General features: G+C 39.5%; 3 protein-coding genes and 1 long non-coding RNA gene across 6 annotated transcripts in view; 1 reads left to right on the forward strand and 3 right to left on the reverse strand.

The window, feature by feature from the left end:
- LOC116423405 overlaps positions 1-1,451 on the reverse strand; it is a 3,274-nt gene extending 1,823 nt beyond the window's left edge. The window contains exon 1 of the long non-coding RNA XR_004234003.1: positions 230-1,451. This is a non-coding gene — a long non-coding RNA (uncharacterized LOC116423405). The remainder of the gene's footprint in view (positions 1-229) is intronic.
- A 96-nt stretch (positions 1,452-1,547) lies between these two features.
- RBM15 (RNA binding motif protein 15) lies at positions 1,548-9,607 on the forward strand. The gene is made up of 2 exons (XM_031967249.1): positions 1,548-4,800; positions 8,736-9,607. The coding sequence occupies exons 1-2, from the start codon at positions 1,956-1,958 to the stop codon at positions 8,774-8,776; spliced, it is 2,886 nt and encodes a 961-aa protein (XP_031823109.1). The 5' UTR covers positions 1,548-1,955; the 3' UTR covers positions 8,777-9,607.
- A 15,300-nt stretch (positions 9,608-24,907) lies between these two features.
- Positions 24,908-48,191, reverse strand: SLC16A4 (solute carrier family 16 member 4). 2 transcript variants are annotated; one of them, XM_031967250.1, is made up of 9 exons: positions 47,997-48,191; positions 46,920-47,040; positions 38,644-38,776; positions 37,368-37,511; positions 37,036-37,197; positions 34,199-34,663; positions 32,326-32,537; positions 31,302-31,395; positions 24,908-25,226 (listed from the first exon to the last, which is right to left on the reverse strand). In XM_031967250.1, exons 2-9 carry the CDS (start codon positions 47,001-47,003, stop codon positions 25,018-25,020), a joined length of 1,503 nt encoding a protein of 500 aa, XP_031823110.1. In that variant the 5' UTR covers positions 47,004-47,040; positions 47,997-48,191; the 3' UTR covers positions 24,908-25,017. The 2 variants fall into 2 exon arrangements, with proteins under 2 accessions (XP_031823110.1, XP_003769803.2); XM_003769755.3 differs by lacking the exon at positions 47,997-48,191 and having other exon boundaries at positions 46,920-47,385.
- Positions 48,192-50,159: 1,968 nt separating this feature from the next.
- Positions 50,160-55,624, reverse strand: LAMTOR5 (late endosomal/lysosomal adaptor, MAPK and MTOR activator 5). Of its 2 annotated transcripts, none has more exons than XM_031967252.1 (4): positions 55,487-55,624; positions 55,250-55,311; positions 51,750-51,867; positions 50,160-50,930 (listed from the first exon to the last, which is right to left on the reverse strand). In XM_031967252.1, the coding sequence occupies exons 1-4, from the start codon at positions 55,519-55,521 to the stop codon at positions 50,870-50,872; spliced, it is 276 nt and encodes a 91-aa protein (XP_031823112.1). In that variant the 5' UTR covers positions 55,522-55,624; the 3' UTR covers positions 50,160-50,869. The 2 variants fall into 2 exon arrangements, with proteins under 2 accessions (XP_031823112.1, XP_031823113.1); XM_031967253.1 differs by having other exon boundaries at positions 55,483-55,563.
- Positions 55,625-71,130: the final 15,506 nt, after the last annotated feature.

The raw sequence follows: 71,130 nt of genomic DNA on the forward strand, positions 1-71,130 counted from the left end.
AAGGACTGTAAAAGTGGAGGACCCAGTTTTTTTTAGGAGGTCCCTAAATCTGCAATGATGCCTAAACAGACTCATTTACTAGGCACTTTTCTAATCCAATTAAAAACTGTATTTATATATTATAATAACGTGATAGCAGCTAAAAAGAAAAACACCTTCTAGGAGCGTGGTGCCAGACCCCTATCTCCTGCACCATTCCTGAAATGCAAGACCCGGGGCCTTGGCTTACCTGGAACGTCCCCCCTCCTCCTCAGTTTCTAACGTTTCACTTCAGATCAGCTCCCATCTTCTCTGATCTGGGGCCTTGCACCTCCCTCATATCATGCCAGACTACGGCTGGCCGAACTTAGGGTCTCCTGGCCCACGGATTTCACAGAAATCGCATTTCACCATTTGCAAAGCGCTCTTTGCAGGCCCGTGTCTAATTCTTCGTACCTCATAAACATATAGGTGCTCGCCTTTTTTTTTTTTTTTTTTTTTTTAAGGGCGTTATCTTTCACTTTTCAAGTTGGCAACAAGTATCTGCCGCTCATTAACCACACTTAGCGCTCTTCTCAGATAAGGCAAAACTGCATGGCGGTCCTTTTCCGCGCCGTTAAAGCCCCACACTTCCCCGCTCCGGGGACGGCCGATTTCACTCTAGGACGCGGCCGTCCCACCGAGCGAAGGTCCTGGCAGGTCAGGGCAGTACTGGGGCTCTCAGGAGGACTCCGCTCCAAAAACGCCCACCGCCGTCAGAAGCGTAGCGGGGACAACACCCCCAACCCCCGCCTCAAGGGGAAATTAGCATTTCCCGTCGTAGGAGGATCAAATGAGAAGGCCTTGAAGCACTTTACAAATACTAGCTATTACCGTTAAAAAAAAAAAAAAAACAGTTCAACGTGATTGGGGGCGACTGTCCCTTGAACCTTCGGCCACAACAGTCCCGAGGCCGGAAGGTGTGCGCTATTACTAGCTAGAGCTCGGGATATCGTCGGCGCCCAAAGCAGGCCCGCAAGGCGCGGGGCAGGGAAAAAAAGCTGGGCGGGGAGAGGTAACCAAGCTAGCCCCCCCTAGAGCGGGGGCGGACCCCACCCAGCCCGGCGGCGCGCGACGCGGCCTGGCCTAGGGCCGACCAGTTTCCGTTGGGATGGCAGGGTTCAGGAAACGACGTAAGGCGTCCCTTCCCGTCCAGCTGGAGCGGGGGGGGGGGGGATGAGACGACGCAGTGGGAACCCGCGCCGCAAAGAGGTCGAGAGGTTCCAAATACCCTCAGCACAGACCGCGGCGCGGGGGCGGGGGCGGGGCCGACTCTCGCTTCAAGCCCCGGCTTCGTAACGTCACCACGCAACCACGCGCTCCGATCTTCACCTTCACTCTCCCGACTCGGTCGCGAAGCCTAGCCCTTTAAGGAAGGAGGGGGATAGAAGCCGAAGGCTTAACAACTTGATTGACATGCCTTAAAGCCAATCAGATTCTTCGTAGGCATCCAACCAGATTTAAATTCTCTTTTCAGACACCGGATGAAATGAAGGAAGAGTGAAAGAGGTGGGGTGGAGGAAATAATTTCTCGCGAGAAATTCGCCTAATCCTCGTCTCTAAAAAGTGCTCGAACTGATGGTCCAGCTTTCCAATTAGAAGTCAAGGGGAGGGGTTACAGACCAATGAAAAGGATGAAGAGGTGGGCTCACTATTCTCCCCGCGCGAGATGAGCCGTTACAGGACGGGCCTATTGGCCAATCAACCTCGCCAGAATTAGGGTCAAATGACTCTACAGTACAGCAGGGGCGGAACCACCGACTGGCGCGAGGAACCGTTAATACGGACAACGGCAACAACCAATGGGATCCTCTCGCTAGGACGTCAGGAATCCAATAAGAGAAGTTGGGCGGGATTCTTCACTTTGCGCTGGGAGCTGGGAAGACGGACAGAGGAAGCTCCCAATGACTTTGAGGAAGAGAGGCGTTCACTGACCAATGAGGGCGGTGGGGCGGGGTCCATTGCCGCGGCGGTGTCCAAGATGGCGGCGTGGGATTCCGCTGTGTGAAACCAGCGCGGGCAGGCGAGCTACCCAGTTCCGAGGCGGCCCCGGACAGTCCTCAGCAATGAAGGGGAAAGAGCGCTCTCCAGCGAAGGCCAAGCGCTCCCGCGGCGGCGGGGAGGAGTCCAGCACCCGCGGGGAGCGGAGCAAGAAGCTGGGCGGCTCTGGCGGCAGCAACGGCAGCAGTAGCGGTAAGGCGGACAGCGGTGGGACCCGCCGGAGCCTGCACCTAGACAAGGGCAGCAGCCGGGGCGGCAGCCGCGAGTACGACACTCCGGGCGGCGGCTCTAGCAGTCGCTTGCACAGCTATAGTTCCCCCAGCACCAAGAACTCTTCGGGAGGGGGCGAGTCGCGCAGCAGCTCCCGCGGGGGCGGGGAGTCCCGCTCGGCCGGGGCGGCCCCCAGCTCTACGGGCGGCGATGGCGGCGGGGGTGGTGGCGAGTACAAGACGCTCAAGATCAGCGAGCTGGGTTCCCAGTTGAGCGACGAGGCGGTGGAGGACGGGCTGTTCCACGAGTTCAAGCGCTTCGGAGACGTGAGCGTCAAGATCAGCCGCCTTCCAGGGGGCTCGGGCGACGAGCGCGTGGCCTTCGTGAACTTCCGCAGGCCCGAGGATGCCCGGGCTGCCAAGCATGCCCGGGGTCGCCTGGTGCTCTACGACCGGCCGCTCAAGATCGAGGCAGTGTATGTGAATCGGCGCCGCAGCCGCTCCCCGCTGGACAAAGAGGCTTACGCGCCGGCCACCGTGGTGGGCGCGGCCGTGGGGCACCGGCACCCCCCCGGGGGCGGACAGCGGGCGCTGTCCCCGGGCGGCGCGGCCTTGGGCTACCGAGATTACCGGCTGCAGCAGCTGGCCCTGGGCCGCCTGCCGCCCCCGCCTCCGCCCCCCCTGCCCCGGGAGCTGGAGCGGGACCGAGACTACCCCTTCTACGAGCGGGTGCGCCCGGCCTATAGCCTGGAGCCCCGAGTGGGCGCTGGCGCCGCCCCTTTCCGAGAAGTGGACGAGCTGTCGCCCGAGGATGGGCAGCGTGCCAACCGCACCCTCTTTCTGGGCAACCTGGACATCACGGTGACTGAGAGCGACCTCCGCAGGGCCTTTGACCGCTTTGGGGTCATCACCGAGGGGGACATCAAGCGGCCCACGCGGGGCCAGACCAGCACCTACGGCTTCCTCAAGTTCGAGAACCTGGACATGTCCCACCGAGCCAAGCTGGCCATGTCCGGCAAGGTCATCATCCGCAACCCCATCAAGATCGGCTATGGCAAGGCCACGCCCACCACGCGCCTTTGGGTGGGCGGCCTGGGCCCCTGGGTGCCGCTGGCAGCCCTGGCCCGCGAGTTTGACCGCTTCGGCACCATCCGCACAATCGACTACCGCAAGGGCGATAGCTGGGCCTACATCCAGTACGAGAGCCTGGACGCGGCTCACGCAGCCTGGACCCATATGCGCGGCTTCCCGCTGGGGGGGCCCGACCGCCGCTTGCGGGTGGACTTTGCAGACACGGAACACCGCTACCAGCAGCAGTACCTGCAGCCCTTGCCGCTCACCCACTATGAGCTGGTGGCGGATGCCTTCGGGCACCGGGCCCCCGACCCCCTGCGGGGCGCCCGCGACCGCACCCCCCCCCTGCTGTACCGGGACCGGGACCGGGACCTCTACCCGGACACAGACTGGGTGCCGCCCCCGCCCCCCGTCCGCGAGCGCAGCACTCGCGCAGCCGCGGCCTCGGTGCCCGCCTACGAGCCCCTCGACAGCCTGGAGCGCCGGCGGGATGGCTGGTCCCTGGAGCGTGACCGTGGGGAGAGAGACTTGCCCAGCAGCCGGGACCCGCCCCGTAAGAGGAGGCTGCCCGAGGACGGTGGGGGCCGGCACGTGGACAGGTCCCCCGAGAGCGAGCGCTCCCGGAAGAGGCACTGCCCCCCCACGCCGGACCGCAGCCCGGACCTGGGCAGCAGCCGAGACCGCTACAACAGCGAGCCTGACCGGTCTTCGCGCCTGCTGCTGCTGGAGCGGCCCTCCCCCGTGCGTGCTGACCGCAGGGGCAGCTTGGAGCGCGGCCAGGGAGACAAGAGGGACCGCAAAAACTCGGCCTCGGTGGAGCGGGACCGAAAGCACCGGGCGCCCGCGCCCGCGGAAGGCAAGAGCCCCCTGAAGAAGGAGGAGCGGACAGAGGCCTCGGTGCCCAGCGCCAGCAGCAGCAGCGCGGCCAAGCTGAAATCCCCTCCGCAGAAGACCGAGCCTCCTCCGGCTGCCGCGCCGGCCGCTGCCCCCAAGCTTTGCCTGGCTTGGCAGGGCATGCTTCTGCTCAAGAACAGCAACTTTCCCTCCAACATGCACCTGCTGCAGGGCGACCTCCACGTGGCCAGCAGCCTGCTGGTGGAGGGCTCCACCGGGGGCAAGGTGGCTCAGCTCAAGATCACGCAGCGTCTGCGTCTGGACCAGCCCAAATTGGACGAAGTGACCCGGCGCATCAAGGTGGCCGGGCCCAACGGTTACGCCATTCTGCTCGCTGTGCCTGGCAACTCGGACAGCCGCTCCTCAGCCGTGTCTGAGGCCACCACCTCGACTCAGAGGCCGCTCAGGAACCTGGTGTCCTACCTTAAGCAAAAGCAGGCCGCTGGGGTCATCAGCCTCCCTGTGGGGGGCAACAAAGACAAGGAGAACACCGGGGTCCTCCATGCCTTCCCACCCTGTGAGTTCTCCCAGCAGTTTCTGGATTCTCCTGCCAAGGCACTGGCCAAATCTGAAGAAGATTACCTGGTCATGGTCATTGTCCGTGGTGCGTCCTAAAAAGTCCATGTGTAGCTTGCATTTCCTACTTGACATGGTTCCTAATGTGTGATGTGTTATGGGATACAGCATCAGACACACAACTTTTATTATTTTTTTAAATTAGATGTTTATTTGTAGCTATTTCCTCCTTACATTTCTATAAACCACTTTAAGGTAGACGTCAGGAAAGTTTAGCTGTTGGCATACAAAAGTGAAGGGGATCACCCTGATAGTCGCAGGCAGATAAACCTGCTTTAACAAAAACTTCCCATCTTTTTATTTGTAACTTTTGTCCTTTATCCTCATTTTTGTAAACTTTAGTTTAAAAAAAAAATCCTCTAAGTTACATACCCATATATTGGAGAAGTCAGAATTTGGAAAACAAGTTTAAAAAAAAAAACCAAGACTGGCTTAAGAAACCATATACACCTAAGGATGACATGGCCTCTGTCTGTACTTACTTATTAATCTGATTGAAAAGTCTAAATGTTAGGTTTGGTGTATATGTAGATTATTCCTATGTCACAATTATTTTGTTTTATTTTGACTAAAATTTGATCAGGGAGTGCAAATGTCAGGTGGTACACTGTACAGCAGTTTAATCCTATTAATCAGGTATTTGAGTATTTCACTTAATATACAAAATTAATTCCCAGAAAGTATGCTTTAACACGTGCATTCTAGCATCTATTCATGAGTTCTACTGTATCCCATATATGCACTTTTGGTTTGTAGCTGTGACTGTTCAGCAAATATTGAGGACTATGTTACAAACCATATGTCTTGTGCTTACTTTAGTATGCAAGAAACAAGTAGGTGCTTTAAGAAGAAAAAAAAATCTAGTCAGTATAGGTGTTTGTTTTTACTGACTTTTCAAAGAAGTGTAAGAGGTACAATTCATACTTAGTGCATACTCCAAAATTAAATGTTTGTCATCAAAGGTGGGTTTTAATTTTTGTGACCATTTAAGGTTCTGGCTTCAGTAATAGAAAGAAACAGTTGTCTACAGGCTTTAAAGGCGTATCTTAGGTCATTGGGCGGTAATCAACCATATCTCAGTTGTAGAGTTTTTGGTTGGTGATCTAAAAAATGCCTTAGAAGGACCCTTTGTGGGATTTTTTTTTTTGGGGGGGGGGTGTCCCCACACAATACTGAGGGGACTGTTCACATCATTGTGTTTTAAGTGTTACTGATATTCATGTACAGTGGGCTTACAGTGCAAGTTTAAAAAGCTGAATAGATTCCAGCGCTCTTAAAGCCCATTTTTTTGTTTTCCCCATACAGCTTATTGTATACAGCTGGTCCCCAAATGTAGATGTAAATTTAACACCTCTTAAAAAAATGTTTGCTCAATTGGATTTTGAATTTTGTCTCACAGTCCACCTTTGTGAGTTCTTTTAACTGAACATTATTTCTGTTTTATAAGCAGGCATTTTGCTGCTTGTTATCCAGCAACTCATCAGTGTCTTATTTATTTATTTTTAATATATCACTTTAACTTTGACTGTATTTTGCATTTTCCTCCCCACTCCACCCCCCATGGTGATGACCTCCACTAATAAAATGCCTGTAGTTCATAATAAGTTATGAATAGAAACCTCAGGAAGTTCTGGATTATGGTCACTATTAATCTGTGAAACTATTTTACTTGTTGAAAGCCTAGTAGAGCTTGGCTGTTCTTTCTATTTTCAGTGAGGATGCTGATACTTTGAAATAGCACCAATAATTACCCAAGGGAAACTTCATATGTTAAATTCATCATTATTTGCTTTTTAAAAGATTGTATTCATTGTTTTCCATTATGGCAGGTGTCTAGTGCATGTCAGCATGACCCTCATCACTGCTGTATATCATCCTTTTGATTTTCTTTATACATTTGTAAGGTTTTTGTTTTGTTTTTGAAACTGTGGAAAAAACTTCACAGTTTTGATGACTGTTGTGGAGAGAAAGTTAAGTGCTGGATTTTGAATTTGAGGTCCTTGGTATACCTTTGGGGAGAAAATTTGATTAATATTAGGCCTTTTGTGTTTAATGCCTTTGAAAAGCAGTGATTGGGACTCAAATATGCAATAGACACCTGTTTTAAAAACTGATGCCTGTATGGGGTCAAAATACAGTTAATGCTTGGAAATACTTTATCAATTTATTTCACTGAGTTTTTGGAGCCTCTTGATAAAATGAATTGGGAAAACAATTTTTGCTCATTTTGAAGAATAAGCTCGTGGCATCTAGTTTTCACTATGATCCAAGATATTTTTTCAATCAGGTTGATTTGAAGGATAACAGGAATGGGCAGTATTGTGCTTTTACTTCCTGTTTGAATGTGTATTTGAAGTTTTACAGTTTTTGTTAGATCTGGTAATTTGTGCTTCCTGCTCTATTTGTGAAATAGGTTTAATATTCTTGAGTGTGTAAGGTAAAGTAATTGATTATGTCTAGGACGGCAAGTATCTGAGTGCCATCAATTCATAATACTGCCGTCTTCTCTGTGTTGTCTATCCTGTTGTACAGGTGTGTAACATCAGTAACTTCATTCAGAATTGGGAAATTCTGAAAGTCTAGAACCATCTTGGTGGTGCTCAACATGACTAATAAGCCAGAATTTTATAATCCCATCATTGGATTTTCTATAACAACCAAATTTTCTTCATGCTGGCTGTGCACATGCAGTTGATGTTTCTAGAATTTAGTTCAAGTGAATTGAAAGAACATTATTTCTACAAAGCATTTAATGGCTTGATACACAAGAAAAGAAAAACAAGATAATTAAGCCTTTTGTATCAAAATTCTGAACTTTTAGAGGAATAATTGGTTCCTTAATTGTCTCAACTGCTGGTCAATAACTTTACCTACAATCTTTTTTTGACTGAAACCAGTTCTTCCAAGGGTTATTATAAAAATTCAGTTCCTCTTTTAAGTTAAATTTTACTTTGAAGCCCTTTGTTTCCTACCTGGTATAGCTGAAAGAATTAATTTTCTTTCTAAGTAAAAAAAAACATCAGAAACTTCCAGCAGTAACAAAATGAGAAACCACCTTAGAAGAGAGGGTCTTGAAGACTTTTTGTAGAAAGGACATTTTTGGTGTGTGTAATGAACAAAATTTGAGGGTCTGTTCTCTCTCATTTCCATGACTGGTTTTGAGATATTTTCAAATGAGTTCATGGAAAATGAGAAGCAGCTGCTAGATTTATAGACTTAACTCCTATGCTCTTGATTATAGTGACATCCTTCAAAGGAATATTATCACAGGTAACTGTAGTGAACTGTTAAACTTGGTGGAGAATTTGTATATAAGATTTAAATAGTGTTAAAACCAAGGATCTTAAAGGGTTTGCTGGTTATTTAGCAGTTCTGTATATGGAAATGGTTCATCTTGTCTTTGAAATGGTAACATAGCCCATTACATTTTGAATGGCTGTGTACATTGGCCCCTTTTCTATGATATCGGAGTGACCTATTGCTGGAAAGCTTATGACAAACAAAAACACCACAGAGGTGAAAGTTTGACTGTAATTCATGTTGTCATCTCTCCCCTCCCCCCCACTTTTAAGTTGCCTTCAGGAAGACTCATTTAAAAAAAAAACCCAAATTATAAGCTTTCACTAGATTTTTCTCTGTGGAAATTTTTTGTTTCTCCTTTTCTCTCACACTCGATTGTAAAGGATATTTTCAGTTCTATAACCCTAAGCTTAGCTTATTTAAAAAAAAAAAAAAAAAAAAAAGCAAAAACAAAAACCCAACCTGTTGTTCTACTTGTTATGTGTCTTCATGGAATGAATTCATTTCAAGGTTTGTGCCAGTGGGTATTATTGGTGCTTTTTGAAATCAAAGTGGACTATCCAGAAAGGCCTTGTAGCTTATGTTCATCTATGTATTGTAGGGAAAAAATATGTTGTAAACATTTGTACTTAATAACCTTTTTTTCCCCCTCTGCAAGCAAAGCTGGTGGACAGCGGATGAAGATTTGGAATTCTAAGCTCTAATGGACCTTTTTGAAGAGAAGTTGAGGCTTATGTGGAATTTACATGGGCCTCTTGATTGGAAGAAAGCTTATCTGTTTAGTATTTGTGCATTTTACTAAAATGGCAGCTTTAAAAAGTTGTGTATCTGCTATTGTGATGCCAATGCCCGTGTTTTAAGTGGAAAAAAATGACCTCTTTGCTTTGTGCTGTGTACACAAGATTTCTGGAAAAGTAAAGGAAAAACCCTTTTTATGGCTCACACAGCTTAAAAGTAGCTGTCACTCAAACGTGCGCTCACAGTTGAGCTGATTTTGTTTCATTCTAAATAAATTGTTTCTTTTGAGGAAAATGTTTTTCTGCTTGGAAGTGAATTGACGACAAACCTTTGACCCCTTTGTTTGCAGCGGAGGGGGTACTTGCTGCTGCTCAGATCTTGTATGTCCTGAGCAAGAAGCAGTTAAACCATCATTTCATGTTGACAAGCCTGGTGTGTCAAATCTGAAGGATCTCTAGTGAATGTGTTACTGGGGGTCATTTGCTGCTCAATCCTCATCCTTTGGAGGGAATGGTGCTGTTTGCTGGGATGCAAGAAGCAGGGAGAGCACCTTAAGCCTCAGAACATTGCACAAGTCTGGGGCTTTGCTGGTTGGAAGAGCTGGAGTTGCTGAATTTTAAGTTTTGATTTATTTTGTTCACCCAACACGTTTGGCCTTAGTTTCATTTTTAATTTGAAGAAAAAGTTTGAAATTGCTTTGTCTTGCACTTAAAACGCTCGCACCAAATTGCCAAAAGAAAGAGAAATGCTCCGTTTGCTTTTAAATGTTAATGATGTTAATAAAGCCTTTGCTGACACATTTGAGGAGCTCCTCCGTCTCCAGGGGCTTCTCACCAGTTATGCAGTCATGGGTTTAGTTCTGAATGGATGAAGAGTTCCTGAGAGCTAGCGTTTGTAATTAAAACCATTCATTGGTCTCAGTGCCTTATTTGACCTCTGGTTCCACAAGCCTTGGATGTGCATGCATCGTGATGGTTCCGTAGGTACGAACGCACACTCAGTCCCTGTCACTCCGGTTTGTAGTACAGATTGTGAGGAAAAAAAAGGCATTCCTAAGGAAAGCAAGGGTTTGCCTTAGTTCCTGCGTTGTCCTGTATGGGGGCTCCTGAGCTTTGGAAGGCTGCTCCCTGTATAGGAGCACAACTCCCATGTTTGCCGCAGGAGACATCATGGCACGGGGACGACGCCAGAGCCCAAGAGGAAGTTAACCTTGCTGCACCATTCTGGCTTCAGACACCTTTTGTTGTTGTTTGCCAATTTTAACATTAACTAGTTGCAGACGAAGACAACCCTGAAATGCAGGCTTATCTGGCTTGTATTGAATTTTAACCTCGGATGGAAGAGCCCTAGTGCTGTCCGTCTCCATGCAGGATGTTGATTGCTAGGCAACAGGTGCTTATCAACAAAGGATGCCACGATTGTACTCTGCACAAGGTGGTGTTCCCGTGGCAAACAGCTGTGTAAACTTGTAAACAGGTAAGGGGGGGTTTTCAGAAGTCAAAATGCATTGTAATCTGTAGGGAGAGGGTTTTTGCTTGTGTTCCCTGCTGGATTTCTGCAGATAGAAATTCTCAGGTGCTTGTAAGGCTCTGTTACTAACACCTTCCTCCTCCGATAAAGTACCATGCTACCATTTTCCATATGTGGGAGGTAGAATGAAAACTTTGGTACTAGGGCTATTTTTTTACTCTCCTTAGAGGAGCTCCTTAAAGAGTATTCTTTTACAAGATATTGAAATCTTAGATAGCCAGCTTGGACTTCTGCATTAAAAATCCTCCCTACATTTTAAATATTGCCAGGGCCCTAGTTTTCCTTCCAGGTCTGAGATACCTGTTATTTACCTGTTCCCTGATGTTGGGAGCAGAGTTTTGGGGGGCAGGTGCAGAACCTGATCTTGAGATGAACTACTTAGTATTAGCAGAGTAGGATTTCTTTCGTAGGGAAATCTACTGTCCAGTGAACTCAGGAACATTATTCACTTGTCTATTTTGACAAGAGACACCTGCTACAAGAAAAAGTATTCTCATCCATAAGCATTGAATCTTAAACCTAGTTATCAGTAGTGTCGCCATTTTTCTCATTTACAAGAATAATAAGAGTTTAGGTCTCTGGCCTAGAAGGGATGAGATTGCAGGGCAAAATTCATAGGCCTTATACCAGAAAAGAAGATAGGTTATTTGTATAATTTGGTTAACTCTACAACCATTTGTTTGGAGAAAAGAATATTTGGAGAGTTTAAGAAGACTAGTTGCTCTCAATTATTTGTACTTTTTTCCCCCAGATCCAAGTAGTAGGCTCAAATTCATTACTCAAATCCTAATACTTGTGTTTGTTTGACCAAAGATGTAATTATTTTGGAGTTTTACCTACCTCTAATCTTATAGAACCTGTTGTAGGGAAAAGAGCAGTTTCATTAGAACTTAGCTATTTTATATCTTCACAGGATTGGACAGTCCCTTTGGATAATCAAATAGCTTACTATTACTTAGCATTTAGTATGTGCCAGTCACTGTGCTAAGTATCTTAAGATTATTAACTCATTTGATCCTTGCAGCAAGCCTGAGAGATAGATGCTGCTATCACCCCCATTTTCCTGACAAGGTTATGAAGGTAAATAGAGATTACATGACTTGCCCAGAGTCACAGCTAGTAAATGTCTGAGGCCAGATTTGAAATCTGGGGCTTTCCTGACTCTAGGCCCAGCACTCTTGGCTTCTGTGCCACCTAGGAATTTTATTTACATTTCAGAGTATTCAGTCTTAATTTTTGAACAGGAATACTTAAGAAATACATATTTAAAAAAAACACCATACAAAAGATTTTCATTGAAGATTTTGGAAAGTGATTTCTTATCCCAGTTTAAAAAATATTTGTATTTGCCATAATTGCCCTTTTGGTAGTAATAGCATGTTAAAATAGGTATCTCAAATACTCAAATATGTAGCAAGTAAACAATCTTGGGGAAATTCATGTTTTGGACTTTTATAAACTTCAAATGTATTTCAGGTTGTTTTATACAAAAGGAAACGGGAAAAAGTTATATGCATAAGGGGTTCACATATTTTACCTAGATAGGGACAGATTGACCACAGGCTGATGAATTTTTTGGTTTACAATGATTCTGAAGACTTAAGTCAGAGAAGAGTTTTGATCTGGATTAGGGTTAGATGTAGAGATCCTACATCAGTGAAATCATGTTATTGGGAGTCTGAAGACCTCTTGTGGAGGAAAATACAGAAGATAATGTTTTTTTAAAAATTGGTAAGGGTTAGGGACAACTAGATAGCACAGTGGATAAAGCACCAGCTCTGAAGTCAGGAGGAACTGAATTCAAATCCGCCCTCAGACACTTAAATTAGTAGCTGGGTGACCCTGTACAAGTCACTTAACCCCAATTGCCCTAAAAAAAAAAAAAAAAAAAAAAGTAAAGGATAAAGCCCTCTCACTACATCTGGGTTTTTTTTTTTTGTTTTTGTTTTTTTTTTTTTGGAAAGAGATTGCCATTAACTGATTTAAGGATATTTTATGAAGACCTGTGATTATAAAGATTTTTTGTTTGAAATAGCCAGCTTTCCAGATAATTATCTTCATTATGATTTAGGTGTAAGTGCTACTGTAAATAAAGAGCACTTCTAAGGACTTGTACACCTCTAAACTGAACAAACAAGTTAACATGTAAAAAGAAAGGTTACTTGGTGAAATGTAGGTTTTTTTTTTCTTGCTTATTGATAGGTCACAAGTTAGTATGACAACCATGTAATAAAATGATATCCTTGATGGAGACAGTATACTTAAGGCTTAAAATGGCACGGGATCTTTGTGGAGAGTGAGAAAAAGATAATCCATATTGTCAGTCTGTCTAGAGGAACATCTCCCTATTCACCTCTTACCTTAGCTCCTTTAGAGTGTTCATGTTCACCTCTTAGTTCATAATTATAATGACCAATCTCCTAAATTGGTGGTCTTTACTTGAAATAACACATTATTATTTTGAATATATGGATGTACGTCAACAGGGCCTAACTCTTGATAATCAAGGTGTGAGTGAATAAAACAGTCCTAGGTGAAAAGAAAGCCAACTCAAGAGTTATGTCCTTTGGTGAGATAAGTACTTTACTCTCTAGAAATTTACAAGTCATTTGGGGAAGTCAATGACATTAAATAGAAAAGCTACAACTATAAAAGAAATAATCCTATAGACAAACAATAGAGCTATCCCTGGGAAGTATGTGATTATTATATAAGCAATCAATCAAAAAAAATTTGGAAGAGGGGTCATTTCTGACTGGGGAACTCAGAAGGCCGTAGGCATAAGGGAGGAGGAAGTCTAGGTTGGGAGACAAGTGATCACCCTTTAACAGAATAACAAAAGGTTGGGGGGGGGGTGCCTTAGAGAGAGTTAGTTTTGAAAGGGAGGCATTTTAAAAATGAAGACTTAGTTTGAGTTGGGAGTCCATTTGGGAAAGAGGAGTCCTGTGGTGGATGATGGTGTTATACAGGTGATGGAGCTTTGACTATAGAGGAGAGAGTAAAACAACCTGACTTTATACTTGGGGACTTTCTCCCTTTGAGGGGTTGGTAAAAGAGACAGGAGGAACCTGGAAATAGAAAAATGACAACAAAAGGGGTAATCTTCAGGTTTTATTGCTGAGCAAGTTAAGAGAATGAGGACCAAGGAAAGATGAATCCATTTGGATGTTTAGGAAGTCATATTAAACAAGGTAGGGATAGGGACTGGGGTGAATTTTTACTGGCTTAGAAAATTCTTGACCAAACCAGAGCAGTAGCTGCCAGTAACCAGTCCAAGGTTACATAGCTGTAACAGTTTGCTGTCACTCAGTTGATTGCAGTTGTCCAGCTTAGTCTTGGTGAAGAAAGAATTCTTATGTTAGAGAGCTAAACTGATCCCTGAAGAAGTTAGATAAGTTAATCAAGGATATTTAATGTCAGTGGCTGAATCATTCTCGAGTCTGTAGGTTAATCTCCAGTGTTAGGACTACATTAAATTGAAATCCCAACTGAAGGCCAATGTGCCTTGAACTGAGAGTTGATTGGTTATGTATTTTTCAATTAGCTATGATCCTAGCTAGGCTGCTAACAGGATTAATGCAGAGGGATTAGAGCTAAAGATGAGTATATATGTATTGACTAGTGTTCCAAAACTAAAAATAAAAGTTTTCTGTTTTGGGTGATTTATGCATTAGCAGTGCAAAATAATCAAGTCAGTGTCTATAATGGGTACAAATTTAATCTTATATTCACATATTTAATCAACAGTTATGTGCCTGTCTTGTGCCAGGTACATTGCTTGGTGTGTATAGATTCAAAATATGAAATTTGTCTATCCGAAAGAGTTTGTTTTGTTGGGAAAGATGACACATGCTAAGGATAAAAGGACATGTGCCAAGGATAAAAGGACCAGACTTTTGGTTCCTTCAGGGGTTTAGAGCTCTGGGGTGAGGCTCTTCCTCCACCCTACAGGTGCATACCTACTCCACCCCTTAGTCTCAGCAGCCTGGAGCAATGAGGCAGGTGGCAACTTGACCCAGCTCATGTAGCCACCACTTAAGAGTCCAGTTCTTCAGCCTTGCTACCTCTAGTATAAACATGGAGGAGTCTGTGCTCAGAATTGGGACAGGGAAAACGGAGGGGAGAAATTGGGGTAATCAGGAGAGCTTTCACATAAACAGGTGCTTGAAAGGAGGGAAGGACTCTTAAGGGTGGGTGTAGTGTTCTTCTTTTCTAAAATATAATCGTTCTCTGGGAGCGGGTTTCTTGAGGGGCTTCTGGAGGTAGCCTTAGTTTCAGTCTGTGTAATAATCACCTCAAATACAGCCAGCAGTTAAAATCTAAACCTTTATTTTCTCCTTCCAAGTCTTGTCTCTTTTCTTGGGCACTGTTCGCTTTCTTAGAGTCTATCTCCCTCCTTGATTCCAAGAGTTCCTATTACTAGTCCTTTGCCCCTCTGCCAGCTTCAGCCTCCAGCTTTCTCTGAATCCTGGCTCTGAATCTCCCAACTGAATTCTGGCTCTCTCAGTCTCTCAAAAAACTCTAGTGCTTGTCCTTTTATATGCTCTTTTAGAGGTATGAACTCAAAGGTTCCTCCAAGAGTGGGATTGTGAGAGCTGTGACTTGTGAATCTCCTCCACTGAACTTGTGAATCTCATACTGAATCCTGACTTGTGAATCTCGAAAGCTAATGTGTGAACTAATGTGTGAACTCTGAAAGGTGTGAACTCTGAACTAGAGAACTACTAAGCATGATGCTAAAATTAGACAATTGACTTATCACTTTGTAAGAATCCTAACAGGTAGGAAGATGGGAAAGAGTGAGTGCAGGGAAGATTCCTTAATGGAATCTGTAAGAGCAGCAGAATGCTCTTCCCTCCGAAAGTAGTTTTTTCCAACAATTGTTATCCAGAGTAAGGCTCTAAGGGCATCTTACCCTCTATTACTCCCTTCAGCTTTCTTCTCATGCTTTTTAAAAAAAATTCTTCCTTTGAACTGTAGTCATCAAGATATTATGGCCTAAAAAGTTATAGTACATTTTACTTAATGTCCTTAGACGATTGTCTTTTCCTTGTTGATCTGACACAGGTTCCTCTTTATAGAATGTTATTGTACATGAACCAAGTAAAGGGGTTTTGTGCGTGTGTGTGTATGAGAGAGAGAGTTTAAGGGATGAAATTTTTATTCCTCTATTCTTTTACATAAGGTAAGCAAATACCTGATAAATGACTATTTTGAACACCAAAATAAAACTTTAGTGATTCAGAATCCAGCAATCCTCATTCAACAAGTTTTGGTATAATCTATTTTTAATAGTGACAAAATAAAAAAAATAAACTATATTTTATTCTGAGGCATTTGTCTTGCAGAAATGTAGCTTTGATAATGGTTAATGAGGATTGATGTCCAAAATCTCTATAAAAAGACAAAATTAATCAAAGAAATATTATATTTATTGTATTCTCAAGGCAGGGAAGCTTACTAATATGTATTAGATTTTTAGCAAGTAAGATTCAAGAAACGAGATTTCTAACTTAAAACCTCAGTTAAATCAACTTTAGGAAAATTAACCAGAATGTCTGAGCTTTTGTTTACTTCCTGGGCAATAACTTTTTTAAAAGTTAGAAGTATTGTGTATTTTTTCAGGTAAAGAAATCATTGTTTTACCCATAGTTGCTCAGTGTTTCTGTAAAATTCTAGAGTTGAGCCTAGAAACCCTTAAGCTAATTCAGTATAAGCTTTTTCTTGATTCATTTTGGCATCCCAGTAAGCTGTTGTGCCTTCATTTCCTAATCTGTATAATTAGGGATAATAACTGATGTGCTCTAGAAATCAGCATACATTTTAAAGTATGAAGCAGGGATCAGTAAACTCAGTGAGGTTCCTCCAGTCTGTTTTTGTGTGGCCCATGAACTAAGGATAGTTTTTACATTTTAAATGCATGAAATTTTATTTATAGATACTAAAAACTATTCTTTGCACTGTACAAAAAACAGGCAATGGGCTGGATTTGGCCCTAAGGCTTTAGTTTGCTGACCCTGGTAGAATGTAAAAGGATTTAAATTTTTTTTTTTTCCTTAGGGAAATGGGGGTGAGTATGAGGAGTCCAACATTATATATAATGTGAGACTTTTTTTTTATATAATATTTTTTTCTAAGATACATGATAAGAAAATTTTTAGCATTCCTTTTTATAAGATTTTGAGTTCCAGTTTTCTTCTTCTTTCTTTCCCTCCCTGTTCCTCTTCCAAAGAAGGTAGGCACTTTGATCTAGTTTATACATGTGCTGTCATGAAAACATTTCCATATTAGTCACAATTATGAAAGAAGAAACAGATCAAGAGGAAAAAAAGCCATGAGAAATAGTATTAAAATTTTTAATGTTAAACTAGAGGAACCAGTAGAAATGTGAGGTTTTTAAAGACTGCTTTAACTTGCATTATTTTAAGTCATTTTGGGTGCCAGAAAGATGTACTATGTACCTCAGGTTTTTTAGATTGCCTTGAACAATTAATTTTTTCCATTTTAAAAGCTGGGGTGTATACGTCTATACTTTGGGAGTAGTGGTAGAGGAGAACTGTGGGAAATACCGGTTTTTCATCCCATACTTGCTGGTATTCAGGTCTGATTTATAGGTTTTCATTAGGAGTAAGAGAATCACTTTGTTGGTGAAAAGCATTATAAGAATCACTCTTCTTTTTGAGATCAGATGGAAAATTCATTCTACAAAATCTCTATGGAGCTTAATTTGGTTGTTTGTGGGTAGGGATACTTTATTTTATTTAGAGTCCGCATTTTTAAAAAAATGATATTGATGTAGTGATCATGATTACAGTTATATAACTTTCTTTTTATGCTATCTGCCCTTCAAGGAGTATATATAGCTCTAGTTCTGTAATCCCATTAAGTTAATTTAATAATTCCACTAAAAAAGAAAAAATATTTTTAAGCAAGTAGTAACAAAATGATTGGTTAAACTTTTTTTTTTCCTCCTGGGTCTCTCTTTAGGCACTACTGACAATCAAAAATGTTATAACAGGCTTTGGAACTGGTTATTTTAACCAGCAACTAAAAAGATGAGTTCTCATGGGCAGACTTCTGGCAGGGACACTTGTCCTCCTGTTTCTTTAGGAAATAGAAACTGGGTTGGAAGTCAGAGCTACACAAAGGGAAGGGTAAGTTTCCTTTAAATTCCATATTTTAAACCCCCCAACCTTATTGATGGTGGCGAAATGTCAGTTTGATTCCATGAGTATGCAAGAGTTCAAAACCTGAGCTCTTCTTAGTGAACACTGCTGATTTTTACTGCAGTGGAAACTGACATCAGGTCCCTCAATGAAATGAAAGGGTTTAAATATGGATGTGTAGTTCTAGGGATCCTGGGATCCAGTTCTTGAGGAACAGGGTTAGAACTTGTTATGAGAGCTACTTTAAGTCATACCTACTTTCTGGGATGTCCACATTTTGCCTTTTTGTATGTTAGCCTGTTGTACTTCTATGATAAAAAGCAAAATTAGGAACACAAAATGAATATAAACAACATACAAAAAGTCACGTGGATTATTCTCCACAGTGCACAGTGAATTTAGATCCTCTTTTTGCAAAATAACAAGCAATACCATTGGCTAATAATTAGTCTGTCTTCTGTGTTTTAGCTTCATAGGATATAGTTTTCTATTTGGAGACATAACATTTGATCTCCTTTAGGCAGTTGCCCCTTTTTTCATACAACCTGAGTCCCCTGCCAGAGAGTGAGTCATTTCATTGCTATGGTATTAAAGGGCTCTTTTCCAAAGCTGGGACACATTATCCCAGAGTGTGAGAAAAAAAAAAAAACCCTTTATCACACTTGTACAAATTGTTTTATAAGTTGTTCCCAGTCACCTTGGAACAGCTGACATTTTCTTACTAATTAAAAATTACCTTTTGGCTTATTTCAGAATTCTTGATTTTTGTGATGTAGGATGTCATGGGATGTCAAGATTAAGATATAGACTCTTTGCCATCTTTGAGAATGTTATTGTCTATAGTTGCAAGCCAACTTGAGAAAAATTTTATTTTATTTTTTTTTAGCAATTGCATATCAAACTATTCTTAGGAGTAACACAAGTAAAAAAGGAAGCTATCCCATTTAGGCAGAAAACAGTTTCAAATTTGTCTCTCTGGGATGTGATACTTTTAAAAACTGTTAAATGAGATTTTGGGATCTTTTAAGAGTTCTTTGATAACTTTTTTTATCACAAAAGGCAGACTTGTCTACAACTTGGGCTGATCTTCAATTGTCAAAATGGAATTTGTCTTGTATAAAAGGATCACTCTCCTGTTTTTTTGGTTTTTTTTGTTTTTTTTTTTTTAATCATAGATTGTTTTCTTTGAATGCCAAGGGAGCAACACAAGTAAAAAAGGAAGTTTTCCCATTCAGACAGAAAACACAGTATCAAATTCATCCCTCTGGGACATTTTAGAACTTTTTTAAGAGAGATTTTGGGATCTTCTAAGAATTCTTTGCTACCTTTTTTTTTTTTTAAATCACAAAAGGCAGACTTGTCTACAACTTGGGCTGATCTTGAACTATCAAAATGGAATTGGTCCTGTATAAAAGTGTCATTTCTGTTTTTTTTAAATTCCTTCATAGATTGTTCTCTTTGGCACTCAAAACCTGGGAGAATTGGGCTTTGACCTCCCTCTCCAGGCTTATTTCCCATGACTGTCTCCCATCGAAAGTATCCCAAGTTGCGTACTTGTTTTTCCTCCATACACAACCTCCCCTCTCTGGCCCACTGTAGCCAAGCCTGACATATTCTCCATCTTCCCGCTGGTCTTAGCCTCTTGCAGAACAGCTTCCGGCCTCCTCCTTCCTCCAGAACTGCTCTCTGCAAAGCTAACAGGGCTGAATCCAGTGGCCTTTTCTCAGTCCTCATTTTCCTTGCAGCTTTTGTAGATCTAGGTTTGCAGGACTCCCTCTCCTATCTCCGATTGCACCTTCTCTGTGGTCTTTGTATGACTTCCGGATCACAGCCTCCAACCGTAGGGGTCCCTCAGGGTTCTGTCCTAGACCCTCTTGTTCTTGTGTACTCCCGCCTCACTTGGTGAGCCCCTGTGCATTTAACGACCGTCTCTATACTGAGGATCTCAAAGGTGTGCCTGCATCTTCCCCTGACTCCCTGCTGACCTCCAATCTTGCCTCTCCGTTGCCTTTCAGGACACCTGGTCAGTTGCATAGGCCTGTCAGTTTCACCCAGGCGGCTCATCTGTCCCTGCCCCGCCCCGGGGGCAGCCCTGGTCACCTCCCTTGGGGGCGCAGGTGCAGCTGGGAAATCTACAGGGTGGAAATTTCAGTTTCTGTGCCTGTGTGTGTGGGGGGGATTACAAATTGCTTTCCAGAATCGTCTGCCCAGTTCAGAACTTCCACCACCAATATCTGTATGTGGTTTATCTTTCCATAGCACTTCCATCTTTGGTCATATATGCCCATTTACTGGGTGATTTTTAGTGTCCTTTTATATGGTTGCTAACCATTGTAGTTTTTCTTATGAGAACTCTGTTCATAACCTTTTGAAATGAATGGCCTTTGATTTTATATATTTATATTGGTTATCTGTATTTGGATATCAGTCCCTTAGAAGAAAAAATTTTGTAAAATTTTTTCCTACTTGATTACCTTTTTTATAAAAAACAATTTCATTTTAAAATTAGGTTTTTTATCATTATCTTTTATTGTAATGTCCCCTAGATTTCACTGTTTCTTTCCCCACTCTTAGTGAGTCATTCCTTATAATAAAAGAATCCTTCAAAAGAAGAAATGGAAAATGAAAAGAAAATAAATTCTGCAAAACTGATTGATTCTCTGGAAAATCTGACATGCAGTGTTTTCTACAAATGAACCCATCTCTCCAAAGAAGTAGCAAAGCTATTTTCTCTTATATATCTTCTTTGGGTCTGTGCTTTCTTTGTAATTTTGCCATATTCATTTTACTTTCTTTTTTAAATACATATTTATCTATAATTTTAAAAAATTGATTGAATTTCCCTTGCACCTCTCCTTTTCCAGAAAACCAACCCATATATAAAAAATACTTTTTAATAATCAAAAATATGCAAAAATATATGATATAGGGTAGAGGGAACAGGATATCTTCTCATATGTTATTTGGGGACATTATTATTTTGTGGTGGTTCTTTGCCTTTCACATTACTGTCATTTGTAGATCTTATTTTCTTGTCTCTACTTGTTTCCTTCTGATCAGATTTTATAACAGGTTTCCATGTTTCTCTGTGTTCATTAGATTTATCATATCTTATAGCTCATTACTTTCATATACCACACTGGTTTAGCTATTTTTTTACACTCAGTAAGGATCCATTCTCTCTGATTCTTACTAAAAGATGTTGCTGGTATATATAGAATCTTTTTGTCAGTGATCTCTTATGGATAGGTGTGACTTGTAGGGGAATCTCCCAGTCCTAATCAAGGGGAAGCTCTTTATTTACATAATTCCAAATTGCTCTTCAGAATGGTTATACTGATTCGCAGCATCAGAGCTATGTCTTTATCTCTCCTTGATCAATCCATCGATTTCTTCTATTATTATAAACTCAGTATAATAGAAGTATGCTTTGGGCATTTTTTCGTTTTGTTTGCAATTTTTCTCTTAAGAGCTTGTCTTTAATTTCTTTTGACCATTTATCTACTGGAGGAAGTTGTCTATGGGTAGGACAATAGGAGATGAATTCACAGCCAGAGAAGATAAAGACAATTATAAAAGCCAGCATAGATAATATTTATTACATGACCTTGAAGAGCTTTTGCACAAATAACATTAATGTTTCTTGAATAAGAAGGGAAACAGTTGACTAGGTTGGGGGAGAACTATTTAATTCTGAAAAGTGTGTGTGCGTGTACATGTGTACACATATCACTTACCTTCTTTGTCCATTTTGTATTTTATATATGCAAAAGCTTTAAGAAATTAAATTAAATTTAATTTTTAACCATAGTTATCTATTTTGGTTTTTGTAAGAGCCTCTATCCTTTGGTCAAGAAAAAAAAAAATCCTTCCTCTCCCACAGCAATAACCATGAAAGATATTAGACCTGCTTTTTTCTATTCCTGCATATTCTAACTGTGCCAAATTTTATTTCATTAGTTTTACTGCAAAAGTTACAATCTATTGGTATCTTTTTGAATCTTAGCACTAATGAACACACAGATTAATAGCAGGACATTTAGGTAATACAAGTTGACACTGTGTAAGAACATAAAGCTCAGAAATTTTCAGATAAACTTAACAGCAATCACTAATTATTTACTAAGCTTCTACTCTGTCAGGCATTGTGCCAAGTTAAAATATATAAGACAGTCTCAGAGGTAAGGCATTATCAGGGAGGGCACCACTTGAGAATCATTCCTGATACTTTAAATGTGATAGGTAGGGAATAGCAAATGTTATAGTCAGTATGGTACCTGCCTCACTTACAAAAATGAATGTCTGCATAGAAATCAATGAGCCCTTGCTGAAGGTAGAAAAATAATCAGAGATGTTTAAAATTATTTTCATTGAATTAAGACATTTATTAAGCATCAGCTAGGGTCCAGGCACTAAGTGCTGGGAATACAAAAAGAGGTAAAGGAACCTGTAATGGGCTTGGGGAGACAACAAGCAAGCATACATTATAAACATGCTATATTTAAATTAAAGGGGGAACCATTGAAAGAGGGAAGGCTCTTTGAAAGAGAGAAGGCACTAAAATAAAGGCTTTCTATAGAAAATAGTATTTTACTTCAGTCACCAAAACAGTGAAGAGGTGGAGAGGAAGAGAAAGAGTGTTCTAGGCATGAAAGATAGCCAGAGAAAATGCTCAGCTTCTAGAGATAGAAAGGCTTATTATTCATGGAATAGCCAGGATGCCATGGTCCCTAGACCAAAGGGTCCACGTTGGGGACTAAGATACAGGAAGACTGGAAAGGTGGGAGGAGTGAGTTTATGAAGGTCCTTGAGGGAAGGTAGAACATTTTGTGTTTGTCCTGGGCACAAGGCTGGACTTTGGTGGGGAGTGATGTGATCAGAGCTGGCCTGTAGGGTAATCACTGGTGCCTCAGTGGAGGACGTCCAAACCCTGAGGGATGCTGTAATCTGAGGGGTGATCAGTCAGAAAGGGAGGAAGAGAACCATGGGAGGGATCAGCAATGTCAGAGACTACCGAAGAAGCCCGAGAGAATGGGAGGGGAAAGCTGCTGGCTGTGGCTCCTGAGGTTGGTAAGGGAGAGCAGTGTTGGGGGGTAGATTGTAAAGAGGAGATGAGGGAGAGTGCATGGTACCATGTAGGGTCTCAAGAAGGCAGAAGAGAGGAGGAGGCGGCTTTGTAAGCCCAAGGAAGTGATCTGGGGAGGACTGCAGGATGGAACGGGATCCCTTTTAGAGGCAGTTTGGTAAACTTGGTATGAGAGTGGGGTGGAAAGAGAGAGTGTCTGAGTACTAAGGGGAGCTTGTGGGAATGGTCTCAGCGGTGGGGGACAGCGGAGAGAGAGCCCTGAACGTTTGAGGAGGGATGAAGAAGCCTGGAAGAGTGGCAGCGGCAGAGGGATGCTGGGTAAGGGAGCTCGGGTAGGACTGCCTGGCAGCCCAAGGGCCCAGCCGAGGTTGGATGCTCGCAGTTTCCTGGATTTTCTTCACCTGTGTTCAGCACAAGGGAGGAAGAGGAGGTAGTGAGTGGTCCGGACCTGAAGGAGGCTTGGCTGACCAGCACCTCGAGGAACTGGCTCACCAAGGGGATGGGCTAAGAGGAGATGGGCTAGCGTGGAGGAGTTGGCTTGGTGGAAAACGGGGGGCCACAGCTTTAGAGTCGTAGTGTGAATCAAGGGACGGAAGGCAAAGGGGAAGGTAAGGAGCTGGTAGGTGATAGGAAGACAAACATCTGGAAAGTACAGGTGACTGGTGTCTTTAAAAAGCAGAGCGTGTTTCAAAATCAAGAGAAAATAAATTCACTATTGTTTATGGGAAGCATGCTTCATGTCATCTGTACGTTATAATACATAGGGCTATATTTTTAATAAGTTCTAGACTGGATGCTTCAGTATTCACTTGAACTTTCTATCTAAACTGTGCTTTATTTGATCAATTTTAAGTTACCTAACATCCTATGGAGCCAGCTGCTGGAAGGTCTTCAGAAATTAATTAGTTTAACTTGCCTGTTGTTTTCTTATAGTAGAAACATATTATGTGGCATTTTTCTTGCGCACTTTTATGTGCATTGCACTCTCTCCTGTCCAGTTCAACATACTTCATGATACTTGTAGCATTATGAAGAATCTTACCTTTGCTAATAGGAGTTAGAATAGTTTAATTATAGAAGACAATTGCTGTCTGTTGTAGTTTTTACTTATGATCATTCTAGTAAAGATAAGGTCTCATTCTTAGCATCTGTGAAACAGACATATTTTTTTTATGTTCTTGTTCGTTAAAACATCTCAACAAGGCAGAAAGAGATATTTTGAGGGTTTTTTGTTTTTTTGCCAGGCAGTTGAGGTTAAGTGACTTGCCAAGGGTCCTACAGCTAGGAAGTATTAAGTGTCTGAAACCATATTTGAACTTGGGTCCTCCTGACTAACTCCAGGGCCAGTGCTCTGTCCACTATGTCATTTAGCTGCCCTGGTATTTTGAGTTCTTAAGAAGAAAGTGCACTGTATAAATTCTTTGTAATGATTATCATATTTATTGGAGTTGATTAGCTAAGTTGAGATCTCATAAAATTGTACAAGTAAAGTAGCAAATGAATGAGGACATGACAGCCACTGTTGGAAATTTATAGAATAAATACTTACAGAATTCCTTAGCTTTTTATAACAAGTCCTAGAGCTTGGACTCTTCTAATCTTTAAATGTCACGGGTGATAAAAGTACTATATTTTCTAGAGGGATCAAGATTTTTAAATATTGTTAAGACTTGTAGAGTCTGAATTAAACTCAACCATTCCTTAGCTAGTCCTGCTTTCAAGAACAAAGGTCTAGAAGTGAGACACTCCCAGAGGGATTACTATAAGAGTGTTTTCCCTTTTAGGCGGAAGTATTACTGCTCTAAGGCAATAGAGGTCCAAGGAAGAGGAAGAGTGGTTCTGTTTAACCACTAATCCATGCACTGCTGTTTTGTGGGCAGGAACAGCAAACATGGCCATGTTGCTGATGATTCTAGCTCTAATTTATTTCTCCCTTGAAGGCAAGCAAAGCTATTAGCAAAAATTTGGTGAGAAAACTTAATTGACTCAGTGTGGTGAACATGTGGAGAAGCTACACAAAAAAGGTGGGGAAAACATCAAATTGAACGTGTGTGCCACAAAGTAATTAAATCACCATTCTGGTTCCAGAGAAACACTGATTTTAAGCTAGGATAACAGTTCTCTTGATTCATTTTATGGGAAAATAATAGGGCTTAACAGAAATAAAGATTCTTCAAATAATTGGGAAACAAATTACATTTATTAAAATCTTTTTGCAAGTCGATGTATAACTAAAAATGGAAAAATCCAGGATCACATGTTTTGTTAGATCTAGTTGCCCTTTATTTGAACTACAGGATTATTGATTTTGCAGTGTCTGGTGGTAAGAGAATAGTAGTCCACATTAACCACTTCAGTTAAACTGTAATTTTAATTGAAAATTTAGTTTTCACTTCTTTGTTGGCTAAAAAGTGATCATTTTTTCTTAATGCCAATCAGGGATCTCTAGTTTTTCTCCAGGCTTTAGTGATTGTAGGCTTTTGTTTGAATCTTTTGTTTTGCTGCTTTTTGTTGTCCTCTTTACCCATTTTGTGGCCAGGGGCATAAAGAACAGAGGAACTGATGAAAGCAGAAAGCACGTTCCAGAAAAGATAAAGGAATAGACATAAGTCTCCGTCCTATCATATAGCCAACCTGGAAAGAAAGAAAAATTTCTGTGAAGAAGACTGTCCCAAAGTAAGACTCTTCTTAACCAGAACCTTCTTGAAATAGCAATACCATCCTTTAGTTATATACCCTTAGGAACTTAATTTGATTTATTTGGCAGACTTCAACGCAAACAAATCTTAAGGCAAAATTTGGAGTTTAAAAAAAATGAAATTTAATTTTGAAAATGACATACAAATATATGATTGAAGGAGGATCAATTTCAAGAAAGTTCTGGTCAAGAAGAGGCAAGAATTGAAAACTTTCTGATGTGGTCAGCATCCCATCTGGTTGCCACCATCCCATACTCTCAAAGTACCCACTTTCCTCCATATTTAGTGACCTCAAAATTTTGGGAGAATTAAAGAGACAAAGGTTGTTTGTTGATCTCTGGTCTGTACTTGAGGGCAGTTAGATATTTTAAGGAAATATTTTAAATATTGTTTAAAAATAGAGATAATAAAGGTGATTGAGAAGAAAAAAGAAATATGATGGAGAAGGAAAGAAGGAATTAGGCATCAACTATTGGATTATTATTGACTTTTACCAGCAAAGACTAAGTAAAGATGAAATGCTATTTAATGTAGCAGATGGCTCTGGGATAGCTATGTGTCAGAAAGCTCTGTGTCAAAAGGGCTTAAATAGAAATGTTGGTGTATTGCCTCATTTAATAAGTGAAGTCTCTCAACTTTTCTAGACTTTGCTGCTCACAATAGCAAGTTGAGAACTACTTTGTGGCCTGCCAAGTCTGGCCAGATAATAAAATGTAAGATCAGTTTGGCAGATTTATCAGAAGGATCAGGAATGCCATTGACACCCTTTTTTTTTTTTTCCCAGAATATTCAGAACATTAGACAATGGCAATGAACTGCTGTTACTCTAGAAGCTTTTACATTGTTAGGAAATCCAGAGTAGAGATGTGTGAGAGATTTAGATATGCCGAGTTTGAGTTATGGGTCAGAAGGTGACATGATCAGTCCTGTTTCAGACTGGACTCATGATAGGGATGTGTTTTGAGTGTCCACAATGCACTAGGCAAGCTGCCTTTGCCCAGAAAATAAGCCAATTTCTGCCACCTGGAGGGCAGCATCTGGTTTCCCACAGAGGCAATATACAGGACAGTGACCGTACCCAACTTATTTCTGTTTAGGGCTATGGACCTTGGACCCTGTTGGTTTAAGGCTCAGGTAAAAGAACTCTTATTTCGAGTCTAGGATGTTGTAAGTCTTGATAGTAAAACATTGCTCCACAGCTCTAAAAGTGAGGTGCTCTGAGTGCTTTTGGAAACATCGGTGTACCCAGGGTCCCCAAGAGAAGTCCTCAAGGACAGACTCAACAACATTCTTTTACCAAGCCTTAATTGAATAATCCTTTTCATTAATTTGTTGGCTGCAGGATTCCCTAGAGCCTTGGGTATTGGCAGTACCTTGAATATGATAAATGCCTGTTGAACTGTGTTGGGTTGGACTGAGCTGTTCTAAAACTCATAGGGAGAGAACTCTTCTATTCCTGTTCTCTTACATCTTCAATTTAAACTGAAAAGCTCCTCACTTGAAAAGATATACCTGCCTCTTTCCTGGAAGGTATTAAGCACTTTTAAGTTCCACCCCCCTCCTTTACACACCTGTGAAAGGCTTATCTCCTAAGTGTGTGTGTGTGCCTGTGCGTGTGTGTTTGGCACTTTATTAAAAACAATTTGTTGTTAATAGCATGTTTTTAAATCATCCACATTTCCCACTGGATTCTCTTCCCAGCTCATTTTAGTAGTTTATTTCATTTAAGCATGTGACATTTTATGGGAGGAGGAGTGTCTCCTTGTTTAGGTCAGACCCCTAAGGGGGGGGTCTGCCCCAGGTTTGCTCTGGGGTTCCCTCTATTCTTACTGGCCAGGTGACCCTCTCAGTGCCCCAGGTAATCCCAGGAGACTGAAAGTTCCCGAGAAGTTTCTTTTTTTTGTTGGTAGAAGGAACTCCCCCTCCTCCTCACTGATCTGTTCTTGTCCAAAAAGAAAAGTTAAAGGCTCTTTGGAGGTGTACTTTGGTTTTGATTTAGGGACTCGTGAACTTCAGGGACAGTTGAGTTAAATAGAAGCTTACAGGGTTTAGATATGTTACAAGAACAACTTGATGTAAATAAAATAATTTATAATTTGTCTTTTGCGGCTACAAGACACAACAGGTGCCTTGTAGTGGTGTCTAGTGAGCAGAAGTGTAAGCCTCCTGCCCCTCTTACCCCTCCCCCATTTGGAGATCAGGGAAAATGAATTTCTAAAGATTAAGAACATCAGACTAAAACACTGAATCTCTTTAAAAGTTTAGCTACTTAGCATAGTGATCAGTATCTGGAAGCAAGTCTCAGGTGACTGGTTAAAACTTGTGAAACTGTGTCTGTGTGGAACAGGGAGAGAGGTTAAGATTAATAGAAATTCTTGAATATGAATAAAAGTGTTCTAATATTCCAAGGCATGAGGAGGGTGATAGAGAGCAAAGTATCATTTTGCTAGCATTTCGTAGGGAGTTTCTGTGATTGATGTGTTCTCCCCAAGTCACAGAATGTCCTATCTAGAAGGAGCTTGAAGGGGACCTTGGCCAACCCCCTTATTTTATGGATAATGAGGAGGTCCAGAAGAGAAAATGGCTCACCCCTTGGTTACCTGACTAGTGTGGCAGAAGTAGGATTAAAAACCCAGGTAACAGTACCAGAATTAGGGAATTACCTGAGAATTATAGTCAATTTGTTATTATTCACTTTGGAAACTGGATTCTAATATAGAAGTTGCCCTGAATTCCACTATGGACTGAATAAGTCATTTAACCTTTGTGGATCTGTTTTAGAAAAAAATACAAAAATTCCACCCATCTGAAAGATAAAAAATGAAAGGAGGAAGTTTAAGTGCCTTAAGGTCTTAAGCTTGCATCATTAGATAGAAGAGATAACACTTGATGAATTGCAGAATTTCAGACTTGGAAAGGGCCATTTGTGATTTTAGTCCAGATAAACCCCAAAAGAATTTCCTCTACAAAATGCCTACTATATGAATAGCCAGCCTTTTGTTTCAACACTTCTGATGAGGGGGAAACCCAACACTTCTTAAAAGAGCAAATTCCACATGTAATTAATTCATAGTTCTAGATATTTGAGTGAACTGTTATTGATAATTAGAATTTGTGGTAAATGCAGCTTGCTGATTCACTGTATGCATTTCTACATTATTCCTTCTCTAAAGGTTTGCTCAGGCTCAATAAATATGGGTGGAATTTTTTTTTAAAGAATATTTTAGAAGGAAGGGAAAAAAACCTTTAAAAGATGAGGATGCATATTAATCTAATTTTTGTATGATACCATAAAGTGAATTGGGAAACAAAACGATTTACTTTTGTACTTTATTGACAGGTAAGTTTTAATTCCAATCCTTGATGGGACAATTTAACAGATTTGAGCTTTTAGCAGTTTAAAGATTAGTCACGCATTGTAGATGGATCATGAAGAATTGAAGGTAAGTCATTTCACTTTTTTGCTTTGTTATTTGTATTTAGGATTTGATAGGATTTGATGACTATTTGCTTCATAGCCTACTCAGGTTTGTTAAGGGTATTAGAATTTCTTTCATATTTCCCTAAATCAGGAGACTCATCGAGATGAGATTAATAATCAAAGAAAATGTTCTGAAGTTTGAGCAATGAAATTTAAAAAAATTATCTCAGATAGCAGAACCTAGTGATAAAATTTGGGTATCTGCAAAGGATATTTCTTATTGTGAAGAATACATGGCTCAAGTCACAAGGGCAATCTTGGGATTAACCCAGGGTGGGTCTAGGAAATCTGCTTCAGGCTGGGATCCTGCTGAGTCAAACTTCTTGAAGGTCTCCTTGCCACATTGATTTTTGGAGGTTGGAAAGGTTGATGGTGAACAATGTCAAATTCATTTTTATTCTGTGAGGTATTTATACAGTACTCAGACATCAGCAAATTTCAGTTAAGTTCTAATTATGAATTTATCTACTTTTTTGTTTTCAACAATAACCTTATCCTTTTCTTTTATAATAAGAAAAAAATTAGGATTTAAGATTTACAGGTTGGGTGGTTAGTTTTAGAAAAGAAATACATCCATAGGTTATGGTACAGAATTTGGAAGTTAGAACATTTCTTAGATTTTCCTACTCACTTTCTAAGTATTTTGTTATGCCATTCTCTCTTGTTTTATAATTCTCTTTTTTCCCCCCTTTCTCCTCTTATCTTTCAAGCTCTTCTTTTAGTTTTTCAATATGCTGAAATCTTTAAATTTATTTTTTTAAAGTTTGAACACATTAGAATTTCAAATCTGTGATCTACCTTTAGAATTAGAAATGAAATTATATTATCACTAATTGATGTATTATCGAGGGACATTTCCTACCCTGTGTTCTTGGCCTGAAAGGTAAGCCAACTAGGCAATATTCATATTAGAGAGAATCAGATTGAATTCAGACTCTCATTAGTACTTGTTGGTATTGGAATTAATCATAGGAGTACTCTGCTGGGTACCTTCTGGCACTTGGCCTATTGAAGTTTCCTGTAAACTTAATTCTGATATTAGATTTTAAAATGCTGGTCTCTTTTCCACATATGAAATAAATAAATACAGTATTCTGCCAAATAGCATTTATTTTTATTGGTGGGAGAAGGAGCGTTCAGCTAAAGGAATCGGATGTATACATTTCACTAAATGCATACTGGTTTTTAAATATAATCTGGTAATTGTTTCCCCCCTTCTTCATTTATAACTTTATTTAAAGGGGTTTCCTAATTTAACTTCAGATGCGAAAATAAACTTTCTGCATAATTTTTATTTTGATCTTTGTCCTTTATTGAGTTTTAAATTTACAGTGTCTGAAGTAGGGCTACCTAAGTAAAAAATGAGAGGTTCGAGATCAAATTCCTCCTTGTCTTCGATACTGGTCATGGCTGAAGGAAGAATAAAAGTGAGTTTCTATTGGCTGTATTTTTACTAGATGATTCAAAAATATTTATTGTCTAGCATCTGAACATTTTGCCCTAGAATTTGTTCTTTTCCTCTTTCCCCAACTCTATCCCTTAAAGTGCTGAAGTGCTGACCTTGTTCAAGAACAGCTATCCAGGTGTAATTTTTTTTTTTTTTTAAGGTAAATTTAAGTTGGATTTTTAGTCTGGAGAACGTTACTGAAATAAGTATAGACCTGTCTTCATTTTGCTCAGCTTTCCACATTTGTCAGGGCCTATGTTTGCTAATGCTCTTTCCACAAGGCTCCCCTGTCACATTTTCTTCTAATGTTATTAATCCAGACAGTATATTACACAGTTTCTCATGAAAAGTCAAATGACTGATCTCTGGGCTGTTGTGGAACAATCAGAATTTAGGGAGACACCTTTGACAATGGTCCTGCTGCTGAGGCAAGGAAGAAACTGGTAAGGAGGAAACTATTGGGACTCTGCCTCAGTAATGGTCTGGTAGTTCCACAACCTAGTAAGCTGTGACCATGGAGTTCTGAAAGGCCCTGAATTTAGGGTAACAGGGCACAAATATCTGCCTATAAAAGTTGGGCCAATTTCCCCCAAAAAATCCTATTCCTATGAGGAGAAGATTCAATTCAACAAGCGTTTATTAAGTGTGTAAGCATAAGACATGGATATCAAGACACTTGGGGATATGAGGATTGAAAAAAAAGGTTTCAAGTTTCTTGATATCCCTCCCCTATTTTGTAGGAAATCCTACATGTACCCAAAGGAGTGAACAAAAGAATTTGAGGAGTGAATGACCACTGACTTTTGGTGACCAGTAAAAGACTTCCCATAGAAAGTGGCCCTTGAGCTGACCCCTTGAAAGGAACCTTGAAGGATTTTAAGAGATGGAAATGAGGAGAAAGAAAAATGGCTGAATCTGTAGGAATATAGTGTCAAAGATGGAGTATCAAGTTTGCAGGATTGTACATAGATCATTTGAGGAAGAGGAGAAGGGAAAGCAAGAGAATAAGTCAGAAGCAAAATGTTGATAAACTTAGGCATGTATTAATATTTTCCTGATTGTTGATCTACTCAGATAATTACCTGCTATTGGTGGTCCAGAAAGAACAGCCAATCCAGCAAAAAAGGCAGTAAATCCCAAAAACTTGTTTAGTGCAGAAGTCCCAGCAAGATCAATCTGTTGGAATCAGAGAACCATGTTGGAGTATGTTTAAAAAAAAAAAAAAATTATGTCATCCTAAGTTTTATTTAAAAAAAAAATTTTTTTTTTGAGTGCCAAATGATCACAACCAAATTTCTGGTGTATTTCATCTAAAAGCTGCATCCTGGAAGTACTTGAAGAAAGGGCTCACCTCCAGGGTGCCATTCCCATTTCATAGCGCTAAGTTGGGGGCCTCCCCAGAAAGTAGCCAACATGTAGAAGTTAAGATTTTAGCCAGAGGATAATTTGAGGATGCTGTAAGTAACCTGCTTTCTTGTCCTAAACCAGCTTAAGTAGGAAACTGTGGCCATGGAATTCTGAGAGCCTCTTGGTGGCAGCAATGAGACTATTCTTATTTTTGTAGGGTTCTTTGATATTGTCCCAATTAGCAAGGCCAAAACAGCTAGAGACCCTGTTCCTATGCAGAGAAGAAGCCCCTGGTAACAGTACTGGAGAAAGTAAATCCCGTGGGAAGCGCTGCCCTGGTTCCATGTTGAATCCACTGTATTTGGGCAGCGATTTTCAGGACTTGCTGCCTCAGCCTGGAAAACTGGCACAAAAGGTCAGGTTAAAACCCCTTTCTAGTCCACGAATATTTCTCCATTTTTGTATCTTGTCAGGAGCCAAACATAACTCTGCAGTGGATTCAGAAGAGTTTCTGTGGTGATTAAAAGCAGATTTGAGGCTCCTCCTGAATTGTCTTTGCTCTCTTTAGTTTCTTCTTGGTCTTGGAGGGATACAGTAATTCTCTGCCATTATTTACTTTTTCTAGCCATCACAGGCCCCAGGGCAGTTTTCTCCAGCCACCAAATTCACTTCTAACTTCAGTCTCTTGAGGGAGATTGCAATAATTCATTGCCTTTCCTTGATGTTTCTTCTAACATTTTAACGAGGATGTCTACTCACCATTACAGGGACTATGAGGGCCATATAAGAACCACAGAAAATCGCAAAGAAGATGGAGTAGGTCATGAGTAGAGGAAATGTGGTGGCTAAAGGTGCAAGCAGGTTGGTGATGCCACAGAGGATGAGGTAAGCCTTGTAGCAGTGATAGTTATTGATCCACTTTTGGTCAGCGACCCATCCGGACAGCAGATGCAGGATGGTCTCTGTGAAGCCTGGAGAGACATTGGGAGAGATCACATGAGAGCTTGGATACCACTGGCTCACCTCCTTGAAGGGAGTGATTGTCCACGGCATCCCGGCGTAAATGTAGACGGAAAGCCGGGTGAGTAATGGTAATGGGAGGGAGCTGGGAGAACAAATTAGATTTTGTGGGTTCTGCCATTAGCGTCTGGCTTTGGCTCATTGGTTCTAAACACACCTAGTAAAATTTTACCCTTCAGAGGAACTCCCTTCAGAATTGATTAAAAATCACATTTCTTCTGAGATTCTCTAAAAGGATTCAGAGCTTCAAGGATGTCCTACAAGAAATTCAGGCCACTCATTAGCTCCCAAAGGGATCCTTTCTGTAGAGGATCTTCCTAGTTTTCTTTCTGCCAAGTAAGCAGGAGTCTTTGGGGAGACTTTAGAACTTTCAAGTCATTGTGCTGTTGGGCCTGGGTAGTTGTGAGATGGAAAGGTGGTTAGAGCATAATTAATAAAGTTTTTTTAAAAAGAAAAATTGGGACTCTTTTTTTATCTCCTAATATAAAATTTTGATAACCCATCACTGTATTCTATGGGTTGCATGCAAGTTGAAAGTACTGAGTAATAATGGATGACTCAAGTAAGAAATCAGAAGTGTGTTATCTTGCACAACACTGGCTTCTTCACTGTGATATGTGAATTGATTGGGAGACTAGAGCATAAATCACATTTGTAGGTTTTTTTCCATAAAAGAACTTTGTAAGATTTCTTCTTGAAATCTTTTATATTGCTGTGAGTTTATATAAAATCAAGACATTCAAATCAAGAATTTGATGAAGAAAAGAATTGAGTGGTGTGCTTTTTTTTTTTTTTTTTACTGTATTCAGTATATATAGTTTGGATTTAATATAAATTGCCATAGGACTTACTTGCTCCAGGAGAGATGTTCATTTAAAGCCCCCAAACCTCACTTTTTGTATCAATTTCACATAGCTATAGGTAATGGAGTATTCTTATAGACATTTAATCTTTTTTTTGTTTGGATTAGCTGTATTGCAAAAGCCTGAGTGTAAACTTACAATATATGTGAAAAATTAATTCAGTAAGAATTTATTAAGTGTCTGCTTTATACAAAGTGCTGTACTAGAAACTAGGACTGAAGACAATGAAGAGAGAGTCCCTATACCCAATTAGTTTTCATTCTACAGAGGAAATAATCTAAGTGAAAAATAATCTGAGAGGGTGAGAATAGTAATAAGTAAGGGGATCAAGAAAAGGTTACTTCTCATAGGAGGTAGAAGATGTGTTGAACCTTGAAGAAAGCTCAAAATACCAAGAGTCAGGAGAGGAAAGATCCCAGCAATGGGGAAAGTCTGAGAGATGTGAAACTTGAGTGCAAGCAATTTGACCTACTAGAACTCATCATTTAATAATATAGTTTCTGGATATCTGTATTTGGGGAAAACCTTGAATAGAATATTGAAAACTCTCTTCCAGGCTCTTTATTCTTAAGTGGCCTCCTCTTTCTCACCTTTCTTTTCTTGTTGGTCTTTTTTTTTTTTTTTTTTTTTCAATTTTTAAGAAAATGACAGATTGGAATTTACTAGAGTTAGGCCCATCTTTCCTTTTTAATATAAAGCTTAACAGCCTGGAAAATAACCAGCATAAAATAGAGTTTTAATTTTCTTACCAGCCATTGAAATTAAATAGGAGGCATCCATGGTGTCGATTCCCAGAGTTTTAGCTCTGGCTACCAGATGGAAAGTAGGGACGAAATACGCTAGCTGGCTGAAGAGAAAGCACCAGGTGAATAGGTAAAGCAAAGGGTTCTTAATTAGAGAGAAATCAAGATGCAGCTGGTGGGTCCATGGGACGGCATTTTTGTCTCCAAAATGAGGCTTGTTGCTAAAGATCTCTCCGTCATCCTCTTGGTATCCTGAGCTTGTTGCCTCTTGACCAGTTTGTCCATCCTTGTTGACTAAGCACTTTCCAGGGGGAGACTGCCCTTCATCATTGCTGGCTAGAACTTCCAGTGGTCTTACTGCATCCAGACTTGTGGTAGTCATGGGCTTTTCCTTTTTAAGGTTGATGGGTCTTAAGAGCATAGTAGAGGGTACTAAATTTAATGAGATCCCTCCAAGTAGTAGAAGGGCGCCTAAATAGAAAATATGGTTAGTGTTTCCTTCTGGTTAACCTTTCCTTCTCATCTTATTTATAGATTTGATAGACATTTGGTTTTCATTATCAAAAGTTTTGAATTAAAATAATCATATTCCCAAAGTTGAAAAAATTCTTTGTAGTTTGAAATTATAACTTGAGGCATTAAGCCTTGTTAGTTATAAGGAACCCTCCTAGTTGTCACTGAGGAAGAAGGGGCCCTAGAAGGTGAAAGAGAGATGGAAAAAAATGGAATTAGAATTGGATTAGAGTTGCCTATCTCCTTTACTCCTACTTCTCCCTATCAGCCCCCCTTTTCTAGAGACCAGATAATAGAGGCTCAAAATAAGCCTACCTCTTATTTTTCTTCCCTTAAAAGCCTGGGGCAGCCAGGTGTGGGGGGAAAAACCTACATTCTACTAATTAGAGATTAATTTGTACTGTAAACTTCCTTTAAAAATTTAAGCATATTTAAGTATTATAAGGCATTTATAACTTATTTTGAATTATTTTAATGTTATATAAATAAGAGCTCAGGTTTTAGGCAAAGAATCTGGCATATGGCATATCTCTAAGTGATAAGTAGAGAGTGCAGGGTTTCAAGGGGGGGGGGCGTCGTTGTAGCTGGGGTACTGGGAAGGGGGAGGGGTGAGGTGAGGGTACTAAGGGGTAAGAGAATGCAGAACAGGAAATAGGAAGTGGCTACAGTTTCATCTAGGATCACTGAAGCCCATTTTTATATATTATCCGTTAGTTACAAAATTCAAATAATAGGCATTTGAGAGTTAGTCTAAATTGAATGGGCCAGAGTGTTCAGTGGGTAGTGCATTAGGACACCTGAACCATCTCAAGAGCTAATGTGAAAGAGAACAGTGTACTTAAGTTTGTAATCTTGGTAGGTGCATCAAGGATCTGATTTGTGGAAATATTAGCTTATGCAGCTTGGGCTTTATTAAAGTCATGTGTTGTATGACAGTAACGCAGATTTACTTTAGAAATAGGTAAGAATGAGTGATTGATTGTTTTTATAAAGAATGATTAAAAGGAAAACTTTAATCAGGATATTTCAACTACTAATACTTTGTAATACTTCATAGTCCCCCTCTCCCTCCCTGATCTTTTGGGATAAGGGCATATTGATTGGCAATGTAGAATTAACTAGTTCCAAAATTTTTGGAACTTTTCCACAAGCTACATTGACTGCTTTTCATCCCATGACAATTTAAATTATCTTGGAAGATAAATGTCCATGAATCCCAGTTATTAATTTCAAAATGTCCTGATGGGAACTTTAAAATTCACTTCCTAGTTTTGTACAGTGATAAGAGATGCTAGGATTCTGTTATCTTAGGCTGTGCACTTTGTATTACTGATTTCTCTGTTCATGTTAGCTCTCCTTTTGGAGAATGATTACCGAGTCCCATTACAAATAAAGCTCTTTTGTAGAGCTGGGCCTGTGGGTCCACAGGTCCTCTGTATATTTCACTTTAATGGATACTTTGAAAATTTTACATCAGCAAAGTCCCCATGAGTCTTACCTTGTAACAAAGAAACAGTTATGCAAAACCAGAGTACACAGATCTTGCATTGACAGCGCTGGTGACATCCTGTTCTGTATTCTTTCCCCGCCTCCCCCCCAAGAAAGGGAGATCACTCCCTCCTTTGCTAGGGTTGAAAGAAAGAGACAGAGACATGAGAGAGAGAAAGAGAAGAGAGAGTGTTGATGTGTTGATTTTTAACTTTTTCCTGTAATAGTTTAAATATTTTATTATTATATTGTTTTATTATGATAAACATTAACAAATGTTTGTTGTTATTAATAATGTAGTATTAGCAGTGTCTCTGGAGAAGGATTGTTCTAAAGGAGAGGGGGATTTCCCCCAATATTGTTATTTATTATTATTATTATTATTATATAATAATTAGTTATTGTTATTATTATATATTAAGCTTAGATTCCATTTTTCTTTTTTCTTCTTTATTTGCCAATCTTGAAGAAAACAAATACTGGAAACTACTGAGATATCTGTTTTTGCTTCATCATTTTTACTGTTGTATGTTTCCAAATTACACAGTATTTCTCTCTTGTATCTGAACCCTGTGAGTTAATAAGAGATTGGTAATGAGCTCTAAAAGCCTCTGATGCCCGCTGATAAGCACTGAAAATATTTAGAGACCTGTCCCACTAGTCCATCTCTAGGGAAGTAGAAAATTAAGGGTCCTCCTGTTTCTACTCATTTTCCATTAAACTGGTTGCCACAGTATCCAGCCATCAAATTGTCAAGGGAGAAAGGAATGTATTTTTAAAAATGCATTCTTAAGTCTAGCAAAGTTTAAAGTGTCAGTAGAGCTATTCTCAGGGTGACTCACCTGGCCAGTCATATTCATCAATCAAAATTTTTGTGAGAGGTGCCAGCAGAAATGTCAGCCCCATCCCTGAACGAGCAATAGCTATTGAAAGACCCAGTCGTTTTTTGAAATATTTAGCAGTTATCACAGTAGCTGCATGGTATATGTAAGCAGAGCCCAGACCTAAAAATAATGCAAAAGCAAAAACTTGGAAACAGATTCATTTCCATTGATTCAGTAAACATGTAAAAAAAGATATACGAGTAAACGGCCCTCCTGAGAAGAAATAATAGAACTGAACCAATGTACAACAAAAGTGATCAGCTAATGTCAGCAGATAGCTTTAGACTCACCTGGTAGAAGTCCCATAGATACACAGAGGAAGGAGATGCCTGTGGCCAAGCTGCTGATCAAGTATCCAGTGCAAATAAGGAGAACACCAAAAATGGATGTAGATTTCTCTCCAAATTTTTCACAGAATATGGCAGCCAGTGGACCTTAGGAAAAGGGAATGAGACTTGAATAACTTGAAAGGTTTATTCTTGAAACTAAGACAATAGATGTCAAACTTTGTAGCATAAATGAGGAAATAGAGTTTCCAGCACCATTATTATTTTGTGATTTCTAAGATGAGGGTTTCAAACTGGACAGTTTTGCTGGGTTATCTGATGGACCCAGTTGAATTTTAGAATGTGTAAACCAAAAGGACAATTAATTAGGAGCATATGAGTTTTGAAGCTTAATTTGGGTAATAGCTTGGGAGAGGTAGGCTTTGTAAAAATGTTAGGAGAGACCAAGAGCAATGTGAAATAGAAGTAGTAATAGAATAAAGGAATGTATAGGAGAAGTGTTCTAACAATTTGTTGGCCAGTGTGTTTTGGAAAACTCTAGTATTTAAGGAAAGACAAAAGGGAAAGGAGACAATAGCTTGAATGGAAATGAGGATTCAAGAGGATGAATGAGGATTTGTTTTAGTAAAGGAGAAGTTGAAGCTGAAGGGCAATCTTCAGAATATTTGGGGATAAAAGGTGAATCACCAGTGTCAGGACAGCCCATTAAGCTGTCTTTTTATTAATAGAAAGTCCATAGCATTTTCTGCCCTTCCTCTTTGTATCTAAGGGGTATTCATATCGTGTTAGATGCTAGGAAAGTTGGGATGACTAGTGTAGTGAAAATTCATTTTAAAGTACTTCAGCAGAAAAGTGTGAGTCAGTTTGCTTTGTTTCAGCTTCCAGTTCATCTCTTGGGATCAAGGTGGTGAGTGAAGGGTAGGGGAGGATAGTTGCATCTATGATGTGCCCATGAATGTATTATGGAACTAGACCTTGAATATATTTGACCTGATGATGTTCAGCCTGCCAAACCATGCTACTGCTATGGGATTTGCAGGATTTAAGAAAGATACATAATCAGTAATTTTGGAAGTTGGGTCTGCACTGTAATTAGGCACTCAGTGGAATGTAGATGAAGACTCTCCTTGAAGGAATTAGGTACTGAGCAGTCATTGTGAATTTTGGTAAAGGTTCCAAGGTCAAGTGAACCTTACCCAATGTTTTCCTTCAGCCTCGGTGGCTGGTTTGGGGCACCCACCCTCTGAAACAGGCCCAGAGCCGTCAGCTTGTTTGCTACCTGCTATGAAGCGGAGCGAGGACAGTAAAGAGCCAATCCAGCCGATCTGCTCTGAAGTGCTGTCAAATTCTTCTTGAAACACCACAAAGAAAATGGCAAAGTTTTTGGTCATTCCCATTAGAAGCATATTCACCTAAACCCAAGCAGACCAGAGAGTTCAGGTTAGTGACTTTGCTGTTAGGTAGTCCCTAGAGGACGGCAGAGCTCACATGAGAGGCAGTAGGAGGAGACACCAGTGTTTTATCCTGAAGAAAACTCAGATAAAATCACAGCGTGCAAGTGGAAAGAGCTGCAGGCTTCAATCTCAGCTCTGGGGGCCTCAGCTCCCTTATATGCAGCCTCGGGAATCCGGTTCAGATTTCACATTTGCCCTCCAGCTCCACAGCAGTCCAGGATCCTGACAGCTCCAGCTGATACTTGTAGAGGGTTAGCTCCCAGCTTGTTCCCAATCATTAAATCACTCACCTGCCTTGGTGAGAAGCAGAACTGTGTAGGGATAGTCCGAGAGGTACTAAGTCACTGGACTTAGCTGTGTAACCTGGGGCAGAGGCCTCTACTCCTCTCATCTCTTATATGTACAATGAGAGCCCTGCATTTTGTGTGATCTCAGAGATCCCTTCCAGCTCTGGATCTGGGGCACTTTGAGGGCTGATTCCTGCTTGTAAATTATATGGTAGCTTCTGCCTTGGGTCTATGAGAGATGTTATTTTAATTTTTGTGAATTAACCCTAAGTATTTGTTTTTCATCTTGCTCAGTTCTAAGATAAGAGGAATCCCGGAATCCCTTTCCAATTATCTTTTAAGGGAGAATGGTATTTAGCCCAAAGATGATGTTGATCCAGAGTCCAAATTGTTACCTGGTGAAGGAAGGGCTCCCTTTCCAGGGAGGTTCAATACTTGTTCCCTCAAGGCCTTGTGTCTGCTGAGCTAAATGGGGAACAATAGACCTGCTAACATTGTATCAGCTGCTGGACACTGTGCTCTGACTGATTTCATTGTGGCTTTATCTTGGAATTCTTGGAGCTCTGAGAGTGAGTGGGGAAGTGAATATATCTTATTAAACCACCATGTTCTACATTGACCTCTTTTCTGCACAGACTGGAAATTGGCCATGCATAGTACAAGCTTTCTTTTCAAAATTGGTTAGAATTCTTTTCCCCTCGTTTAGTGCACTTTGGGAGTAAACCACATTTTTGTCTTCAAAAAGAACAGACTAGAAGAATAACTAGAAGAGGAAGTAAATTGTCATCCCAATAGATCTCTGAGTCTGGTTTCTGTTACCCATGAAGGCTGACAGTGACTTTCTTTGGGTGTGGAATATTCACTTCTTGCAGGCTAAATGACAACCTCTCCTCTCTCTGAACCAGGAGTTCCTCAGCTACTGGATAAGTGTCCTGCTAACTTTGTAGACTTCATCTGTTTTTCCCAGAGTGTCTTTGAGAAGACATCTCAGCACCTTAACACAGAATAGAATACCGATCACCTCACTCCCTTCTTCTAACAAATGACTCCTCAAAAGAATTTACCCCTGCCCAAATCATATCGTGGACACTTGATAGTCGAACAGAAGCAAGATTTGCTGGCCAGAAAGGCATATTTAATTCCTTTGAGTCTGTTTATCAATCTATAAAATTAATGAAAACCGATGTGTAGAGTGCTTTACTATATCTTGTTTGTGCCTGAAATACCTACCAATGTAAAGACCAGAGGCACAAAGCACTTAGGTAATTTACCTTTAGTCATAGAGATACCAGTATTAGAGTATCTGAGGCAAAATTCAGTTTTTTAAGTCTGACTTCAGGTCTGTCATTCCACTATGGGATCCTGCTTTTAAAATGATACTTGTACCAGCCACCGCTGTGTAAACTGTAAGGTACTAGATGGAAATTATTGAATACAGGAGATAATTCCTTTCCTTCCTGGCTCAATCACGTTCTCCTGCCCCTTCGATTATTAAGCAGTGGCTAAGCCCCTGTACCTGGCTCTAGGAACACAAAGGTGAAAATGAATCTTGCCTCATCTTCTGCTTACAGGGGGGTGTAAGGAATGTCCATTGATAACCATGTAAAACAAATAAATACAAATAAGAGTAGTTTGAGGGGCTCAGTTGTGTCTGTCCCAGCAGGTAGCTCCACTTACCAGAGAAGGGAAGCTTGAGTTGGAGGAACTTTAGTAGCAACATCTGATTCTAAATCAGTGTCATCCCAGAGAACTATGGCAAGATAGACTGACAGGGGTCAAAGCTATAGAAAAAAAGTGGGGAATCATAACAGCAAGAAAGATCAGGAGAGGGTGGTGTCCTATGGAGGTTTAAACTTGGGTGAAAGTTGTGGATTCTGTTCTTAATCTCTCCCCTTCTCCCTTCCCCTCTCCATGTTCCTGTCTCCCCTACCCCCACTGGAAGCCGTTCTGCCTCATCCCCCAAACTCCATTTTATTTTATCCTGTCTTAGCTTCATATATGCCATTTTTCCTTACTAACATCTAACTGCTCAAGAGTGGGACTCATTTTATTGCTGTCTTCCTATTAACTTGACACAGCGCAGCCCAAATGGTTTTTGAATTTGTACATCATCTTTAGGTCCAGGATCAAGATCCTGGAATTGTTTTGTGTAGCAAGACAGAGCACTGGGCCTGGAACTAGAAGGCCTGTTCAAGTCCTGGTCATGTTGCTTAAAAAAAAAACCAGGATTATATATTTAGACTTTTTCCAGATGCTTCCTGTTGTTTGGTTCTAGATATTAGAGATCTCTCTAAAGTATCCATGGTTGAAGATGACTTGCTTCACTGAAGAGGACTGCTTGCAAACTTGTAGAATGCTTGCTCTTCAAACAAGTCTGGGTCAGTTTTTTGTTCCCACTTGTATTCTGCTGATCTCAATGGCCCAGATGTGGAGTGAATGGGAATGAACTTCTTTTCTGTCAATATAAGGCCACCTTAATTAACTGATGGGATGAGAACGTTTCTGAGCAATAAATAATTTTTAAACAGGTTAATGCCAAGAGTCCTTAGTGCATGTATCCAGTGGGGACATACCAGCCCAGTGAAACATAAGGTGTCAGACTGGCTAGAACACAACAGACCGTTCTTAAACCTGAAGGGAGTGGCAATAAGGACAAATGTTAATTGGCAGATTTGCTGTACTTTTCCAATGTGGACCTGCAGGAGGGTTGTAGCCTTGGGCACATGACAAGGAAATCGCACAGCACTGAAATTGTGCCAAGGACCTAGTCTGTGTAGCTAGGTGACAAAGAGCATAATAATTAAGCATCTAGAGAAATAAATCTTTCAGACGTTTATAAGCCTTGTAGGTATGCTCATGTTTCTGTTAGGTAGGGACCCATTTTTTGTTTTTGTTTCCGCCACCAAAGAGAATGATTTTCAATGAAGATTAAAACAAAAGGGTTTGGCAGGAAACTGAAATCCTCCCTGAAAACTTACTAAATTGCTTTTATTCATCTTTGAAGCGCTATTGGAAGAGAGAGGTGGCTGACCAGGATAGTGAAGAGACTCAGTTATCTCATAAAATGGGTTGAAGAAGCTGGGGATGTTTCTCTCAGTAGACTTGGGGACATAAGCATTCTCTTCTAATATTTCAAGATCTCCTTTCCTAATGTGATTTCATCAAACCTTTTCTTCTTTCCTCAAACTTTGAATCCCATTCCTGTTCCTCCCACTTTATAGCAGATGGTTTGTTCAGTTACAGGTTGGATTAGGTCATCTCTGAAGTAGCTTTGAATGCTGAGATTTTTGTCTCTGTCATAGATGCCTCATAAAAGCTTCCTGAACATCTTGGAAGAAGTGTTTCCTTACCTATGGCCAAAGATTCAAATTCTGGGTACCATATTTTAGGGAAGGACATTGATAAACTGTAGTGGATAGAAAGGAGTGTGAGAAGTCTCAAAACTTCCCCCAAAAGAATGGGTTGAATTACCTTACCTGTGCACTTGAACCCATTTTCTCTCCCAAGTTATGATTCCAAAAATTATCTTCCTCTCCAGTGGATCTTTTCTTCTGCTAGCTTTCCTCAAATTGGATAGTTTCTTTTTGACCCTTCTGTTTTTTAAAGGTAGAAACCATTTTTTTATTCCCCTTCACTGTCAATTTGTTTGTTTTGCTGAGACAGTCGGAGTTAAATGACTTGCCCAGGGTAACACAGCCAAGAATTGTTAAGTGTCTGAGGCCAGATTTGAACTTGGGTCCTCTTGCTTCAGGGCTGGTGCTCTATCCACTGTAGCACCTACCTGCCTCTATCAGGTTTTTAAAAAACCACATTTGATTGCCACTTCCTCACTATCTTTCTTGAAATTTGGCCTTTCACTTGGCCATTATTTTTTAGTCCTCCTTGACATCTCTGCAGTATCAGATACTCAAACATGGTTTCTAAGATGACTTATGCTTCTAAGCTGACATACACTTACTAAGTTCCAACTTGTCCTTAGAAGATGAAAACAGCCTGTCCACAAAGAGGTCACACTGTAAGAGTTAGGATGGGTACTGTGTGTGTTGAAAAACTGATTCAACCCAGAATGAAGATTGGGGTTATTTTAGCTTGTGTGGAATTATGCAAGATTCCATGGAGAGCTTAAACATAAACAGAACCTTGAAGGGAAGTAAAAAGATTGAATGGGATCAAACTCTATATAGTACAGTTTGGCTGGGATTCAGAATGTGAAATAAAGTGGGGAAAGAAGTAAAGCGTGTTGGAGCTGCATTGTGAAGGCCTTGCAAGGCCAGGTTAAGTTTATATGTAAAATGTTTAGAACTATCCCAAGGAAAAGGACTTGACCACCTGCTTCATAAAACAGTTGTAGAGCCACAGTATTCCAGAGCTTAGAATCACCTTCCAGTTCCTTTCTCAGAATCTTCTTAAAAGAAGGGAATTCCAAGTATGGTCTTTCAACCTCTAATTCACAATTATCCCTGATCTTTTAAAGTAGTTCTTCCTCATAATATTAGTTCTTTCTTAGGAGAATCTCATTCACTTCCTTAATTTAAATTAACAAATTTATGGAGGTGACTCTCGGGTATACATCTCTAACACTGGCTTCTTTTTGAGCCTCAAGACCCAGAAGAACACCTCTTGGCTAGACCATAACATGCATTCTTGAATAGATTTTGCATACAAAGCTGAGCTGCCTGGCAATTTTAGATAGACGATGGATGAGCTGGGTCCAGTCATCTTAGAAACCATGTTTGAGTATCAGATACTGCAGAGATGTCAAGAAGAACTAAAACGTTATAGTTGTGCTTCTTCCCTCCTCCCCCCCCCCCCCCCCCCCCCCCCCCCCTGCTGGTGATTTCTAGGACACTTAGCAAGCAATAAGCCAGTTTTCCTTTGATGTTGATAGCTGTGACATATTTCCTGATTTTCCATGGCGTAATCTATGGTTTTGCTGGTTTGTTTTGTTTGACATATTGCTTCCCTGCCTGATTCTTAGGCTGGAGAAGCCCGGGAAGGGCTATATCTCATAATCTGAGATATAGCCCCAAGACACAAATTAATGGTGGTAATCATCTGAAAATGGGGTCAGTGATCTCCTTAAAAATTCTGGGTATCATCAAAGTGATTTTACTGTCACAATCAATTATATATGCCTTTGGAAAAGTTTTCCTGGAAAGTGTTTTTTCAAGTAGCCTAATTTTAAGCCTTCAATGTGACAAACGAAGGCAGGGGTGGGAGGAATGACAGAGTATTTTCTCAAGTTTTTTAGTTGTAATTATGCAGTTTATGGAGTTACTTTGTAGCATCTCATGTTGAAAATAAAATCTCTCCTCTAGAGAAGAAAAAGTGAAATCAGCATTTGGCATCTGGTTTCTTTTAAAGGCAATTGTTTCTATTTTGGACAGAAACCTTGAGGATCTTCCTGTTCCAGATTGGGTTTTTTTTTTGAGTAGGTAAAAAAGATCGTTCTTTGCCTCAATTTCTGCCTAGTCTTAACCACCAAATAGGTGCTGCTTCAATCAAATTGAAGCTGTTAAAGACCTTAGCTTCAAAAGGCCAGGATCTCCTACTGCATCTAGGGCCATCTCCAGTCTTTGATTTGTATCTGGTCCCTGGACCCAGAGGGCTGCGGAGGAGAAAGTGTGGCTGGTGACCTTATACAGCCTCCCTCACTTCAATCCCACTCATTTGCATGTTATGGCATCATCTTCCTGATATTAAGGTCCTCTTCGAGAACAATGGACAGAAACAATCTTCTAAGGACAATTTAAATTTAGTCTTGTGGTTCCCAAGCATCTTGTGAGTCTCTGACTTACTGGCTCCTTCCTGGACTATGTAGCAATAGTCTCCTTTTTTTTGTCCTCCAAGGTTCTTTCTTTCATCTCTCCAAATGGTCTTCCTTCCCTCCACCTGCCAAATGAAGTACAAGTTTGGCCAGACACCTGCTTAAGAAGCTTTCCACAGTTCTAACATTTAAAACCCTTCAGAGTCTGATTTTGGACTATCCAGGCTGATTATACTTTACTTGCTGCATACACTGCCTGTGTGCTGCAGAGAAGGGACCATATTGATGCTTCTCATGACATCATCTTTAGCTTCTGTGCCTGGAGTGGTCCCTAACCTTAGTCTTCTTCTCTTTTGGCTCAGCTTATGTGCTGCCTTCTCCAAAGTGCCTTTCCTGATTATCCCTGCCCTCATTACAGTATATTATTTGTGAAATCTGCATTTTATATTGTGTGTATCCTGTATTTCTGGACACTTTTCTCTCCGATAGAATAGAGAGACTGAAATTGGCTCACTTTAGTATTTTCAAGTCTTGCCACAGTGCTGGCTGGCACTTAGTGTCAACTTAATAAGTATGCATTGAATGAACTCCAGCCAAGGAATATCTGTCCTGCTTACTGATTTCTGGGGCCATTTCCTTTTCCTCAAGAGAAATAGATATGATAGCTGACTAGTTATTGCCTCGAATTTTAAATTCTGTTGTCCACTATGAACACTTTTTTATTTCCTATGTAAATTATGAGCAGCTAGGTGGTGCAGTGGATAGAGCACTGGACTTGGAATCAAAAAGACCCATTTTCTGAGTTCAAATCTGGGCTTATACAATTACTTAGCTGGGTGACTCTGGGCAAGTAACTTAACCTTCTTGCCTCAGTTTTTCCATCTGAGAAGTGAGCTAGAGAAGAAAATTGCAAACCACTTCAATATCTTTGCTACGAATACCCCAAATGGTGTCATAAAGAATCAGACATGACTGCACAATAAGACATGTAGTCTGCTCCCTTTTGGACTGAGCTGAGAAAGATTCAACATGAAGACCTACGCATTATTTTATTTTCTGACTCAATCTAAACCAAATGGAAATTATTTGGACCCCCCCGCTTCATTTCCCTACTACCAGCACTATCACCCAGTATATACAATGAAGGAAGTTCTGCTTTTAAGAATGGCAATAAAGCTTGACTTGTGTCTGATAGTATAGACTCAACAACTACCAATGAGTGATGGGAAGGTGATAGAGGTAGACATGAACCTCGTCTGGGGGATATCTCCACTGTACCGTGGGTCAACTTGACCCTCTCCCCTCTTCCTCCTCCTCAAGGAAAGGGGGACTAACTGTAGAACTGAGTGTGAAGGCTAGTTACTTTTTAATAAAGGAAAAACTCAGGATGAGGAAAGGTCAGTTTCCCAGTAAATTTTTTTTTTTTTTAAGTTAAGAAAGTTACAAATAGTTGTATATTGACAATGGATTTTAATCTGCCTTTCTGAAGAGAATTTAGCTACTCTCTTTGTCCCTTTCCATAATGATGGCTGCTGCTAACCATGGGTGGTCAGTTATCTTTCTAAAAGAGGCTCAAAAGGACATCACATATTGGCATCAGAGCACAATGTGTCCGGCTGGAGCTGATCAGACCAATATGCGCTTGGGAGGCTTTACCACAGATCAAGCACAAATAGTTCACTGGAACATTTAGAATGGAGATATCTCTAAATTTGCATATCTCTCATTTCTTTTGAGCTACTGCAATTCTGTTTTGTTTATAGAGCTGAGTTCCTTCTTTAATGTGGGTGTGCCACGCTGGGTAATACTGTGCCACTGACTCTCATACTTGCATACATACATAGAGAAGGGAGGCAGGAGTGGACATTTGCCAAAGAATTAATTTTCCTTTCTATATTCTTTTAGCATCCCTTTATGTTTCCATGAAAGGACCAGCCTGCTCTGGTGACATCCCCATGTCCCAACTGCAGGAAGCTAAAGTAAAGCAATTGATCATAGTTTGGATATTCTAGTAGAAAGGAGAAATTATAATCTCACAAATTTTTACCAGAAAAAAATGAAACACTATCATCCATCCCCATCCTCCATCAAGGGGTTCAGTATAAGGATGTAACTTTGTCCCCTTCAGCATGACGATTGGTCCCACTTCTCTCACTCGTAAGAAAATCCTGTAAGAAAGTGCCCATTTCCTAGTTAGTAATTTAAGCTCAATTTCAATCATTTTAGGATATTCTATAGTTTACTAATTTAAAACACCCACCACTTTAGAATTTACTTGCTCCTTTTTCTGAACTTGGTTGTAAGAAATTGTTTTTACACTTATTTTTGCTTTTAGTTTTGAGACTTTTCTTCAGTCCTGTTTTTTTTTTTTTTAATGAAAGAAAATTGACTGCCACGTAATGGTCCCTGAAAATTAGGCTCTTTGTGAGTCAGATGGAGGTAAAGATCATTAGGATGGTTCCATCAAAGGGATACCAACCATCTATAAAATTCTTGACCCATCAACATGGGACATTCTTGAAATTTTCACATATTTGAGGAAAAGGAGCCTGAGGGATTCCTGATCCCTTTCTTGAAATTTTCACATATTTGAGAAAAGGAATCTTGAAGGATTCCTGATCTATTTCTTGGTTGAATGAAGAGCATTCATGGGCCTTTTCACCCTATTCTCCCATAATGGATTTGCCTAATTCCATTTTACTTTTTTATGATGTTGATAGTCTGGGAAATAATTTAATTCAATAAACGATTAGCATGTAATTCTGTGGAAGTGATTAAAAAAATGAATTGTAGGTGCTCCTTCTTTTCACTAATACCCTTAATAAGGTCTTGATAGCCCTTCCCCAACCTCCAAAAAGCCTGAGACACCTTAAAGTACCTCCAGAGAGCCCTTTATTAAAGATAACCTTAGAATAGGGTCCATTTAGCACAATTAGTTTATTAATCCTCCATACATCAGGATAAGTACTGGTAATTGGGTGGGACAGACCCAGGTCTGGGGCAGCATGGTAACACCAAATGCTTGAGTTTTTGAACTGAGATGGGGAAGGAGAAAGGCTGGTATTGGGAGAGGAAGATATCTCAACTGTTCATCAAATGATGCACAAAATTACATTTGTCTTACCTTTTGGTGCGAAACTCAGGAAAGAAAGCCTCATCAAGTAAGGCACTTTAAGAAGAAAAGCAAATATACCATGTCTTGGGTTTTTACTCCTTTTCAACAAACAGCTTCTTGCTTCAGCATACTGTGAAACGTAGCACAAGTGAGCATTTATAGGAGCCTGAAAAAAGAGCAGACTGAGCAAAACCAGGCTTCATTCCCAGTGGACTTTACTTCCTGAAGGGAGGGGCGAGGTCTGTTATTTGATCCAAGCAAAAATTTTTCCCTCTGTGGCCTCTTAGCTCTCATCCCTATGCCTGGCTCAGCCCTATCCTGCCTTTGCCTCAAAAACCTTATTTTCTTGCAAACAACCCCAGTTCCATTATTAATCTCTTAAACTAATATCTTCTGGATTTCTCCTGAAAATCCTCAGCTACCCTTTCAATGATTCTGGGAGCTCTTTCTGTTCACTCCTTTCTCTTTGAAGCAGGAGTCAACATACTTGTTCTTTTCTAACTGCTATGCCAGACTTGTCTCCTTTGAAATTCACATCTGGTTACTTCATCCTGGCCTCCAGATTCTTCCTTTTCTTAATTTACTTGAGCATGTGGCTGAACTTTCCATTCTTATCTCTGTCTTCATCACCGGAACCTTTAATATTAAAGTTGATGGCCAAAACACCTTCAAATTTCAACAGTTTCTCCACTTAAAACAAATCCAACTCATGACTTCCAGCCAACTGTTGAGTAATAATGAAGTATAAGATGTAATCACCTCCAACTCTAAATTTTACCATTGCCCACTCTATGTTTTGTTTTTTAATTTTTAATTTTCCCCTTGGCTTTTGTGACACCATTTTCCTCTTTTCCTCTAGTAACAGATCTTATTTTTTGGCAGGTTCATTGTCTTGTTCCTAAGTGTGACTGTTTTAACACCCAGTAAATACCATCCCTTACCCATTGGAGCCTATTAACTGCTTGCTGATTCCTTAACATCTGACCTAATTATTAGCTCTGTGCAGGTAGCTTCTCAATATACCTAATCCAATTTTGCTCTGAATTAACCTCATAACTTTAGTTTACCTACTGAACATTTTCATTTTTGGCCTGCATCAAATACAACTCCAAAGCTGAACTTGCCCACTATATTTCTCATGATGGCACTACCATCCTCCCATTATCCATGCTTAAAAGATGTCAGTTTTGCCTTCACCTCAGGTGTTACCTCCAAAATCTTACTTCTTATCAAAGTATTATGCTTTCCTTCTTCTGGATCCCTTTATTTGCCATTCCCTTAGTAGGATTTATGATCCTTGAGAACATGCATGGGTGTGGGGGAGTTTTTGCAGCCCCTGTAAAGTGATACTTAATTTCCCCATCGAGGTGCTGTGACCTTGAATTCTTGAAGATGCAGCTGGCACAATTAGCCTGCTTTAAGTGTGGACAGGCTCATAACTGAGTTGGTTACAGGATGATGAAACCTCTGTGATGGTAGGACTACAGTAGAATATGAATGTCATCACTACCCATCCTGACAAAAGGCCAGATCCTCTTAAATACTTCCAATTGCTTTTAATATGGCAGGCGCAGAAATTGACCTGAAGAACTGTGTAATCACATTTAACAACTTAAAAAACTAAAAATAACGTATAACCCTGTGAAGTAATGCAATTAAGTATTTAAAATGGGGACACTGGTTCATGTTTCCTGAGTCCAATTTTTTCCCCTCATTACACTGCATAGTAAGACAGCAGGACCCAGAAATAGCTCAATAAGTGGGTATGATGAACTGAATAGAACGTGCTGGTATTTACTAAGAATAAATGTGAAATCCTTCATTTAGGATTAGGAAAAATTAAGTTCAGCATAGGGATGATAGAGCCAGACAACAGCTCTTGTCCTATGTTATCTGTAGCAGTATCTACTGGCTAGACTATGAGAATGGGAGATGTTGTTTACTTCTGGGTGTCACAATTTAGGAGAAACACTGACAGAAATGAAGGGTTCCAGAAGACAATCTAGGTGAAGACTCTGAATGTTGAGGCACATTTGAAGTCATCTCCAAATTCATGAAGACGTGTCTTTTACAAGCATCTTCAGAGAATAGTGCTAGCATGAGACTGGAAAATGAAGAAGGGCAAATTCTGACTTGATAACATGGAAGATCTTAACAGAACTTCAGTGAATATTTATTGCATTAAAGTATATTTATTAGAGAAATATTTTTTTACTGTAGAATTACAATTTCTTCTTAACACTGGATGCTTTCAATGTAGAGTAATAACAATTAAATTTCACTTGCTTGCGATCAAAAATCTGCTTGCCTGTTTATACATGATTATGTGTTAAGAACTTACGAGGACATATTTCCTATTTTCAGAAAGTTAATATTTTAACAGACAAATGTAGCACTCTCACACGTCTCCCATTTTTCCTTAAATGTCCTCTGTTAGGGTGCTAATTAACTTTAATTTATTTCACTATCTCCACCAATGGAAATCATTTTTATGATGAGAAAGCAGGAGCTTTAGGAAAGTTTGGAAAGGTACACAGGTGGAATCATAGGCTTTTAAAAAACAGGAAATTTTGACCCTGTTATTTAGGCTGTATGATAGAAACACCTTACACAATCTAGGAAAAGCTAGGTAATTTTCTCCAGCTATATTTATTGACCATACCAAAGTTGAGTGATACAGAACAATTTGATTTTGACAGATGCCTTAAACATTACCACCCTTTCTCATTAAGTGCTTACCAAAGATAACTTTAAAATAATAAGCAGAAGAGAAACAAGTGTTACATTTAATGGTTGACCTAAATACTGGCACTTAAAAGTGGAGCAAGATAAAAGAGATGGAAAGATTGGTTTGAGTTCTACAACTGTTTTGGAGTCAGAGGTCAAGATGCCATTTTGTGCACTGCCACGGTGATGCCATCATGTTTCTGGATCATTACATTCCTGAAAGGCAAAGCAGAGGAAATTTGATAATGTTTATTCAAATAGGGGGTATCATCATAAGCTGGTCTTCTAGCTTAATGACATGTAACCACTGTCCAATGTCACAGCTAAGACACCAGGGGCCTTCACATTTGAAAATAATTTAGGTACATGTCATTACTATCAGAGAAAGTTGACATTTTTAGAATAAAATTTTTTTTTTCCTCTGTGCTACTTATTTCTTAGTTCAAGGGAATACATTAATTTGATGTACTATTAAACCTATTTTTAGGCTCTTATTGACTTCTCTTAAAGCAATATTTAACCTGACTTGCTAATGTGATAACTGAGACTCTGAGATCTGTTTAAGGCCATAATGGATGAATAAAAGTAGTACTGATCATAATTAAAAGTAGCAATTCCATTTGCCATCTTTCTTTGTGCTTCTAAAGCTGAAATTGTTAATATCTTTAGGGATCTGTGAATAGGTTAGAATTTGGAATAGAAATCGAAATGGAAAATGAATCTGGTTGAAAAAAAGTTAACATCTCTACTTTTATTAACCTCTAAACTGAGCATTTCCTTTATGAATTTAGGAGGGAAAAAAATTTAATTCTGAGAAGGGGCTTTACCAGCTGCTTTAAGTTCACAACTACAAAAAAATTAAGAACCCCTGCTTTAAAGGAACATGTAAGTTCCCCTAAAGGATACATGGAAAACCTTTTCAGTTAGTCCAATGATAGCATTGAAATGGGAATGAAAAATGAAAGGATAACTTTGATTTAAAATTTCTCAACAATAAAGGGAAAGGGATTAAAAACCCTAACTCTACATACTCACCCATTGTCTGACTCTAGACAGACTACAGGAATGTCTGTTGGGTCAGAGGTTAGTTTAGCTGCTTGTTGGGCTAAGACAGAGATCACCCCTGCATGTTCATCTGACAGGGTTCCACGGCCTGAAAGACATAAATGCTTCAAACTAAGCATTTAATATTTGGGATGAAGAGATAATATGTGGAGCTCCAATTCAATGAAAAATGTTTTGATTTTGACTGCCGGCTACACTAACTGCTAGCGATACCTGCACAATCAAGTAAGGTGACTTGTAAATCCTTATAAAGGGTCACTGGAAGAAAGCTCTGCCCTAAAATTTCATGATCCTTCTCATAAGGGGGATGAAATCTGTATTTCAAACCAATCTGAAAGTTTTGCATAGGTTCATGCAAAGTCAACTGAAATAAGAGACTGATAAAACAAGTTAATTTCTTTGGGGAGATCAGACTTATTTATTGAACTCAACCACAGATGTCCCCTTAAGCCCTTTGTCTAAGATCATCAATAAGGCTTGACAATGGGTATGGTCTGGAAGCTATTTCTTGGTTAGAATAAACTGATTTTATTTCCTGAAGCTGAATCCTCCTAAATTAACTAATGTTAGTAAGATTGGGTTTTTATTGATGCTTTATTTCAATCTTGGGATAATAGGTAAGCCTCAAGTCCTATAAGCCAACAGTAATAAACAAGTTTATTTTGAAATATGGTTGCAGTTACAAGAAACAAGCTTTCCCTAATAGTGTCTGAAACTAAGCCAGGTAATCGACATATCACAACAACAGATTATGTGGATTTATTGCTGATGTGTTGCCTAAGACATAAACCAAAGGGATTTAAAGAGTTGTTTCACAGGACTGGAAGAAGCATCTTGGGAACACAGTCAAGTTTCAGAATTTAGGCATCTAAATTCTAAACAAACTTATTTATCAAATGAGTCTAAAAAGTAACCTTAACCCTTTAACTCTTTCCCTCTCCCATCTGCCTATATAACAGATTGCAGTACTATCTCTTCCAAATGAATTTTTCATACAATACACTACCGTGTGTTTAAAGCCAGGTGGGTGCCACAGACTGCAGACAAGTTACAGTCTCTGTTGTCCCATATTCCTCATTTGTATATGGAATGGGTGACCTCTAAAGTTCCTTATAGTGCTAACACTTTGGATATTGCTGTTATTTTAATGGAAATATAGGATTTTGCTGCCAAGGCTCTCACAACCTCAATTTCTCTGAAGTTACAAAATCCTAGCAATGGTTCACTTCTTTATAGGTACCCTTACAAAAGTATTAAAAAATATTTTGATTTAAGAAAAGGAGCATTTCCATATACAAAGTATTATCAAGAGAATTAAGTATAAATCACATCTAAAAGTACAGCTTGGTTTCCTTAAGTTGACTGTGGCTTCCTTTGGTGCACTTTAAAAAAATGCTTCACTGATCAGATTTAATCTTGCTCTAATCTTACTGCTCACTCCCCCCTCCCATTAAAAAAAAAAAATCCAAGCTCAAAAAAGTATCTTTCTGATCTTACTATGAATACCTGCCTGAAAGATTTCAAAGGTCTGGTGAAGATCTACCATTTGACCTAATCTGGCTTAGAGAGATGAAAAGTTAAGTTTGACTGCCACTATTTAACTGCAACAAATCAATCATTAAGTACCTAGTTGTTGTACCTATTCTAAAGTGACAGGTACATAACTCTAATAGATGGAGATACTAACTTGGCAGACAGAGGGGGAAAGGTTTCCTATAGGAGTTGGTACCAGGGTTGAACCTGGTTGAAGTCAGCCACAAAAAAATTCTAAGAGGCAATTCTGAGGAAGGAATCTCTTGCCGGGTGTAGGGCAACCTAAGCAAAAGCACAGATGTGCCAGATTACAAAAATAGAAAATTTGCCAGATAGTGGAACACAGAATGTATAATGCAGAATATAATGTAACAAAACAATAAAGATAAGCCAGGCTGGAAGCAAAGAATGACCTCTATACTTTTAACTATATGAACATAGGTAAGCCATTGAACTTCTCTGAATTTCAGATTACTAAGTTGTAAGAAGTAGTATAATAATAATAATAAGACCAGACTGTTTTGAGGTCCAAATGAGACATCTACAAAGTAATGTCACTTAATAGGGGAAGCCTAGACAACAGGGGGAGACAAGACTTTTTGGGAGAGTTTTATAGTCAAACATCAATTAGCAAAGTAATTTTGGTAGTTGAGGAGAACACTGGGAGCAGAGATTAATTAGGAGACTGAGTGAACAGAAGTAGAATCAAGACTTGGCAAATGTTCATTAAGGTTGAGGGGGAGGGAGAAGGAGAAGGAAATGCCAGGGGATGTGAAAATACATTGGTGCCCTTGGCACAAAGAATTTTAGGGGAAGAGGTTTAAAGGTGAAGATCATAACTGTGTTCTTTACAAATAAAGTTTGACATAAATTGTCCTATATCCAGAAGATGCTCAACAGGCACCTGATAATGTAGAAATAAGAGTTGCACAGGTTTGCCAATGGCCATTGTAGAGAAAGATTGAACCGGTGGGAGACCATGTCCTGAAAGAGGGACCAGGAAAGCCCCGGAGAAACAGTCATATTAAGAAAGCATTTCAGGAGAGAACACTGCCAAGGAACCCAAATAAGGAGAATATATTCAAGAAGGGCTGGTCGGTAGTATAAAAGTTTCAGAGAAATTAAGGAAAAAGGGCCCTGGACCCAGCAGCTAAGAGATCCTTGGTCATCTTGGAGGAAGCCCAGTTCTAGCTGGGAAATGGGGGTCTGATAAATAAATGAGCAATTTTTTCAAGGACCACAGAGGGAAACGGCTTCGAGAGGGGAGTGAGCTCCCAAATACTCCTTGGGGACCTGAGATTGGAGTTGGGGAGGGAGTGGTGAAGGTGGGCCTGCGGGCACAGGTGGAAGGGCCGCATCTTCCTCGCAAGAAAGGAGTGGGTGCAGGCTGGGAAAAGGGCATCAAAGGCTGCTGATTGCGCTTTGCTCAGCGGAGAGCGCGCCCCCGCTTCCGCCTCTTGGGGAGGGGCCCGCAGCCTCCAGGAGCGGCAGGGACGAGGCTCCGCACAAAAACCCAAGGTTAAAGATCCATTCTTCTACCGGGAAAAGAGCAGCGCGCCACAACAAAAAGGGGTTTTTGTTTCTCAAGTACTGTTGTTGATACTGCCTCTGCGCCCCGGGAGGCGGCCGCGATAACCGCTCGGCAGCCCGGCCCCGACCTTCCCCAGGACGCCCCTCCCCCCCGCCGCCCCTCCCCCCCGCCTTCCTCTCACGGATGCCCTTCCTTTTACACGGGGCGCGCACGTAGCTCCCGACGTGCGCGTGGTCGCTCCTTTATCCCGGACGCTGGCGCGCTTTACACCCGTCCCCAGGTACCGGAAGCTCGGATAGCACCGGAGGCGGGAGGGGCGGGGCCGAGAGCGGGGACCGCCCCCGCCGCGGGGACTCGCAGCGGGGTAACGGGGCAGCGGGTGCGCGGTCTCTGGGGCGCTACTTACAGCCCAGGTTCAGTCCCTGCGAGTCCGTGCACAGCACGCCGACGATGGACGGGTTCTTCATCCTAGCACAGACCACACAGTTACCCGAGCGAACCCCACGGAGCCGCAGCCCAACCGGGGGCCTGCGGCTCCCGACTCGGTTACCCCTAGGCCTTCCTTCCCTCCCTCCCTCCCTCCTGGGCCAGGCCTCGGGGATGTCACCGCCGTGCGCGGCCCGCCCGTGCCCACACTACCCACGTGTCCTCCAGGTGCTGCTCCAGGGTCGCCTCCATCTCGGGTCCGGCTCTAGATGCAGTCCAGGCCGCTCCCGGGGCCTCGCGTCATGTGACCGGCCCCTCCCCCCGGGTGCTATCACGTGACTTAAGCGGGCCTGGCGCGACAACTACGGGCCGGGACTTCCGGCGGGACAAAAACCCCCAACTAGCGTTCGAAATTAAAAACGCCTCCTTTCTGTCCACTTTTTCCCTGCTAGACGCCGCCAAGAGAACGTATATCCACAGGACTCTCGCTGGGCTGGAGAAGGGACGCTGACTCCTAGAGCTCGGGTGGCGGAGGCGCGTCCTCCGAGCGCTAAAGTCTCCGGTTGTCATGGTTACCCTGGAGGCCGCGCCGTGAGTGAAGGGGGGAGGGAGATGGGGAGATGGGGATGCTCGAGCCCCGCCCATTGGGCTCTCCCGCTTGCCCCCTCCCCCCACCCGTGCGGGACCCCACGCAGACTAAGCCTTGACCTGGAGGCTGGGAGGGTCCGTACTGGGCTTTGCCGCTGACCAGGTGACCCAGCGAAAAACACGTCCCTTCCTGGATCTCAGGTTCCCTTCCGTTAAAATTGAGGTTTTCCTCCCAGAATTGAGATTTTTCAGCTTTTGGGGCCCCAGAACCTTCTAGCAAAGCCTGTGGACCCCTTCTTGGAATCATGATTATAAGGGTTAAAAATGAAATGGAATCACACTGAAAGTCATTTGTATATACAGTCGTACATAAAAGTATATATACTTACAGTATATACATATATATATTATTTATTTATTTATTTCATTTATATTTTACTTTATATATATATATATATATTTTATTTTGAAAAGATATATCTATGGCATAGAAATATAAATCTATAAATCTAATATATAACAAGTATACATGTAATGTTATATACAATGTAATCTATCTATACATATATAAACATAAAGCAGAATAAAAGAAATGGTTTATAAAGTGGAGATTTATGATGTATATAGTTACACACACAGTTTTAAAAACCCTGTTCATGGCCTTTAGGCCAAAAGCCCCCACCCACTCCATTCAGCCATTAGATTTAGCAACAAGAGATTGTTGATAGCTTTGGACAGGATAGTTTCAGTTGAATGGTTGGATCAGAAGCTGAGGAACCTTTAGAACCCTTCCAGAACTCTTATTCCTTTTCCCATTCCTTTGAAGGCTGGAAGAATCCCGTACTAAATAATTATAAAAGGCAGAGCCAAGGACAAGAGTTCACAAAAGTCTTGCGTGTCCTGTTTAAAAAATTAAGAAATGGAGAAAAAAAATCTGACTTTTTTTTTTTTTTTGACTCTTCATTTTCACATTATAATGATTATGAATCGTCTTTTTCTTGTAACAAAGAAAAACAGCGAGATAAAACTAGCTCATAAGTGACCTATACCCAGAGATTCCCTTCCCCTCCAACTAGTCATTAAACTTCATTACAATTCTTTCCATTAGAATTAGAAACTTTCATTAAAATTCATTGATTTCTTTACTCTGTATCATTTCATGCAAATTTTACCATGTTTCTCTGGGCATATGACCAGTAATAGAATCTCTGAGTCAAAATATGAACATCTTAGCAACTGTTCTCACATAATTGCAAATATTTTAACAGAATGTTGGGAGCAAGAGGCCTAATCTATAGAACTGACAACGAACAAGCACAACGTTAGAGCTGAAAGAAACATTTAAGGCAAGCCCCTTTGCAAAGATGAGGAAACTGGGACCAGAAATCTTAAGTGATTTGCCAGTAGATATACAAGTCTGACTTGAATCTAGGTCCTCAGACTCCAAACCCAACATACTGTACTGTAGGTATCATTTTTACAGGGCTTTGCCCTCTTATACCCCTGGACCATTTTATAGACAGAAAATACCTTTAGGGGCTCTATTACTTATAGGGTCGTGAGCGAATGTCCCATTCTCTTGTTCTGTATGGATTCTGGAGGACATCTGCTGACAAGTGGAGAAACTCTGGAAGCTAAGATGTCCTTTTAGTGGAGTAAGCAGGGAGGGAGGGAGGGAGGGGCATGTGACCCTCTGGACCACCAGAGGGCAGTAAGACCACAGCCAAAACCAGTCTACCATCACAAAAGGAGGCTGCTGGCTTGAGAGAATAATGAGCATTCTTTCACAGAATCGTATGTCTGAGCTATATGGAAGCTTTGACAACATCTAATTAGTTCAGCCCTCTATTCTACCGCAAGGAGGTGAAGATCACCCACCAGAGCAGAGGGCACAACCAAAATTCTAGCCATTACTTGTCCTTTTTTCTTTCAGTCTAGTATTTTCAGGATATGTTAAGCTTGTAGTGATTAAAAAATAATTTCAAGACTTAAAATAAATTTAAGACATTTATAAAAAAATAACTTAAGACTTTAAGTCTCTGTTCTCAAAGTGCTTTCAATACAATTGGAAATATATGAAAAAAAAGATTACTTACTGCCACATGAATGTTGAAGCTCTTCCCTACCCATGGGAGTCTGCTAAAGTTTCATATCTTTAGTTAATAAATATAATGAGCATCAGTTAAAAAAAAAAAGTCACAGTTCCTCATGCTCAAACTGTGCCAACAATACTACCAAAATTAATATACGATTTTAATGCTATTCTATTTAAATTACCAAAAGGCTATTTCACAGAGCTGGATAAAATAATAAGGAAATTCTTTTAGAAAAGCGAAAAATTAGAACATCAAGGAAAATGATTAAGGACAAAGGGAGAATAGTATTTTCCACACCTCAAACTATACTATAAAGCATCAGTCATCAAAACCATGTGATATTGATTTAAAAATAAAGCCAGATCAATGGAACAGACTAGACAAGTGTGCTTCAGAAACAATAAAATTCAATAATCCAGTGTTTGATAAAATGGAAAACACAAGTTGCCTAAGGGAAAAAAAAACTCCCTACTTGATTAAAACTTTTAGGAAAACTGGAAAACAGTCTGACAGAAATTAGACTTAGAGCAACAATTACATCACAGTTCATTCTGAATGAACGTGATTTTAATATTAAAGATCATACTATAAAAAATTAGGAAAGAAACAGTTCTTCTACAACTGTGGGTAATATATGTATTCTTAGTCAATGAAGAAGTAGAGGCAAAATAGATAAATGATTACTTGAAACCGAAAAGCTTCTGCAGAGACAACTTTAAAGCATTTAGTATAAGGGAAGGTGTTGAGTGGGAAAAAATCTTTGTATCAAATTTCTCTGACAAGGGTTTGGTATCCAACATATGTAAATAAACATATATAAGATTAATATATATTCCCCAATACAAAAATGATCAAGAATATAAATAAATCATTCTCAAAATAAGTACAAAGTATTAACAACCACATGAAAAAATGTTCCACATCATGAATGAGAGAAATGCAAATCAAAATAATCCTGTGGTTATACTTCATACTCTGCAAATTGGCTAAAATGACAAAAATTGGCAGAAGTCAATGTTGGAAGAGTTGTGGAAAGATAGCCACGTTGATACATTTTTGGTAAATCTGTAAAATAATACAATGATTTTGAAAAGCAGTTTGTAATTATGTAAGTAAAGTAATTAAAATGTCCATAGTTTTTGAAGCAGAGATTCCATTAGTGGATTTATATCCTAAGGAAACCATCGATTAAAAAAATAAGTCACCATATTTTTCAAAATATTTGTAGTAGCAGATTTTGTGATGGCTAAGAATTCAAAATAAAGTATATGCCTATTTTTTTTCTTTTTTTGGCCAAGGTGAACGAGGAGACTCTTTGCCTCAATTGTTACCTGCCCTTAATCACTGTCAAACTGCTGACACCTGTTGAAGACCTTAGCTTTAAAAAGCTCAAGGTCTCTCACTGCATCCAGGGCCATGTCCAGTGGTCCTGATCTCTATCTGGCCACTGGATCCAGATGGCTCTGGAGGGGAAAGTGAGGGAGGTGACTTTGCATGGTCATCCCCTACTTAAATCCAATTAATTTGCATGTCATAGGATCACCTTCCTGATGTCATGGTCCTCCAGAACGAAGGACAAACAATAACAGCTAACCAAGATGTATATGAATGTAATGGAATATTATTCTGAGATAAAAAACAATGCATGAGAATCATAGAAAGATCCATATGAATTGATAGTGAAGTAAGCAGAGTAAAGAAAACAATATACACAGTAACTACAACAATGTAAATGGAAACAACTACACCACACACACACACACACACACACACACAAATCAAAAGTGAGTGACAAAATTATAAAGATCAAGTGGGAATTAAATTAAGAGGTTTGAGAAAACACTCCTAGCCTGCCCCTTTGTGGAATTTTAGAGGTAATACACATTGCACATGTTTTTGGACTTTCTCAATGTATAGCTCGCTTATGTAATTTTTTTTTTCCTTCTGTAAAAAATAGATTTTATTTGTAACATGGGATGACTACATAGGAAGTGACATACATAAGATACTAAAGTGATGTAAGAAACAAAACCAATAAATTTAAAAAAAATAAATTCATGGGCCCCTATTTGGTTTTTTTCTTTATCAGATCCAATTACATTTACTCAAAACAAGCAAAAACCCCACATAATTATACAGACTAGCAAGATAAATAAGAAGGAAAATATCTTCCTCTAATACACAAAGGAGCAAACTTTTTCACAGATGCCCAGTGAGAGGAACAACACCCATGAGAAGAATTCAACTTAAGTTCCTAGGACACAACTAGCTGACATACCTGTCTTAGAAGCTGCTACTTATTGTTTCCCAGTAGAACTTAATCTGTCATGGGCTGTGACTAGCTGAGATCACTAGGGGGCTTCTTTGTCACCTAAACTGTGATTGGTTCTCTGCCAGGTAGTGACTGTATTTTTTTTTTTTTGTCTCTCCAGATTGATTTCCATTTTGGAAATAAGATTACAGATTAAGAGGAGAAGTAGAGACCCCAAAAGCTGATGGTTTTTCTCACAGAGTGGCTGAGGAGACAGAGAGTACCTGAGAAAGAAGGGAAAAGAATGAAAAAAGAGCCGACTAAAATGGTGGTCTTAATATAGTTAGTTGTCTTATTGGGGTGGAGGAGATAGGGATGCTGTTAGAAAAGTCACAGGAAGGAAAGTTGCTGGAGATACTGGTGGCAGAAACTCCAAGCCGTCCCTGGAGAGTTAATGGGGATAGTGGTGGATGTCACCAGGACCTCTGGGATTCTGCCAGGGAGCTGGGGGTGAAGGAGCTCTGAAGACACCTCAACAAAGGCTTCTGTAGGAGAGAATCTGTGAGTCAAGGAGCTCCTAAACTGAGCTGCTGCTAATCTGTAAAGTGGTCAATCGCTGAGGGCCTCAGTCACCCAAGTTATGGCTCTGCTAATAAATGGCTTTCAGACATCTCTGAAAAGGCCCCCATGGCATCCTCCTTGATAAATCTGGTGGCCTTCCATTAAGGCCTATCTCAGCCTCTGTGTGGTACTTAATCCTCCTGAATGCTGCTTTCTCCCATGCCCTTTGTGTCACTGAACTCTAGTGCGCCTCACTACGCTTGTCTCCTCTATGGGTCTCTCTTTGACAAACTTTTATTAGATGTCTCCTATGTGCAGTAAAGGGTGTGAGAAGCTAGGAATACAGAGATGAAAAATGACATCCTCCTTAATGAGGCACTCCTCCAAATTATCCTTAGAACTTTATAATCCCCTTTCTGTTCTTCTCTAGGTAATTACCTACCCTCCACTTTTGTCACAAATATTTAGGGCACTCACCTCTTTTCTGCACTCCAGACACACATCATAGTATCCCTGAATTTTAGCTCTAGAAGAGACTCTACTGGCCATCTAGTCCAACCCAGATGCATTAAGCAATCACCATTCTTTTCTTTTTTATTATAGCCTTTTATTTTATTTTTTTGCTGATGCCAATTGGGGTTAAATGTCTTGCCCAGGGTCACACAGCTAGGATGTGTTGTGTCTGACATTAGATTTGAACTCAGGTCCTCCTGACTTCAGGGCTGGTACTCTATCCACTACACCGCCTAGATGCCCCAAAATCTTTTATTTTCAGACATACAGATGGATAATTTTTCAGCACTGGCCCTTGCATAGCCTTGTGTTCCAAATTTTCTTCTTCCCTCCACCCCCCAGATGACAAACAATATGTAATATATATATATTACATATATATATATATGTATCTTCTTGTTGCTGTATATAATGATCTCCTGGTTCTGCTCATTTCACTCAGCATCAGTCCATGTAAGTCTCTCCAGGCCTCTCTGTATTCATCCTGTTGATCATTTCTTACAGAACAATAATATTCCATAACATTCATATACCATAACTCATTCAGTCATTCTCCAATTGATGGGCATCCACTCAGTGTCCAGTTTCTTTCCACCACAAAAAGGGCTGCTACAAACATTTTGGCACATGTGGGTCCTTTTCCCTCCTTTAAGATCTCTTTGGGAGACAGGCCCAGAAATGACACTGCTGGATCAAAGGGTATGTACAGTTTGATAACTTTTTGAACATAGCTCCAGATTGCTGTCCAGAATGGCTGGATCCATTCACAACTCCACCAACAGTTTTCCCACATCCCCTCCAACATTCGTTATTATCTTTTCCTGTCAGCCAATCTGAAAGGTGTGTGTAGTGGTATCTCAGAGTTATCTTAATTTGCATTTCTCTGATCAATAGTGATTTAGAGCACCTTTTCATATGATTAGAAATGGTTTTAATTTCTTCATCTGAAAATTGTCTGTGTATATCCTTTGACTGTTTACCAATTAGAGAATGGCTTGAATTTTTAAAAATTTGAATCAATTCTCTATATATTTTAGAAATGAAGCCTTTATCAGAACCCTTATGTAAAATGTTTTCCCAATTTATTGCTTCCCTTCTAATCTTGTCTGCATTGGTTTTGTTTGTACAAAAACTTTTGAACTTGATATATCCAAAATTATCTAATTGGTGTTCAGTAATGAGTTCTATTTCTTCTCTGGTCACAAATTCCTTCCTCCTCCACAGATTTGAGAGGTAAACTATCCTATGTTCTTCTAATTTGCTTATAATATCACTTTTTATGTCTAAATCATGAGCCCATTTCAACCTTATCTTGGTATATGGTGTTAGGTGTGGATCAAAGCCTAGTTTCTGCCATACTAGTTTCCAATTTTCCCAGAAGTTTTTGTCAAATAGTGAGTTCTTATTCCAAAAGCTGGGGTTTGGGGTTTGTCAAACACTAAGCAAGCAACATTCTTGACAAACTCTAAGCATTTTCACTGGCCGCCCTCCATGCCTGGGTCACCAGCTCTCGGCATCTCTGCTTCTTAGTTTGTTGGCTTCTTTCAAGCCTAAGATAACATCCCACCGTCCACAGGAAGCCTTTCCCAGTTCTCCTTCAGCTCAGTTAGTGCATCCCAAGTTATCTTTTCTATACCTTGTTGGTACATAGCTGGTTCTATTTTGTTTTCCCAGAGCAGGGAGTGCCTTTGTATCCAGAATGCTTAACCCGATGCTTGCCCTCTGCAAGACCTTAATCAATGCAAGTTGATGGTCTAACTGACTTGTAACAGCCTCAGCTTGAGATTCTCTACTAAGGGAGTACCCCCACCTTCTGGGGCAGCCTGCTCCACTTTGGGTGACTCTAGGTGTCAGGATGGTTTTCTCCCTCTCAGACATGATCTTTGCAACTTTCACCTCTTGCTGTCTTGTCTGGTTCTCTGGGGCCTAGCAGGCTAACTGTCAGCTATCTTCCACAAGATAGTCCTTCAAATATTTGATGACAGATGACATCTTCTTTGAGTCTTTTCTTCTCCAGGCTAAACTTTGTAATTTCTTTCAAATGATCTTGCTATGTATGGCACGGACTCAGGCCGTCCATCATCCTCCTCCACTTATGTGTTTATGTATGGTGCTCAGAGTGAGCATTATATTCTGTAATTGTTAAAGAAGGATAGGTCCTGGCAGGTACCTTCCTTAAAGTTGTCTAAGAATGAACACAAGTTTTTGTCTTCTGACTCACATTGAACCTACTATTCACTTAAACCCCCAGATCATTTTTTTTTTCTGTACAAAAAGAATCAGACTCTGAAATATTGTACAATTAGCTTGTGAAGGAAATCAAAAATGCAGGTGTGCATAAATATAGGGATTGGGAATTCAATGTAATGGTTTTTAGTCATCTCCCAGAGTTCTTTTTCTGGGCATAGCTAGTTCAGTTCATTACTGCTCCATTGGAAATGATTTGGTTGATCTCGTTGCTGAGGATGGCCTGGTCCATCAGAACTGGTCATCATATAGTATTGTTTTTTTTTTTTTTTTATTTAATAGCCTTTAATTTACAGGATATATACATGGGTAACTTTACAGCATTAACAATTGCCAAACCTCTTGTTCCAATTTTTCACCTCTTACCCCCACCCTCCCTAAATGGCAGGATGACCAGTAGATGTTAAATATATTAAAATATAACTTAGATACACAATAAGTATACATGACAAAACATTATTTTGCTGTACAAAAGAATCAGACTCTGAAATATTGTACAATTAGCTTGTGAAGGAAATCAAAAATGCAGGTGTGCATAAATATAGGGATTGGGAATTCAATGTAATGGTTTTTAGTCATCTCCCAGAGTTCTTTTTCTGGGCATAGCTAGTTCAGTTCATTACTGCTCCATTGGAAATGATTTGGTTGATCTCGTTGCTGAGGATGGCCTGGTCCATCAGAACTGGTCATCATATAGTATTGTTTTTTGAAGTATATAATGATCTCCTGGTCCTGCTCATTTCACTCAGCATCAGTTCGTGTAAGTCTCTCCAGGCCTTTCTGAAATCATCCTGTTGGTCATTTCTTACAGAACAGTAATATTCCATAATTTTCATATACCACAATTTATTCAGCCATTCTCCAACTGATGGACATCCATTCAGTTTCCAGCCCCAGATCATTTTCAGACAAACTGCTATCTAATGATTTCTCCTTTTTCTCACACTATGTAGGAGAATATTTTGAACCCTGTAATCCTTTACAGGAATTAGATGGTGCAGTAAATAGAATGGCAAGACTGAAGTTGGGAACATCTGAGTTCAAATGGAGCCACAGATAATTGCCATTTGTGTGAGCCAGGGCTCACACTTAATCTGTTTGCCTCAGTTTCCTCATTTATAAAAGTGAGCTGGAGAAAGAAATGACAAATCACTCCAGTATCTTTGCCAAAAAACCTCAAGAATCAGATAAACTGAGCCACGACAACAAAAAAACTTTACATATATCCCTATTAGACACAAACTAATTTTCCAGCTTGTCAACATCTTAATGTGTCCTATTTCTGTCATGTAGTTATGTTGGCTATCCTGCTTTTGTGTCAAATGTGAATTTGATGGGCATGACATTTATGCCTTCATCTAAATTATTGAGAAAAAAATGTCAAATTGCACAAGGCCAAACAGAGATCCCTCAGACAATCAATCTACTGGAGATCTCTTTCCAATGTGACATTAACTATTAGGTCAGCCTTTGAATTTGGTCATTTATCCAGTCCTGAATCTATCTGTATTACCATTTAATTCACTTCTCTCTATTTCCACTCACAAGAATATCCTATGATAAATACTAGTTATTATAATGTTCGCTAAGCATTTATAGAATATCTCAGGCTATTCTTGTAACATTGAAATGATTTAAATGATTAAAAAATCAAATAAATAATTTTAAATGATTAAATACTTGCTATTATTTTAGCAAAGCATTTTTAATGTTAAAAACCAACATTTATTGGTTTCTTACTTATACCAGAAATGCATTAAGATATCTATAAGTAAAAGAGGATAAAAGAGTGTCTGTTCATGATAAGTTTACTTTTTAAAAAATAAAAGATTTCTTGTTCTTTTTACATTACCAGAATTTTTCTCAGTATCTCTTCTTCCTCCTACCAGAAAGTCACCTTTTAACAAATAATATTTTCAAAAACATTATTATTTATTTTTAACATTTTTTCTTTTCAACTCCATCCACCCACTAAGGTAAACAAAATGATATCAATTATACATGTGAAATATATTTCAATATTAGCCATACTAATTTTTAAAAAGTAAGAAAATTATACTTCAGTCTTTACTCAGTTCATCACTTTTATCTTTGGAGATAGCTTTTTCCCCATATTATTCATAATTATCTTAGATCACAATATCAAGTCTTTTATGGTCGATTATCATTACAACATTGTAGTTATTGTATACAGTACTCTCCCGTTATCATTTCATTTTGCATCAGTTCATATGACTTTTTTTTCCTAAAACCATCTTCCCTTATCATTTCTTATAGTCCCAGTATTATTCCATAATAGTCATATTCCCCAACTGATGAGCAACCCTTGAATTTCCAGTTCTTTACTACCACAAGTTGCTGTGTATATATTTTTGTACAGATAAGTCATTCTCTTTTTTCTTTGATCTCTTGTAGGTATAGACCTAGTAATGGTATTCTTGGGGAAAAGTGTATGCATAGTTTCATAGTGCTTTGGACATAGTTTCAAATTATGCTCCAGAATGACTGAATCAGTTTACAACTCTATCCACAGGTTTTTTGTTTGTTTTTAGTATAAACTGTGTAAACCCTTAACTTTTCTAGCACTTGTCATTTCTAATAGGTATAAGGTGGTACCTTAGAGTTATTTTAATGTATATTTCACTAAACAAGTGATTTAGGGCATTTTTATATAGCTACAAATAATTTTGAATTCTTCTCTTGAAAGCTCCCTGTCCATATTCTTTCATTATTCATCATCTGGGGAATAGTTCTTATTTCTATAAATGTGACTCAGTTTCCCATATATTTGAGAAATGCAGCCTTTTTCAGGGAAACTTCCTGTAAAAAAATTCCAATATTACTTCATTGTCAATGGTAATTTTGAGGAAAATGTTGTTTCCTTGAGAATCTCTTTTAATTAGGTTTATTTTTGCTTTTGTTCTAAGATCTTGATAGGTACCACTACCTTTTTTTTACTTCAGCTGAAGCATTAAAAGATTCTGCTCCAGCCCTTCATTTTAACTTAATGTTTCAAGTATTTCTCCTCTCTCCCTCCTCTCTGTTGCTGTCTGTCCATCTGTCTGTCTCTCTTTCCTTTTTTTCTTTTTTTTTTCTGTATGAGGCAATTGGGGTTAAGTGACTTGCCCAGGATCATGCAGCTGGGAAGTAGTAAGTTTCTGAGAGTGGATTTGGACTCCAGGGCTGATGCTCTAACCATTACACCATCCAGCTGCCCCTTAAGCATATCTCTTAGAAGCAATATGGTTAGATTTCTGGTTTCTAATTCATTCTGCCTCTGTTCTGGTTCTACCTTTCGCACTTGCTTCCCTCATTGACTCTTTTCTCTCCGAGGAAATTCTCTCTTAACTCTTCCTGCTTCCTTCAAATCCCAGCTCCAGCTGCACCTTCTACAAAAATCCTTTCCCAGTGCTAGAGATTACCTGTAATTTATCCTTTATGTATCTTGTTTATGGATAGTTATTTGCTATAGGTGAGAGCAGGGACTGTTGGGAGATTTTTTGTGTCCCCAGTGTTTAGCACAGTGCTTGGCCATATAGTTGGTGCTTAATGAATGCTTATTAACTGACTGACTTCCATGTCTTATAATTAGCCACATCCTATTGATTCTGCATTTTGGGAGGAGAGTCAGAGAATTATATATTGTAAGTTTATAAGATTTAAAGGTGGAAGAGAATGTAGAAGTTACCTACTTCACTTTCCTCCTTTTATAGAAAAGGAAACCTAGCAGGGTACATGGTTTGCTTATGCAGCTAACAAGTATAAGAAGTAGGGTTCCAGAGGAAGAACCCTGATTCTATCCCTAGATCCTTTCCACCACACCATCATGCAGCTCACTCTTGCCTTCCATTTTCATTCCTGTAAAGATCTTTATCCTCATTTTTCTTGATTGTAAACTAACTTTCTAACTGGTCTCTGCCTGAAATCATTTTCCTTTTCTTTACCATATGGAATGACAAGCCATTTATTTAATGCACAACTCTTATGTCAATCTCCTTCAATGTCAGTTTAAAAAGCAGCTTGGTACTGGCCCACTCCCCACCAAGTGAAGCCCCACACTCTGAAGGCTTGGAGGAAGAAGAGCACACTGGGTTTGCTTTTCAAAGCCCTTGGTTCATAACTCTGTTACATAATGCTTTTAACATCCCAGGAATCACGGGACTTCTTTGCCACCGTTTCCTCATCTATGAAATGAAAAGGTTGACCTAGATGACTCATGAAGTTCCTTCTAGTTTTAAATTCATAATCCTATGAGCCTTTTATCATGCTTTTGTACTGGCCATACTTCAAAACTCTCTTTCTAAAATCTCTTGTTTCTGTCAAGATCCAAAGAATCAAAAGCTTTTCCTTCCAGATACTAGTGCTTCCCCATTTACCATCTATAAATCTCAGTATACCTGTAAATGTATATTTTGTATTTCTAATAGAACATAAACTCCTTAAGGACAGGGACTGTTTCATTTTTCTTTGTATTCTTTTTGCCTAGCACAGTACCTATCATATAACAATAGGTGCTTACTAATGGCTTGCTGATTGTTTTTCTTTACTATCATCCAGAAGTGAATCTTGATTCTTCTTGCGCCCACAACATTCTGTACTCAATTTTCCTTGAACTACTTGACATTATATTGATTTGTGTCACTTGCTGAACCATAAGTTCACTGGGGACAAGACAGGAACCAAATTTTATTCACTTTGCCCCACCTCTTAGTATGGTTCCTGCATAGTAGGTACTGAATTGAATGAACAAACTCCAGGTACCTTTCAGCCCTATCAGTTTATACGCTGAAGCCTTTTCCTTCAGTTGACTTTAATAGATGGAAAAGGGGGCTTAGATTCCCAAGACCAACCATGTCAATAGAGTCTGCTTGTATGGTGAATTCAGGGGTCTAATACTGCTTCTGTAGTCTTTCTTAGGACCAAACCTTATAAACTAGAAAAAGAGAAGCAGACCGTACTTCAGATGATTCAAGGCAGAGCATAGACACTGTTACCCAGAAAGTTATTTCCCATCTGGTTTACTTATTTTGCTATCCAAGAGAAATGAGATATTTTCCAATCAAGTTCAGCATGTAAGCCTTCATTGGCTATTCAGTTAATGTGGCAGTGATAAATCAGAATAAAGCCCTTATGAATAAAAAAAAAAAAGACTCAATTTCAGCATAAAAAAATCGTTGACCAGAGAAAGGAAAATTGAGAGAGGCTGATAAAATACACTGTCCTTAATTAGAGTGTCTGCATCACATATCAAATCAGCTGTAATGCCCAGATTTATTGTCCCTGGGAAGATGTAAATGAAATAAGCTAGAAAATGAATGGAAAATTCATTACCTGTATTAAAATTTATCTGGGATGTGGGCCTGGGCAATGATGCTTTCAATCAATTACAGAATTTCAGTAACTTGGGAGTCTTTGTGCCCTTCTCTGGATGGTTTTTGTTTTGTTTTGTTTGTTTGGTGGGGTTTTTTTTTTTTTGTTTTTTTTTTTTGCCATATGCCTCTGTATTGCAATGATTTCTCTCCTGAAACTTCAATCATGTCTAGAGTATGGACTCACTTGTTTGAAAGCAATGTTCCAGTGTTAAAATTCTATTGCAGTGTCCTGAAAATCTTTCCAGGAATGTTTATATCTCTATGCCTCAGTTTCTCTGTGAAATGGAACATTTGATCTGTTCTTAGTTACAAGAAGGAAGACGTTGAGGCAAAAAAAAAAAAGTTCGCATTTCTATGACATTTTAATGTTTCCAAAGCTAAACAAAATTATATTTGCTTCTTTGAAAAGATTAGCAAAATCAATAAAACTTTAGCTAACTTATTTTTTAAAAAGGAGGAAAATCAAATTTCCTCCTCCCAAATGAAGTGAAACCATAGTAAAGAAAGGAAAAAGAATTGGAGGATTAGGTACAGAAATATAAAATGCCCAAATTAACAAAACACCTAAAAGAGCTCATAAATAATTTAATTTTAGGAAAAAATTAATGGAACTAATTGTAAAGGCACTAGCCAAGGAGGAAAAGCCCAACCATACAAGTCCTTGGTCCACATGTATTTATAAGAAACTGTCATATATTAAAAGCATAGTTAATACCTATAATATAAAAATTATTTTCAAAAATTAAGAGAAAACCTTATTCTCATACTGTTTTAATAAGATTATTTATTTATAGTTCTAATGACTAAATCAGGCAGGGATAAAAGAAAAAATAATATATAATTTCTGGCAAAAAAGTCACATATTATTATGATCAAATTGGATTTATATCAGATGATTAACATAATCACATTAAAATAAAAATATCCATCATTGTATAACCACATCAACAGATACAGACAAGGCCTTGACAAGTTATAACATTAACTTATGATTTTAAAAAGTCTTTCAAAGCACAGTCATTGAAAGACTTTTTAAAAATGATACTATATATATATATATATATATATATATATATATATATATAAAACTCAAAGCTAGAATTATGTGCAATAGGGAACACAAAACTTTTCCAGTAAATCCAAGAGTAAAACAAAGATGTCCTTTTTCCTCATCATTAATTGACATAGTTCTAGAAATTCTAATGATATGAAGAACATAAGACAGAGAAACTGAAGGTATAAAAATTTTTGGAGAAGGGGAGACAGAATATCCCCTTTTCCTAATACAGTGATGCTTTATGTACCTTAGATAATCAGATTGAAAAATAAACAGAAACAATAAAAAACTTTAGGAAAGTAGTAGGGATATAAAATAAACCCATAAAAACCCTGGCGTTTCTATTTGATAAAAACTTAATCTGGGACAAAATATTAGAAAGGAAGTAACTACAAAATGAATAAAATGTATGAGAAACAAATTGAAAGCTCATTTGGTACCTGTAGCAAAACAATTACAAAATAGCCTTTAGAGAATTGAGAAACATTGGAATAAATCTAACAATATTGCTCATGATGAAACTGTGCCAATATAACAACAATGATACTACCTAAATTATTTTTCTAACTTAGTACTATACCAATCAAACTACTAAGGGTGTACTTTATAAAGTTAATCAAAATAATAAGGGAAATTATGGAAAGAAGTAGGAATGAAAGGAGAAAATAGCATTTTCCAATTTCAAATTTTAACTTATGAATCAATATTCAAAAATTATTTGAAACTGATTTAAAATATACAAAAATAGATGAATGAAACAGGATTTATAAGAATGAGAAAAAATAACTTCAATGATGTAATGATTAAATTTTGAGAATATGCAATACTCAGGAATGAACTCCCTATTTGACAAGAATTGTTGGGAAAACTGGAATGTAGTTTGAAGGTAATTAAGCTTAAATCAATAATTTATAGTATATTTTATAATAAAGTCAAAATGGACATTAACCTAAATATTAAAAATCATATCAGAAAATAGTTAGAAAAGCACTTAATGTACTATATAAGCTGTTCACAACTTTGAGTAGGATGTCAGCTTAAAAAAAAAGATAATGTCACATGTTATGATCACAAAAAAGATAATTTTAATTAATTTAAGCTGAAAAGCTTTTGCATGAATAAGATTAAAATAACCAATTGGAAAAAAATCTTTGTTTTGAGTATCTCTGGTAAGGG

Source organism: Sarcophilus harrisii, chromosome 4 (genome assembly GCF_902635505.1).
Source record: "Sarcophilus harrisii chromosome 4, mSarHar1.11, whole genome shotgun sequence".
Lineage (NCBI taxonomy): Eukaryota > Metazoa > Chordata > Mammalia > Dasyuromorphia > Dasyuridae > Sarcophilus > Sarcophilus harrisii.

Bases quoted from the DNA above. Each gene is read 5' to 3' on its own strand.
- SLC16A4 (XM_003769755.3), bottom strand. From the start codon at position 47,093: ATGATTGAAATTGAGCTTAAATTACTAACTAGGAAATGGGCACTTTCT. The intron at 32,538-34,198 runs GTAAGAAAATTA...ATGTCTCTCCAG, and splicing joins CTATTTAATTTCAATGGCTG to GCTTCACAGAGACCATCCTG. The intron at 25,227-31,301 runs GTAATTATCTGA...CTTTCTTTCCAG, and splicing joins TTCTGGACCACCAATAGCAG to GTTGGCTATATGATAGGACG.
- RBM15 (XM_031967249.1), top strand. From the start codon at position 1,956: ATGAGGGCGGTGGGGCGGGGTCCATTGCCGCGGCGGTGTCCAAGATGG. The intron at 4,801-8,735 runs GTGCGTCCTAAA...CTGCAAGCAAAG, and splicing joins GGTCATGGTCATTGTCCGTG to CTGGTGGACAGCGGATGAAG.
- LAMTOR5 (XM_031967252.1), bottom strand. From the start codon at position 55,521: ATGGAGGCGACCCTGGAGCAGCACCTGGAGGACAC. The intron at 55,312-55,486 runs GTGGGTAGTGTG...GGTCTGTGCTAG, and splicing joins GAGCAGCACCTGGAGGACAC to GATGAAGAACCCGTCCATCG. The intron at 50,931-51,749 runs GTGAGTATGTAG...TTTGCCTTTCAG, and splicing joins TGTCTAGAGTCAGACAATGG to GAATGTAATGATCCAGAAAC.